The 72,089-nt window shown below is 44.9% G+C and overlaps 2 protein-coding genes across 2 annotated transcripts in view; both read right to left on the bottom strand.

The window, feature by feature from the left end:
• The window catches only part of MYO5B (myosin VB), a 436,041-nt gene extending 431,052 nt beyond the window's left edge, over positions 1–4,989 (bottom strand). Inside the window, exon 1 of the mRNA XM_082255167.1 lies at positions 4,868–4,989. Coding sequence (XP_082111293.1) covers positions 4,868–4,894 — 27 coding nt within the window. The 5' untranslated portion in view covers positions 4,895–4,989. The remainder of the gene's footprint in view (positions 1–4,867) is intronic.
• Positions 4,990–20,628: 15,639 nt separating this feature from the next.
• CFAP53 (cilia and flagella associated protein 53) lies at positions 20,629–47,872 on the bottom strand. Its single transcript, XM_082243564.1, has 8 exons — positions 47,774–47,872; positions 44,533–44,762; positions 35,647–35,820; positions 33,897–34,200; positions 26,058–26,276; positions 25,629–25,845; positions 22,302–22,404; positions 20,629–21,116 (listed from the first exon to the last, which is right to left on the bottom strand). Exons 1-8 carry the CDS (start codon positions 47,849–47,851, stop codon positions 20,876–20,878), a joined length of 1,566 nt encoding a protein of 521 aa, XP_082099690.1. The 5' UTR covers positions 47,852–47,872; the 3' UTR covers positions 20,629–20,875.
• Positions 47,873–72,089: the final 24,217 nt, after the last annotated feature.

Genomic DNA, 72,089 nt, shown 5'->3' with positions numbered 1-72,089 from the left:
GGGAAGGGATCATGCTCTGTTTCAGTATATCACAGTACATGTTGGCATTCATGGTTCCCTCAATGAACTGTAGCTCCCCAGTGCCGGCAGCACTCATGCAGCCCCAGACCATGACACTCCCACCACCATGCTTGACTGTAGGCAAGACACACTTGTCTTTGTACTCCTCACCTGGTTGTCACCACACACGCTTGACACCATCTGAACCAAATAAGTTTATCTTGGTCTCATCAGACCACAGCACATGGTTCCAGTAATCCATGTCCTTAGTCTGCTTGTCTTCAGCAACTGATTGCGGGCTTTCTTGCGCATCATCTTTAGAAGAGGCTTCCTTCTGGGATGACAGCCATGCAGACCAATTTGATGCAGTGTGCAGTGTATGGTCTGAGCACTGACAGGCTGACCCCCCTACCCCTTCAACCTCTGCAGCAATGCGGGCAGCACTCATACGTCTATTTCCCAAAGACAACCTCTGGATATGACGCTGAGCACGTGCACTGAACTACTTTGGTCAACCATGACGAGGCCTGTTCTGAGTGGAACCTGTCCTGTTAAACCGCTGTATGGTCTTGGCCACCATGCTGCAGCTCAGTTTCAGGGTCTTGGCAATCTTCTTATAGCCTAGGCCATCTTTATGTAGAGCTACAATTCTTTTTTCAGATCCTCAGAGAGTTCTTTGCGATGAGGTGCCATTTTGAACTTCCAGTGACCAGTATGAGAGAGTGAGAGCGATAACACCAAATTTAACACACCTGCTCCCCATTCACACCTGAGACCTTGTAACACTAACGAGTCACATGACACCGGGGAGGGAAAATGGCTAACTGGGCCCAATTTGGAGATTTCCACTTAGGGGTGTACTCACTTTTGTTGCCAATGCTTTAGACATTAATGGCTGTGTGTTGAGTTATTGTGAGGGGACAGCAAATTTATACAAGCTGTACACTCACTACTTTACATTGTAGCAAAGTGTAATTTCCTCAGTGTTGTCACATGAAAAGGTATAATAAAATATTTACAAAAATGTGAGGGGTGTACTCACTTTTGTGAGATACTGTATATTTTATTCTCCATGTCTTATTGTCCCTGTAATGCTGCTCGTTCATGTTGTCACAGGAACAGAGGTAAATCCACCCAATGGGGTCATGGACTGCAATAACGCTCTTTGGAGGGATTTCCTCTCACTTCCTGTTTAGGATATGTGACAGGAATTGAAAGGAAATTTCTCCACAGGGACACAGAGGGCAAAAATAAAACATCTGGCAGGGGTTATAACCCTCCCTAAGCCTATCCAAAATTTAGAAAAAAGGTCTCCTTTGGTTCCACTTTAAAGTACATCATTTGGCAAACCCTTTTTGCTAGTTATGGTTGGCATGGGGAAAGGTTAGACCCTCGGTCAGGTTTTTCTTCCTGTGTCCCCATTGGAGAGATTCAGTTTTTCTGGTTGGCCATGATCACCAAACATGGAAAGTGAGAAGTGAAGGGAAATTCACACTTTCAGGGTTCTCAGCAGAAAAAAAGGTAATGGGGATACCTGTTCCAGAGGCAGCTGTCTAAGAGGGGACCCCTCCTCACTTTGGGAAATTTCTTTGAACTTCCTGTTGTGTCTCTGGGACAGGAAGTGAAGAGAAATTTCCCCAATAGTACACAGAAAGCATTTTACAAACTTAACCCTTCCCTGCGCTATCTAAAACTAAAAAATGAAGTTATGGCAATGTATACAATTTAACCTAATTGGCTGCGGCCATAAGAATATGTATCTTTGACGCATTTTGCCCAGTGCAGGCGCCATGCGTTCCATGGAGCGTAATATTACCAGCAGTCTAAAGTCCTGATGATTCTACTATGACAGGCAATAAAGAGGAGATTACACATTACATGCAGAGTGACGAGTCCACCCTCATTCCATTCTACACATATTGTTCTGTGTCCCATAAACACACCAATAAAGGAGATCATATAATACAGAGCCGGGACACCTATAAACGCTGGAAATAGAAATCTTCCATAATGAAGCCGACAATCACACAACTCTCAGACCGGGGTACAAGAACAGACATGACCCATCTGTAACAATCCAATCAGTGATAAAGCAGTCCGGAGCTGGCAGCCGGCCGGTGACAAGGGACATATTCAAATCATGGCAAGCTACTTCCTTAATGTTATTACCCATGACACCGGTGTCACCAGAACAACCAAATATACTGGGAGGAGGAGGAGGGGCCACCGGGGGTGACAACATAATCATAGATCAGGAATCTAACCACTGCACTATTCTGTCACACCCTGTACAGTATGGAGACCAGCAATGTCCAGTGTCCCCAGCAAGACCAGTATAGACATTAGTCCTGTCCAGTGTCCCCAGTACTGACCAGTATAGATATCAGTCCTGTCCAATGTCCTCAGTACTGACCAGTATACACATCAATCCTGTCCAGTGTCCCTAGTACTGACCAGTATAGATATCAGTCCTGTCCAGTGTGCCCAGTACTGACCAATATAGATATCAGTCCTGTCCAGTGTGCCCAGTACTGACCAGTATAGACATCAGTCCTGTCCAGTGTCCCCAGTACTGACCAGTATAGACATCGGTCCTGCCCAGTGTCCTCAGTACTGACCAGTATCGATATCAGTCCTGTCCGATGTCCTCAGTACTGACCAGTATAGATATCAGTCCTGTCCAGTGTCGTCAGTAATGACCAGTATAGACATCAGTGCTGTCCAGTGTGCCCAGTACTGACCAGTATAGATATCAGTCCTGTCCAGTGTCCTCAGTACTGACCAGTATAGATATCAGTCCTGTCCAATGTCCTCAGTACTGACCAGTATAGATATCAGTCCTGTCCAATGTCCTCAGTACTGACCAGTATAGACATCAGTGCTGTCCAGTGTGCCCAGTACTGACCAGTATAGATATCAGTCCTGTCCAATGTCCTCAGTACTGACCAGTATAGATATCAGTCCTGTCCATTGTCCTCAGTACTGACCAGTATAGACATCAGTCCTGTCCAGTGTCCTCAGTACTGACCAGTATAGATATCAGTCCTGTCCAGTGTCCTCAGTACTGACCAGTATCGATATCAGTCCTGTCCAGTGTCCCCAGTACTGGCCAGTATAGACATTGGTCCTGTCCAGTGTCCCCAGTACTGACCAGTATAGACATCGGTCCTGTTCAGTGTCCTCAGTACTGACCAGTATAGACATTGGTCCTGTCCAGTGTCGTCAGTATAGATATCAGTCCTGTCCAGTGTCCTCAATACTGACCAGTATAGACATCAGTCCTGTCCAGTGTCCCCAGTACTGACCAGTATAGATATCAGTCCTGTCCAGTGTCCTCAATACTGACCAGTATAGACATCAGTCCTGCCCAGTGTCCTCAGTACTGACCAGTATAGACATCAGTCCTGTCCAGTGTCCCCAGTACTGACCAGTATAGATATCAGTCCTGTCCAGTGTCCTCAGTACTGACCAGTATAGATATCAGTCCTGTCCACTGTCCTCAGTACTGACCAGGAGAGACATTGGTCCTGTCCAGTGTCCTCAGTACTGACCAGTATAGACATCAGTCCTGTCCAGTGTCCTCAGTACTGACCAGTATAGATATAAGTCCTGTCCAGTGTGCCCAGTACTGACCAGTATAGATATCAGTCCTGTCCAGTGTCCTCAGTAATGACCAGTATAGACATCAGTGCTGTCCATTGTCCTCAGTACTGACCAGTATAGACATTGGTCCTGTCCAGTGTCCTCAGTACTGACCAGTATAGACATTGGTCCTGTCCAGTGTCCTCAGTACTGACCAGTATAGACATTGGTCCTGTTCAATGTGCCCAATCCTGTCCAGAGTGTCCCTAGTGTGAAAAGTGTAGCCATCAGTCCTGTCCAGTGTTCCCAGTGCTAGACCAGTATAGAGATCAGTCTTGTCCAATGTCCCCAGCAAGACCAGTATAGACATCAGTCCTGTCCAGTGTTCCCAGTAGGACCAGTATAGACATTAGTCCTATCCAGTGTCCCCAGCAAGACCAATATAGACATTAGTCCTGTCCAGTGTCTCCAGCAAGACCAGTATAGACATCACCCTTGTCCAGTGTCCCCAGCAAGGACCAGTATGAAAATCTGTCTTGTCCAGTGTCCCTAGCAGTAACTAGTACAGCTCTCGTTGTCCCCAGTAGTCACCAGTGTCCCCAGTATAGCTCCTAGTGTACCCAGTAAAGCCCTCAGTGCCCCCACTAGTCACCAGTATAACCCCCAGTGCCCCTACTAGTCACCAGTATAACCCCCAGTGTCCCCAGGAGTCACCAGTATAACCCCCAGTGTCCCCAGGAGTCACCAGTGTCCCCAGTATAACCCCTAGTGTCCCCAGTAGTCACTAGTATAGCCCCAGTGTAACCAGTATAGCCCCAGTGTGCCCAGTAGTCACTAATATAGCTCCAGTGTCACCAGTATAGCCCCCAATAGTTCCTAGTAGTCACTAATCTTGTTTCCAGTGTTTCCAGTCATCACCAGTATAGCCCCAGAGTCCCCCGTCTAGCTCCCAGTGTTTCCAGTATAGCTCCCAGTGTTTCCAGTCATCACCAGTATAGCCCCAGAGTCCCCCGTCTAGCTCCCAGTGTTTCCAGTCTAGCTCCCAGTGTTCCCAGTCATCACCAGTATAGCTCTCAGTGTTCCCAGTCATCACCAGTATAGCTCTCAGTGTCCCCAGTAGTCACCAGTCTAGCTCCCAGTGTCCCCAGTAGTCACCAGTCTAGCTCCCAGTGTCCCCAGTACAGAGTCCAGGCGGGCCCGCAGTGTGTCCGGCACGGAGCGGGCTGTCATACAATCCCAGTAAGAAAAGTTGTTCCCGGCGGTGAGAGAAGCACAGGACACTCACCCGGGAGTAGAGCTCATACACCGACATGGTCCCGATCCCCCGATCTCCCCATACAGCCCGCAGATCACCGCCAGTACCGCCCGGAATCCCGGGAACACGCTCCGCCCACAGCACAGGTACAGGGGGCGGGACGCGGGCGGGGCGACACCCACTGACTGATACACTCCGTGCTGTACCATGAGATCTGGGGGCGGAGTCAGGTCCACACCTCTGACAGTGTAAAGCGGACCGGTCACTGCTGTCACTCTGACCTATCACAATCCTCTCTAATAGAACTGAGGCGGACATTGTTCGATACACTTCATCATAGATCTACTCTATACTGGAGATCAGCCAATCAGCAAAAGTTCCGAGATTTCTTTTACATTGTGGAAAAATGCATTAAAGGTGATGAGATGGTTTTTGGTGATTTTTAAGGTGTAACTAAAGGCAAAAGTTTTTTTTTTCCATTTCGGATGGAGTAAAGGAGGTCATAATACCCCTGTAATGTTTTTATGTTCTTCCCTCATCTGTGTCCCATTGGGGAGATTTCCCTTCATTTCCTGTCCTATAACCATAACAGGAAGTGAGAGGAAATCCCTGCAAAGTGAGGGATGATCAGAACTAGTGTCCCCATCGGAAGATTTCCCCTCTATCTGTTCTGGGGACAGAAATCCATGTTAGTGTGGGGGTTGGTGTGGCTTGTGTGCCAATGGTGGAGGGGGGGGGGGGGGGGTAGGTTTAAGCTTGCAGATTTTATATTTCTGTTTACCTTTTTTACTTTACAAAGTGACATTTCATTTATTTCTATATTTCTATACATCATAGCTGAGCTGCGAAGCGAAGACGGGTGGAAGATTCAAGCGAGCTCCGGCGCGGTGCAAATAAAATGCAGCTTTGCTTCACTTTCCAGCACCTCTCCCCTCCATTCACCGAAAGGAAAAAATCCTCCAAAGGTTCGGACACCAAGCAAAATGATCAACAATTATATAAAATAAATATATATATTTTTTAACCACTTCTGGACTTTGCCCCCTTAATGACCAGGCCATTTTTTGTGATTCGGCACTGCGTTATTTTAACGGACAATTGCGCGGTCATGCGACGCTGTACCCAAATAAAATTGACCTCCTTTTTTCCCCAAAAACAGAGCTTTCTTTTGGTATTTGATCACCTCTGCGATTTTTATTTTTTGCGCTATAAACAAAAAAAGAGCGAAAATTCTGAAAAAAAATTTTTTTGTTTCACATTCTGCTATATAACATCCCCCCCCCCCAAAAAAAATGTAAAAATCTAAATTCTTTAACATTTTAGGCCAATTTGTATTCTGCTACATATTTTTGGTAAAAATAAATCGCAGTAAGCGTATTTTGATTGGTTTGCGCAAAAGTTATCGTGTCTACTAACTACGGGAAAGATTTATGTAATTTTTTTTTTACTAGTAATGGCGGCGATCTGTGATTTTTTGCGGGACTGCGACATTACGGCGGACAGATCGGACCCCTAACTGACATTTTTGACACTTTTGGGGGGACCAGTGACATTACTACAGTAATCAGTGCTAAAAAATATGCACTGTTACTGTAAAAATGACACTGGCAGGGAAGGGGTTAACACAGTGGGTGATCAAGGGGTTAAATGGGCATCTAGGGGTGCGTTTCTAACTGTATGGGGGCGTAGCTTGTGAAATGACCATAGAGACCTGTGATCCTATATAGAAGGATCACAGGCGCTCTGTGATCATTCCAGGGAGAAGAACGGTCAGCTGTGTTTACAACAGCCGACCGTTCTTCTCTCTCAGTGGGGAGCGATTGCAGGTGTCAGGTGGCAATCAGAGCTGCCTGACCCGTGCATCGGAGTCCCCGCTGACGAGCGGGGGCGGGAGCGTGACACCGGTGGCGCATGCTCGCCCCCTAGCTGCAGGCGCGCGACTGACAATATTCCTACGTCGGTTCGCGCAGGAGGGCGGTTAACCGGAAGCGGTTAAATAAGTTGTGGGTATTTTTTATATTGTTATTTTCAATAAATATTTTTTTTTTTACATATAATTTTGCTTGGTGTCCTATTATGCCTACAAATAGTCCCAACCTTTGGAGGGTTTTTTTCCTTTTGGCCCATGATTGGGATGACGGCATTCTTGCAGCCCCCTCCCCACTTCCTCTTTTTCTCCCCTCCATTGAAGAGCTGCGTTGACCAGGTGCAGGGAATGCAGTTTCCCCCACATGGTCTGAACAACCCCTACAGATGATTACAGGCTGAATATAATGCTTCTCAATATACATTTTAATAAATACATTTTTAATTATAATATTTTATGCCTTTGGACCATCTATTAATTGCAGCACTGCTCTGATCATCGGAGACACTTGCAATCTGCTAGGTAAAGTGGTTGTTGTAACCCTCACATACACCCAGTGCAGTGACTGGCCTCAGATGATGAACAGAGATTAAACAAATCCTCCTAAGTTGTATCTGCTTATCTGCAGCCCTCTCTCCTCTACAGTTATTCAGAGTCCAGAGTTTATACAGCTTGTACGAGCTTTCAGAAATGAAGGGGTGGAGAGATATAGTTACACTCTGCAGAGCTCAGTGAGAGCTGATTTGAAGGAAGGGACAACCCCCACCCCCCTTCACACCGCACACAGGAACAGGACTGAGGCTTTTAATCACAGGCTGTGTGCTGGAGGTCCCTCCCCTGTCACCTTTTTTCTCTTGGTGTCAGGAAAACTTGTCAGAAATGGCTCATGCTCAGGGGAGGACTGGGCCAGGGGGCAGGGGGGCAATCGCCCCCCCCCCCCGGGCCGCTCTGATGCCCCGTAAAAAGGCTGCACCGCTTCTGCCACGGACATGCCTAAAGTTTTCTGGCGAAGAGAAGTAAAAAATCCTTGCCGCTGACCTACTGAGTGCGGGTTGAAGACAAGGAGAGAGCGCAGGCCTCCCCCCACAGCATGGATGGTTCCATGCCCCACTGGGGACTTTCCTCCAGCCCTAAGCTGTCCCAGCTCCTCCCAACAGCCCCCTGCTGGCCAGGTTGGGAAACTGGACTCAGCCGGTGAGTAGAGAGCACCTGGAGCGGAGCTTCAGCCTGGAATGGGGGCCAGGAGGAGGCCGGGAAGAGGGGGAGTGGGAGGGGGGCCAAGTCGCTGCACCATGGGCCTCTGGTTTGTTCTTGCTCCCTGGGCCAAAAGTTGCCAATCAGCCCTTGCTCATGCTGATAACAGAGGAATGAAGCAGCAGACAGAAATGACACTTAGTGCTCTGGAAAGAGATAAGCACACAGACAGAGGGATATGCTTTGTTCGTATTTCATGTCTGAGGTTTACAAGCACTTTAAGGCTCAGTTCACACTGCCACGACCTGAAAGTCGCAAGACTTGCGGTGGGACTTTTCCAGGCGACTTCCTTGCGACTTGATTATTACTTTGATAAAAGTATAGAATAGAAGTTGGATAGAAGTCGCCTTGATGTAGTACAGGAACCATTTCTAATGTCGGAGCAACATCAGTAGTGATAATTAAAACAGAGCTCCTCCCAAAGAGGGGGAAGATCCACTTATTTCCCTCCCACCCTCCGCTGCCACATTTGGCACCTTTCAGGGGGGAGCGGATACCTGGTTTTAACAGGTACCCGCTCCCACTTCCATGTGACTTCACCGCGGCAAAGTTCGGTCCTCGTCCTCCTTCCCCCGCCACCGGGCCATTCACAAAGCGCAGCGAGTAAGGAACCTGCGGTGAAGCCACAAGACATCACTGGCGGTTTCCCTTAATGGCGATGGCACCCAAGAGCCGACTGAAGAATCAGCTGGTGTGAAGACACCGCTGGATGCTTGGACGGGTAAGTGTCCAAATATTAAAAGACAGCAGCTGACTTTTAATTTTTTCGGAAGGAGCCTGAAGCTCCACTTTAAGACAGTTCTCATTGACTAACATTGAATTTGACATGTCATGCGACTTGGGGTCTCACAAGTTGGATCCCAAGTCGTGGTGTTCTATCAGAATAGCGCTACCTATCAGATTCTGCAACCGGAAGTGACGTTCGGACGAGAACAACTTAGTTCGCATGCGCCATGCGTTCCAATAGGTTTCCTAATGTGACAGAACACGAAGCAGCGGCGGACATCTTCTTATACCCAGGTAAGTCTTGAATTTTACATTTATTTTAGCAGTAAACTCACCTTATAGACTGAATACCAGTATTATATTTCTATTATTATTGTATTCCAGTAAATATAGTGAGAAACCTGTGGCCAGAAGGTGACGACGGCCATCTTGGTACACCCCGCACTGCTCACCAACAAACTTATTATATAGTGAAATAGACTATAACTCGGTCGCGGTGCAATAGTCTATTGCAGTATATAAGGTGAGTTTACTGCTAAAAAAAATGTAAAATTCAAGATTTGCATGGGTGTAAGAAGATGTCCGCCGCTGCTTCGTGTTCTGTCACATTAGGAAACCTATTGGAACGCACAGCGGCCATGTTGGAACGCATTGCGCATGCGCAGTAAGTTGTTTCGTTCCGGACGTCACTTCCGGTTGCAGAATCTGATAGGTAGCGCTATTCTGAAAGAACACCGGCAGTGAGAACCGAGCCTGAGAAACAAATTACATCCAAAGCATTGCTCAGAATCAGTTTATTTGGCCGTTTGCAGTTATAAATTAGAAATGTATTTTATCCATGGGTACCTGTAGAGAGAAATATCTTTTATGGCTAGGTACCTGTGTAGAGAAATTTATTTTTTGTTTGAGTGCCACTATAGGGAAATTTATAGACACCTTTGGCAGTTTTTGCAGCTTGTAGCGCCATCTAGTGTTCTATTAAGGTCATTCATCATCCAAGTAACACCTGTCAGCTCTGTAACTCCAGTGTTGTTGGGAATACTGCAATCCTTTCTAGGTGAACTATATATGCATTGCGAAGATTAAAAAAAATATATCTTTTAATTGCAGATTTGTATGTTTTTCTGTTCTAAAGAAATTGCTGTTCGTGTTTCCCTGTCGTTGCTCCTCACATCGCTCTATTTTTATAACACTATTCACAATAAAATGTGTAATTTCTTTTATGCAACAGTATACTCACTACTTCTTGTACTCCCTATATTATATGTATATGCCTCGCACAAACCCCATAGGGATCATTGTATTTTTGTTCTGAACATTTTTCTGGGGGGATGGCATAACACATATTTAGCCCACACTGTCATCTATATACAGTGCCTTGCGAAAGTATTCGGCCCCCTTGAACTTTTCGACCTTTTGCCACATTTCAGGCTTCAAACATAAAGATATAAAACTGTAATTTTTTGTGAAGAATCAACAACAAGTGGGACACAATCATGAAGTGGAATGAAATTTATTGGATATTTCAAACTTTGTTAACAAATAAAAAACTGAAAAACTGGGCGTGCAAAATTATTCAGCCCCTTTACTTTCAGTGCAGCAAACTCTCTCCAGAAGTTCAGTGAGGATCTCTGAATGATCCAATGTTGACCTAAATGACTAATGATGATAAATAAAATCCACCTGTGTGTAATCAAGTCTCTGTATAAATGCACCTGCACTGTGATAGTCTCAGAGGTCCGTTTAAAGCGCAGAGAGCATCATGAAGAACAAGGAACACACCAGGCAGGTCCAAGATACTGTTGTGGAGAAGTTTAAAGCCGGATTTGGATACAAAAAGATTTCCCAAGCTTTAAACATCCCAAGGAGCACTGTGCAAGCGATAATATTGAAATGGAAGGAGTATCAGACCACTGCAAATCTACGAAGACCTGGCCGTCCCTCTAAACTTTCAGCTCATACAAGGTGAAGACTGATCAGAGATGCAGCCAAGAGGCCCATGATCACTCTGGATGAACTGCAGAGATCTACAGCTGAGGTGGGAGATTCTGTCTATAGGACAACAATCAGTCGTATACTGCTCAAATCTGGCCTTTATGGAAGAGTGGCAAGAAGAAAGCCATTTCTTAAAGATATCCATAAAAAGTGTTGTTTAAAGTTTGCCACAAGCCACCTGGGAGACACACCAAACATGTGGAAGAAGGTGCTCTGGTCAGATGAAACCAAAATCAAACTTTTTGGCAACAATGCAAAACGTTATGTTTGGCGTAAAAGCAACACAGCTCATCACCCTGAACACACCATCCCCACTGTCAAACATGGTGGTGGCAGCATCATGGTTTGGGCCTGCTTTTCTTCAGCAGGGACAGGGAAGATGGTTAAAATTGATGGGAAGATGGATGGAGCCAAATACAGGACCATTCTGGAAGAAAACCTGATGGAGTCTGCAAAAGACCTGAGACTGGGATGGAGATTTGTCTTCCAACAAGACAATGATCCAAAACATAAAGCAAAATCTACAATGGAATGGTTCACAAATAAACATATCCAGGTGTTAGAATGGCCAAGTCAAATTCCAGACCTGAATCCAATCGAGAATCTGTGGAAAGAACTGAAAACTGCTGTTCACAAACGCTCTCCATCCAACCTCACTGAGCTTGAACTGTTTTGCAAGGAGGAATGGGCAAAAATTTCAGTCTCTCGATGTGCAAAACTGATAGAGACATACCCCAAGCCACTTACAGCTGTAATCGCAGCAAAAGGTGGCGCTACAAAGTATTACCTTAAGGGGGCTGAATAATTTTGCACGCCCAATTTTTCAGTTTTTTATTTGTTAACAAAGTTTGAAATATCCAATAAATTTCGTTCCGCTTCATGATTGTGTCCCACTTGTTGTTGATTCTTCACAAAAAATTACAGTTTTATATCTTTATGTTTGAAGCCTGAAATGTGGCAAAAGGTCGCAAAGTTCAAGGGGGCCGAATACTTTTGCAAGGCACTGTATATCCTTCTTCTTTATACACATCGATAGGAGGGTCTGCTTTCTGTTTCAATAAGTTTAATTGAAAAGACTTCCAAAATGAATACATGTAAACACAAATGAGGGGCTAAGTATTAAATAATGAAGATGACTGTCAAAGAGTCAACCGAACCACACACTAGGAAATATTTAAATTGGAATGGTACACAATGATAGGATTTTTAAGGTGCCAAAGAAAGAAAACAGTACATTTTTATATGTAAAAATGTTTCGTTTTATTGATACAAGATATTAAAAACCATAAATAAAGAAAATGTGTAAAATAATGCGAGCTTTGTTCGTTCATCTTGTAAGTACAATACAAAGAACGTATTACACTATTGGCCCCTTCTCTTTTCTTCCATCTGGGAACAACGGAGACCTTTTGGAGCAATCCTAAATAAGGCATTCCTTTTTTCCCTGGGACTATCCATATTGAAGCCTGGCCACCTGAGCCATATATGATCCTATCAAGCGTGTCTGATACATACCTGTGGTGAGTAGGGGACCTGGAGGGACGGGCCACTCACTTGAGCACTGCTTGATCGGACGGTTTCTGCACCTGAGCACCTTATTTTTATTACACCAAGATTTAAGGACTTTTTTGGGAATATTTATTGTGATCTATGGTCATTCATTACTGGTCCATATTTATATATATTTATTGTGATTTATTGCTGGTTCACATATATTTATATTTTTATATATTATTTATATTGATCACCTTGCACTTTCAGAACCTTATTACATTCACCAGTCACTTTTTCATGTGATGCTAGCGCTGTTTTAGCTATATAAATCCTGTATAATAATAATAATCTCTATAAGCTATGATGCTCATATTAGTAGGTCCGCAGTCAAGGTAAGCAATCTTGCTTTATCAGTGAAGGATGACTCAAAAAATAGTGTGAATATAAGACTAAAGTGGAAACACTCAGGTCTGGTTATAGAGGTTCTTATGGGCAGATACCAGTGTACCACAAGGGACAATAAAGCTCAGAAATTCAAAGAACCTGTAGGAGGACATGAAAAGGTCTTGAAAAAATTCTAATGTTATGTTGTAAGAACTAGTCACAACTAAATGCCTTTACAAGGAGCAAATATAGAGATAGATAACAATTTAGGAATTGACCTAGGGTCACCTATAAACCATGAAGTCTTCAGGCTGCACAAGGTGATTTGATCATAGAAAGATGATATAATAGACATATAATTTTCCTTGGATGATAAAGTGCCCCTAAGGCACATGTGTCAAACACAAGGCCCACGGGCAAAATCCAGCCCGCCAGGCTATTTCATGTGGCCCTCACACCCAGGGCTTTTCTTCAGCTGGAATATGGCGGAACCCCTAATCTCTGCACATAGCACACCCCTGAACTCTGCATTCTGTACATTCTCTGAACCCTGCACTCGGTAAGTAGCACATCCCTGAACTCTGCACTATGTATGTAGCACATCCCTGAACTCTGCATTCTGTACATTCTCTGAACCCTGCACTTGGTAAGTAGCACATCCCTGAACTCTGCACTATGTATGTAGCACACCCCTGAACTCTGCATTCTGTACATTCTCTGAACCCTGCACTCGGTAGGTAGCACATCCCTGAACTCTGCTGCACTGTGTATGTAGCACACTCCTGAACTCTGCATTCTGTACATACTCTGAACTCTGCACTCGGTAAGAAGCACATCCCTGAACTCTGCTGCACTGTGTATGTAGCATACCCCTGAACTCTGCATTCTGTACATACTCTGAACTCTGCACTCGGTAAGAAGCACATCCCTGAACTCTGCTGCACTATGTATGTAGCACATCCCTGAGCTCTGCATTCTGTACATACTCTGAACCAAGCACTCGGTAAGAAGCACATCCCTGAACTCTGCACTATGTATGTAGCACATCCCTGAACTCTGCATTCTGTACATTCTCTGAACCCTGCACTCGGTAAGAAGCACATCCCTGAACTCTGCTGCACTATGTATGTAGCACACCCCTGAACTCTGCATTCTGTACATTCTCTTAGCCCTGCACTCAGTAGGTAGCACATCCCTGAACCCTGCACTATGTATGTAGCACACCCCTAAACTCTGGGGTGGGGCGTGTTTGAGTTCCTACACGTATTCTCTAAAAAATAGCCCAGGATAAACTTATATAGTCTTACAGATACAACCGGCTCTTTGAGGACAACTATAATGCTGATGCGACCCGCAATGAAATTAGGTTTGACCCCTCTGCCCTAAGGCCTCGACCACCCCTAGAGAATCCAAAAAAGGGGAGAAAAAGGATGAACTCCATAGATGAGGGAAAACATGTATCAGGTGCATACGCCACACAGTTAAGCAAGGTCATTTGGGTCCATAAAAAGTCTTATGTAGAAAAGGAGAGTCCAACAAATAGGGTAGCCATCTAGAAACCAATGAGCCAGGGTGTAAGATTCTGGTACCTTCGGTACCCTTCCAGCCCATTTCTTCCGCATATAGCTACCTGTCCCTTTAATTCTCATGACGTCATCACTAGGTGCCGCTCTGAGCGGCTATTTCAAGGTGTTCGTGCAAACCGCTTGTTATACAGCCTTGTCTGACGCTGCCGAAGCCTCCAGCTATTTCCCCAGTATCTGGATAGACCGGAGTCTCGCTACTTGATCCTGTATCTCGCTACTGATCCTGTATCTCGCTACCTGATCCTTATCTCATTACCGGACCCCTCATCTCTCTAAACCAACTAGTGATAAGTACCCCACAGGGGATTCCTTCCTATCAACTTACACTATCTACTCTTGCATACTAAAGACTGTTGCTATCTATGCATTACTATTTCTATCATCTGCACTGTTACATAGATTGCTAGCTCTTGAGTCTACTACCATCTATATCCTTGCACTGAGTTAGCAATTCCTGTACACTTCATCTGCTGTCCCCTACCACCTGTTATTTGTACATGATTGCTAACCTATCTGCATACTATCTATCACCATCTGCTAACACTCCTGAACATTACTCTTGAGTGCCTATCATTGCTATCACTACTCACGCCTGTCCTTTCAGCACATCACCTCTATACTATCGTATACAACCTATCACTCCAGGAACATCTTATCTGAGTGCCTGTATATTTGCATGCTGAGGCAGGCTGGGCCACAATGATGAGTCTGGAGAGTTGGATATGGTGATTCAACACATCTCTACACGACTACTGAGTGGAAATTCTGCAGCTGCAAATCCAGTTCACTAAACAAACGCCGGAGCGTTACACAGGGGTTCCAACAAGCTAGAGAAGAAGAGAGAAAGAGGTGCCCGTGGGATGGAAGCACGGATCGGATGACATTTCTCCTTACCTCCCTATCTTGGATTCTCCAGGAGGGTGTCTACTATGAATCTGCCACCTTACTGATGTGAGTGTACATTCTACGTAATAAATGTGCTTTTAAAGTCTACACTTAGAGGCGCCTGTTTCTCTCTTCATCCACCGATGAGGGGCTGCTTTCATTATAACCACCTGAGCAACCTCAGTGTTGTAAAGAGAAACACTGCTGTCCCAGCATCTGAGCAGTACGGAAAAGTTTACCAAAATGCAGGGGATGTCTGAGCCTGGGCTCACACTGGGGCGGTTTCAAAGTCGTCCGACTCTGAAGCCGCCCAGTGCAGCGCGACTTCAGCGGGGCTTGCATACGACTTCTCTAATAGAAGTCAATGCAAGCTGCCCCCAAAGTAGTGCAGGAACCTTTCTCTAAGTCGGAGCAACTTGAGTTGCTCCAATTAGAACGGTTCCATTGCAATGAATGGAGCGCGACTTGTCAGGTGGCTAAGTCACCTGACAAGTTGCCCCAGTGTGAATCGGGGCTTAAACTTGACTTTTAGCTCAGTGCCGGATTTTGAGAAAAAACTGCATGTCAGTGATACAAGCAGGAAATTAGATTTTTGGTGTCATTCACCAGCGGTCTATGAAATGCCACCAGTTTGTCATATTGCAAGATGAAGGCAAGACTTCAATACTGTCTGAGCTAATGATTGTGAACAAGTATAGAGACGAGGAAGTCTGACTCTTTCATGACTTTCATTTACTGCATGCTTGTTACGGGGCTTTGACTTGAAAAGCACTGAAGTCTCAATTTAACTTTTAATTTAAACCAACTAAATGCTTTCTGATTGCATTGAAACAAAAGATGTGCAAATTGTTACTGTTGGTTTTCTTTAGGAAGCAGCCACAGCATGAGTAGAAAAGCCTTCCAACAACAAGAGAAGGGCGCACCAACTTTGTGCATTACCGCTAAAACAGTTTATTAAAATCTTAAAAAGGTAGCATACATTTTACTCACAAACGCATGATAATTGCACGCATGTAAGCAAATTGGAACCAATCGCCTCCAGGATGATAGTAGTTCTTTTGGCTATGAAGAAGAGGGTTCTCCCTTGAAACGCGTCAGCAGGTATATGCAGATACCATCACGTCATCCAGCACCATAGGAGAATCCTGGTAGTCCTGGGTGCGATTGGGTCCAATTTCCTTACATGTGTGCAATTATCATGCCTTTGTGAGTACAATGTATGCTGCTTTTTTGAATTTTAATAAACTGTTTTAGTGGTAATGCACGAGGTCGGTGCGCCCTTCTCTTGTTGTTTTTCAGTGTATTTGGATGTCCTTGGCCCTGAAGGGGCAGAAAGACCTTAGGCGCTGTGTACAAAGACCACACAAGACCACTTACTTTCTCGCATACCACTTGAGCGCAGTAGAGACACTGCTTTAGAAATGCCTTCCCCTGACCGCATGCTGTAGAGAGGGACCCTTGCTCTCTGTGTGGAAGTAGTCCCCTCTCTGCAGAGGTTCAACTTGTCAACTATAATGTGAGAGAGTGTCAGACCTCTGAAAAATTAGCATTTTTTATTTTTAATTACATCATTTTTTTTTATTCAAAACTGCTTAACCACCTCCCACCTGCTATATAGTAAAATGACAGTGGGTGGGATCACCTCTCGTTCTGGGACGACGTCATATGACATTGCCCCAGTCACACCGCTCTCGCACGTCCGTGAGGGTGCGCAGCGTAGTGATCACAAGTGCACTGTGTCCCGTGGACACAGCGTGACACCGATCTCGATAAAAAGCAGATGCTGTGGCTTTTTACCCATGTGATCAGCTGTGTCCAATCACAGCTGACCACATGTAAACACGGAAGTGCCAGTAATCGGCTCTTCTTGCCTCACACTGACAGAATGTAAGATGAGGAGAGCCAATCAGCGGCATCTCCTCGCAGAGGAGACCTGTACAGGTAATCAGGGCACTGATCATCAGTGCAGCCCCAACAGTGCCCAGCAGTGATGCCAATTTGTGCCCAGCAGTGATGCCAGTCAGTGCTGCTTTCAGTGCATGCTCATCAGTGCCACCTATCAGTGCCCATTAGTGCTGCCTATCAGTACCTATCAGTATCAGTGCTCATCAATGCCGCATATCAGTGTCACTCATCATGGAGCCATCACTGGCTGCAGAGGATTTTAAGAAGCTTCTTCAAATTGCAGTTGTGGACCTCATTGCTTTAACAGAAAGACAGCCCTGGATGGTAGGTAGGTAGGTTTAGCACACTGCTGTGATAAACATTTGGGACAGCATAGTGTGCTTTTTTGCAAAGCTGAACCTACACTTAAAGAAAATGTAGCACTGCCCCACATTGACTCTGTAGGCTCCACTGGTTACCATCACACAGTTATAAGTAAATACAGTTCCTACATTCCTCTTGGCTCTTCACTCCAATAAACAGTTCAGGGGTATTGGGTTTTTTGTTGTTTATTTTATAATGGGGATAGGAGAAGGGAATAGTGGGATACTCCAGTTAAACTATTCACAATATCTGAGGGCTTCTATCTTCACAACTCCACTTGTAGATATAGAACAGCCAGGCTGTTAATTCATCCTGCCACTTTAGATGAATGGGGTTAAGTCTCTTGCTTTCTTTATCCTCTCTCACAAGACGACTAAATGAACAATATCTTATTTTCAGAATACCCTCCCTAGCATCCTCTTTCTGATGACACTATCCTATGAGCAGGGGTGGCCCCCCTCAGGTCAGGCCCCTTGGCACGAGTTCCTGTACTCCCGATACTGCAGCCACAGGATCGTCAGTGTCTCCCCTCTCAGTCAGCTTCCCTGGACCTCTGGGTTCATCTCCTGTTGACCACTCCTCCGGTCCTCAGAACGACCTCCTGAGACCGCATTGCACCTCTACAGAGGAGGAGTAAGCCGCCCCCTCCCTCCGCTCTCCAGCGAAAGACCCCGAGCACATGTGCGCCTGGCTTTTATACAGTATCCCACCATGCACCGAGGTGACTTGCCCTCTGCCAATCATCAGGACTTTATCAAAAAAGCCTATGCACCCATTTGTCAGGTTTCCTCCCACTGTCCAACATGCTTCCCTATTGGACCAGCGTGAAACACTCTCTAGACTGAATGAATCGCATACTGAGCACACTGAGCAGACCTCACTAACAGATCCTGCTCTCTGATAGGCAGAGAGCAATATAGATTTACCTGCAGCCCCTCTGGTAAGCAGACAGAGCTCAAAACTATACTTTCTCACTAGCTCCTACCTAGGAGGGTGCTACACAAAGATAAAAGAAAGCTTAGTTCTTGTTTTTCTCCCCTGTACTGGAGGAAGGTAGATACATTCCATGTAGTTACTGGCGTGCTGGTGATCTGATAGGATTGCCCAGGGGTCTGAGCAGGGCCGCTGATAAGGCAGTACAACCAGTCCTGTTGTACTGGGCCCAGGCCCAATCAGCTAATCAGGGGGCCCAGGGCAGCTTTATTGTTCACTTCTGCCTAAATTAATAAATTAATTTTACTAGTCCACACCCTCACTCCTACTTGCTTATCAGGGCCTAAATTACATTTCCCTGGGCCCCATCAGGTTAACAGAAGGGCCCAGGAGGTGGGATAGATGTGGGACATTTTTTTTCCATTTTTGAGGTATGGGCAAATAAAGTCAGTGCTGCATTTCCACTGCACCCTGGGGGGGGGGGGGGGGGGGGTTGGGGGCCCCATCAGGAGGGCTGTATCATATTTTTGTAAATATTTTATTATATATTTTCATGTGACAACTTTTAGGGGTGTACTTACTTTTGTTGGATACTGTAGATATTTTCTAAAATTGATTGTAAGCACCATATATATAGTGGCCATAATGCAGTATTTCTATTTAAATACCTTCAGGGTGGGTTCACATATGTGCGGCTGCGGTTCCCAGCATGGGGTCCGGTGCATTCCTGTTCAATCAGGTGTGAATCGGGTCTGAATTGGTTGCCAGTGTCCATTCACCTGAAGGTGGCCTATAACCCATATGTAAGAAAAATAGCTCTGTGTCCTGTGATGTACGATAAAGAAATATCCTGAAATGTTTGGTGATATAAAAAAAAAAAAAAATGTGATTCAACTTTTTATTTATGGCTTGTGGTCCCAGGCACACAATACTATCCACAATGGTGTATGTGTTCCTTACTTTTAAAGGAGATCTCCTTTCACTTACAAGGCATAGCAGTGACACCACTGAAAACCTCGCATTGCCATTTATTTTCCTAATGCTTTTACACTGGAGCAATCAGAATCTGGTGCAGCTGGACACGGTAGCCAATCAGCTTCTAACTTGAGCTTGTTCAAATAAAGTGTTACTAAACCCACAACAGTAAAATCAGTCTGTATATGCAGTAAAGTATGCTTGTTATACTCACTGTGGAACCTAAGGGGTTAATCCTCTGCATTGTGTATAAAGGCTGTTTGATCATGTCTCTCTGATCCTCCTTTTCTTTCACTGTCTCCAAAAAATAACCTGATATTTACAGAGCCAGGAGACGGGCTGCACATGCTCAGTTTGGTGTCTATTGCTAGAGTGCATGTGATCAGCACAGGGCCAATCAGCACTGTCCAGACGTGTCCCGACAGAGGATCAGGGGAGAATTAAAACTCCTCCTACAAGCTTTACTAGGAACTGATACAAATCACAAGGCTGTGATATACTGCTGATGAGAAAAGGTATTTTTCAGTTTAAGTTTACTAAAATAATTGCATTTCCATGTTCTGTAACACTTTAGGCTTTGACGATAAAACCTGGAAGCTGATTAGTTTCTATGTACAGCTGCAGCAGATTCTGCACGCTCCCCCACTGTGTCAATTCACTCAAAGCTCAACTTCATTTAAAACTTTATTTTTAGTATTGAACAGAGTTCTGCTTTAGCACTTTGCTAGTTACCAAAGACACAGACGCAGCCTTATCCGCAGTTCTTCTGTGACATCACAAGGACAGATATTTGGATTGTGCAGGCATGGAGATCGGTAGTAAATACAAATCTGATATCACTGCCCTGCCTTACAATGTTTAAATTGTCTGAAAAGTAGATGGTGACTTTTAAGTATAACTCGAGCCAAAACCTTTTGTTTTTCTTCTGGATAGAATGGGAGCGGTTACAACCTCTGTCAGCTTTTATTTCTTTCTGTGTTGGGGAGATTTCTTCTCCCTTAATGTTGTCATTAGGACAGCTTTTTATTAAAGCGGAACTAAACCCTCTTATCATTTTCAGCCAAGGAAGCTGCCATGTTGGCCTCTGTTTGATCTTCAACTGCCATGATGCTGCACATGTGATCAGTTATGACACCAGCCATTTGATGGTTTGACAGTTTGGTTGAGGCTGGGTTCACATATATGCAAATTGGATGCATTTTAAACCGCATTCAATTTGCATGACATGTGAACCGGCAGCCTTCTCTATGGTGCCGGTTTACATATCTGTGGGCCAGTCGTGGTGCATTTTTAAAAAGAGTCCTGTGCGTTTTTCACTCTGGCTCAGGAGCGATTTTAAGTGAAAACTCGCACCAGAACTGATGAAGAAAACCGCACCTGACACTTTTTAAAAATCGCGCTGAAACCACGACTAGATATGTAAACCGAGCCAGAGAACACAATTAATGTGACAGTTACATTCCTGGCATGTGGTTTAGATCTGCTGTAATGTATCTGCCCTCTTGGGATATTAAATATCGCTACTTGTCCTGGTAACAATAGACACCAATACAATTCTGACAGAGGTTCTAACTGAGAGGGAGGTTCTCTGTTTTCCCTACTCTATCCAAAAGGTAAAAAAAGGTGTGGGTGGAGTTGCACTTTAAATTCAATTTGATAGGATGGGCAGGATTACTGGGGCAGCCAGTCTTTAGGGCTGGAGATGCGTGTCCTTCTCAAGGGGTGGATGTGCTCCTGGTGGACGTACGGTCTTGACAGGATGTCTTGCAACTTCTGCTGGTAGGATTTTTCCACCTGTAATCCAGATTCAAACTCTCGGCGCTCCTCCTCTTTCTCTGCCTCCCGCAACTGTTGCTGGTACGCCACCTGAGAGAGAAGCTGCTGCTGGTACTGTTGGGCCGTCTTCACCTTCCTGTGGGTACAGTCATCAAAACAACATTACTATATAACAAGCTATATTAAATTCCTGCTGCCAAAGCCGACATGAAAAACTGATACAAATACAGGTTTTATACTTCTCTCATGGAGTTTGTAGATTTTCACTTGTTTTTGAGGAAACGCTCCTCAAAGAGTTCAGAGAAGGGCAATTTTTTTACTAAATGGTATGGAGGACCTCAGCTATGAGGAATGGTTTCATTTATTTATTACAGGTTCTTATATAGCACAGTGAATTTACGCAGTGCTTTACATATAAATATATTGTACATTCACGTAAGTCCCTGTCCTCAAGGAGCTTATAGTCTAAGGTCCCTAACTAAACAGATGCCTATATTAGAGCAAGGAGAAAACAATTTCTCCTTGCTCTAATATACTCCCCCACAGGCACAGACTTAATAGTGTGCATTGGATGACAGGTGGTAGCCAAAAGCAAAGAATTCCCAGCACATTCCTTACGGAAGGTGCGGGAATGGTCCCTAACTCACATTCATTAATACACATACTAGGGCCAATTAACTTACCAGCATGTCTTTGGAGTGTCGGAGGAAACCCAAGTACCTAGAGGAATTCCAAACAGGCATGTGGAGAACATGAAACTCCAGGCAAGTAGTGCCGTGGTTGGGATTTGAATTGACAACTGTAGTGCTGCTAGGTGGAAGTGCTCACCACTGAGCCACTGTGCTGCCCTCATTCTTCAAAAAGGCTATGATCAGTGCCCGTACAAGGTCTTATTTTGCATTGTGTTTCTTTGGACAAAAAGGGGTTGAATTACTAAAACTGGAGAGTGGAAAATCTGGTGCAGCTCTGTAAAGAAACCAATCAGCTTCCAGGTTTTTTTTTTTGTCAAAGCTTAATTGAACAAGTTGAAGTTAGAAGCTTATTGGCTACCATGCAAGCTGCAGCAGATTCTGTGCACGCCAGTTTTTATAAATCAACCTCAACATGTCCTACTAATGTGTCTTTAAACTGCGCCAAAGTAGGACAAATATGGCCTTTACTGCCCTTTGAATGCATACGTTTGAATGAAAAATGCTGCATTAGACTAGAATGTCTGTCGACATGACCCTTTAGCTGGCAAGAAATAAATATAAAAAAATACATCTACACATGCATACAATAGATCAAATGCTCGAATTTAAGTTTTGTTTGATAGCTCTACCTGGTATTCCTCTCCATCTCAAGCTGTTTGTGTTCTGCCACGGCTTTTTCCAAAAGTTCCTTATCCCGGGCCAGTTCTTCCTGTTCTCTGGCATTTCTATTCACTAGAAAAACAAAAAGAGGAGAAGTGTTCAGTAACCGGTGAGGAGTTTCAAGAGCAGAACAAAAGCTGGACTGTCATTAGGAACACAATCAGCCAGTGAACTATCCAACGATTACTGTAATTGAGGAAGGACTGCTTCCCAGATGAACAGGCACTTCTGTCGCCTAAGGGCTCAGCTGTCACCGCTCTTCATCTCAATATATATATATATATATATATATATATATATATATATATATATATATATAATCTTCCGCTTTCTGTTCTGACACCCTTAAAGTGGTTCTAAAGTCAAAATGTTTTTTACCTTAATGCATTCCGTGCATTAAAGTAAAAAAATGTTCCAGTAGTTGTATCGCACCTGCCCCACCAATCCAAACACTTACCTGAGTCCTCTCTCGATCCAGCGCTGTCCCATCTGCTGTCTCTCTTCCTTTTATCACATGACACAGAGGCAGCAGCAGGAGCCATTGGCCTCTGCTGCTGTCAATCAAATCCTTTGAGGAGGGAGCAGGAGGTGTCTATGAAAGCACACAGCCCCACTTGGTAACATGCCCGCATGAGTGCCCCCTCAGCATAGGGCTTGCTGAGGGGGCACTCAGGGAAGAGGAGGAGTGGGGAGCATTAGTGGGGAAGCCCAGTACAGGAGCTAAGCGGCTCTGTGCAAGTATAACATGTTTATTATTTTAGGAAAAAAAATTAAACAAACTATCTTAAGGCTACATTCACACCTGAGCGTAGCGTTTTCGGGCGTTTTTTACCGCGATTTTACCGCGATTTTTACAGCGATTTACAGGCGTTTTTTGTGCAGGCGTCTTTAGATTGAATAGAAACCAATGGAAAACGCCTGTAATCTGCCCAAAAAGAAGCTCAAGTACTTTATTGAGCGTTGGGCGTTTTGCTCACAGCGTCAAAACGCTCAGATGTGAACAGGGGCCATTGAAATGAATAGGATTTGTCTTGTTGGGCGTTTTGAGAGCTGATCCTAGAGCAGAAAAACTCCCCAAAAACGCCCCAAAACGCCTACATGTGAATGGAGCCTTATTCAAAAAAATAACAATAGAAATTGTTTTATATGTCTAGTCAATAGGGATGTGGCTACTATATGTGAGTACAATGAGCCAACAATTTTCTACTTTTTAAAAAAATAACAATAGAAATTGGGTATGACTTGGGAAAATGTGTGCCTAAAGGCTACCATACATGGCTCAATTTTCTGTCGTTCATCCCACAGACTAAAGAAGGAAAAAATGTATGAATTTCTCCATTCAGTGTGAATGGAGGAATCTGCACTGCCAGTTATTGTTTTTAGGCAGCTGCAACATCCATGGCTGCATAAAATACAATGGCGTTGTCAAGACGTGACTGCATCTGATAGGATGCAGTTACTGTTCAGCCAATAATTTTCCACCTGGCTCAGTTGAATTTTAAAGTGGCTCTAACTGTTCCCGGGTGGATGGCGAACCTGATGGGGGGGGGGGGTAGTTCACGTGGGTTTTTACCCACTGTTGTTTTGTATTGTTGTTGTTTTGCAACTCGCCCTACGCTGCAAAATGTTTTTCTTTTTTCTTGTTAAAAGCAATAAATAAAAACAGAGGGTAAAGATCAATGTGTGTGTGCTGGAGGAAAGACAGAGGGTAAAGATCAATGTGTGTGTGCTGGAGGAAGGATGGAGGGTAAAGACCAATGTGTGTGTTCTGGAGGAGGGATATGGGTGATGACCAATGTGTGTGTGCTGGAGAAAGGACAGAGGGTAAAGACCAATGTGTGTGTGCTGGAGAAAGGACAGAGGGTAAAGACCAATGTATGTGTGCTGGAGAAAGGACAGAGGGTAAAGACCAATGTGTGTGTGCTGGAGAAAGGACAGAGGGTAAAGACCAATGTATGTGTGCTGGAGAAAGGACAGAGGGTAAAGACCAATGTGTGTGTTCTGGGGGAGGGATATTAGTGATGACCAATGTGTGTGTGCTGGAGGAGGGATACTATTAAAGACCGGCATTTGCATTGGGCTGAAATTGGTATTTCACTGGTGAAATACCAATGTGTGTGTGCTGGAGGAGGGATATGGGTAAAGACCATTACGTTGTGATGGAAGCAGGATTTCACTGCGAAAGCACCAATGTGTGTGTGCTGGAGGAAGAATAAAGTGTAAATACCTATTTGTGTGTGCTGGAGAAGGGATATGGGTAAATACAATTGTGTTGTGCTGAAAGTGGGATTTCACTGGGGAAATACCAATGTGTGTGTGCTGGAGGAAGGATAGAGGATTAAGACCAATGTGTATGTGCTGGAGGAGGGATATGAGTAAAGACCACTGTGTGTGTGCTGGAGGAGGGATATGAGTAAAGACCACTGTGTGTGTGCTGGAAAAGGAATACAGGGTAAAGACCATTGTGTTGTGCTGGAAGCAGGATTTCACTGGGAAAACACCAATGTGTGTGTGCTGGAGGGGGGGGGGGGGGTTAGAGGGTAATGACCAACGTGTGTGTGCTGGAGAAGGGATATGGGTAGATACCATTGTGTTTTGCGGAAAGTGGGATTTTACTGGGGAAATACCAATGTGCATGTGCTGGAGGAAGGATGGAGGGTAAAGACCAATGTGTGTGTGCTGGAGGAGGGATATGGGTAAAGACCACTGTGTGTGTGCTGGAGGAGGGATATGGGTAAAGACCACTGTGTGTGTGCTGGAGGAGGGATATGGGTAAAGACCAATGTGTGTGTGCTGGAGGAGGGATATGGGTAAAGACCACTGTGTGTGTGTGCTGGAGGAGGGATACATGGTAAAGACCATTATGTTGTGATGGATTTGGTATTTCACTGGGGAAATACCAATGTCTTTGTGCTGGAGGAAGAATTTGGGTAAAGACCAATGTGTGTGTGCTGGAGGAGGGATACAAGATAAAGACCATTGTGTTGTGCTGAAATTGGTATTTGACTGGGAAAACAGCAATGTGTGTGTGTTGGAGGAGGGATAGAATAAATAATCTATGTGCTGGAGATGTCATGTCACTGGGGAAGGACCAGGAAGGGGCAGAACTTAGAAATTATATAGTACAGGATATATAAATTAGTCGTTAAGTTATGGTCATGTAAACCAATGCATACTGACGCTGCTACATTTGGCCTGGGCAACTTGGCTTTAATGACATAATGACATCTGGTCATAAAAAGGTTAAAAACAGGCAAACACATATAAAGAAGACTCTAGTCAATGTATTTCCTTACACTTCTCTTGGATCTGGAGTCTTCGGGTGTCCATGACATCCTTCATGAGCCGATTCCTGGCCTCTTTCTCCAGCCGCAGCTGTTCTGCCCTCTTGGCCCATGATTTCTCCAGCTCAGTCTCGATCAGCTTGTCCATCTCCCTCTCCTGTCTCTTCTCCTCCTCCAGCTGTTGGGCCAGATACTGACGGTAGATCTGCTGTTCTTTCTGCAGCTCCATCTAAACATACAAACAAAAGTCACTTATTACAGCACCCTGGCAGACAGTGAGTGGGCAAAAAAAATTGGAAAATGTAAGCAAAAAGAAATGTAGACAAGGCCTGACTTTCCTCTCTGAGTTATGTAAATAACAAGACTGGCTAAACAGAACAAATATTCAGATGAAATTTCAGGTTTGGCCATCGCTCTTGCTCAGTTTAATATAATCTTCACCTTCCTCTGGCGCTTCTCCTCTGTATCATCATGAGAGTCTTGCATGATCTGCTCCATGATCTTCATGTCAAGTGCTAGTTCCTCCTGCTGGTCTCGGGCCAATCGCTTCATCTTCAGGCGGATGGAATGGTCCAGCATGTTCCTGACCTGAGACTGTTTCTGCTGCTTTTCCCGCAAAGCGCGTTCATCCTCCATCTTCATGAGCTTCCGCTGCTCGGCCTGTCACAGGGACATTAATATCGTTGTTATATGAGGAAGAACTCCACATAACACTGTTAGGATAATTCAGAGACAGTTCACCCAATTAGAAAAAATGCTCCAATCCCCTAAAACAATATTAGCTTTGTCTGGTGGTGGGCAGCAAGATTCTTGCATATTAACTACTCTCCAGACTTGTATAAAGTACTCGAAATTTCTACTTGAGTAAAAGTACAAGTGCTCGATCAAAAAGTGACTTGAGTAGAAGTGGAAGTGCTCGCAGAAAAAGTTACTTAAGTAGAAGTACTAAAGTATTCAACATTTTTTTTACTTAAGTATTGCAAGTAGTTTTTTCAAAAAATTTGCTACTTAAGTACTAAAAGTAAAAAGTACCAGTAGTTTTGAAAAAAAATTTCTACTCAAGTACTGAAAGTAGAAGTACAAGTACTGTGTTATGTAGTTATTAAAGAAAGAAGTCAAAAGTTTGAACATCATATCGTTTTTTATTATTTCAAATGATTTATTCAAATGATTAACCTGTGTTTGTTAGTAGTTTCTTGATGCACTTTAAGCACTGTAGCACCATTTATTTGTTTGTTTCATATTTTCTTTTTATTGGAAAGATTTGGTATAGCAGCTTTTATTATACACAGCCTTTATTTTCGTATGCGCTGATTTACAAATGACATTATACACATTTTTTTGAGCTTTATGCAACCTGCCATCTACTGTTCTGGCAGTGGTAATTTTTTTAAAAGTAACGAGTAACTATGCAGCACAAAAAAAAAATACTTGAGTAGAAGTATCGAAATCATCGAAAAAATGTAGTGAAGTAAAAGTAGAAGTAAGAGAAAAAAATTCTACTCTAGGAAAGTACAGATACCGCATTTCGGTACTTAAGTACAGTACTTAAGTAGTTCTACTTCGTTACTATACATCTCTGCTACTCTCCCACTGCAAGAAAAGAAGGTAAAAGTCTGCAAAGGCTACAATTAAAGTAGAGTTCTAGGCTAAACCTAAAACCTAATTAGTCTTAAAAACATCCCCTCCCCCTACTAACACCTATGCTGACTAACCTGTCTAATAAAGATGTACATACTTACCTATTTTCTGCCCGCTCTGGTCACATGACCCCCTATGTCAGCCAGTGGTGGCTACAGGGAAGAGGAGAGAGCACTCAACAATGGCTGGAATTCCTTGAAGCGGTGACATCACCCATAGGGCTCATAGGCCCATCCAATGTTGGCCCTCCCTCCTCTCCCCTGCAGCCGCCACTGTCTGACACAGGGGAGCCACATCATGCATTGGACCGGAGCAGCCTGAAAATTGGCAAGTATATACATCTCTCTTGTATAGGTTAGCAAGCATGATGTTAGGATGGGGGGAAGGAGTATTTTTAAGACTGGTTAGGTTTCGCTGGAAGTCTACTTAAGGCCCCTTTCACACTTTGTGCGACTTGTCCTGTGACTTGGGACTGCAAAGTCGCATGACAAGTCATACTCCATGATTTCCAATGAGTACCGTTCATATCTGTGCAACTTCAAGTTACAACGACTCCAAAGTAGTCCCTGCACTTCTTTGGTCTGACTTTGTTGCGTTTTGAGGTCTATAGACCTCAACATCAAACAGGCGTTGCTTTAAGTCCAGTCACAATTGCAGCAAAATCACACGACTTTTAGCTCTCACGAGTGTGAAAGGGGCCTTAAAGATGTTACCTCTTTGTTTTAAAATCTATTAACTTTTTTTTTTTAACCACTTCAGCCCTCGCACCTGTACACCCCTTATGGATGTGAACAATTTTTACATTTCCACTACAGACCAGCAATAGCTTTGTCATAATATATATATAATATTGGCAATCCTGACTTGTAAAAAATGCATTTTGTTTTTTTATTTTGACCTGTGTTAGTTATTTATTTACTTATTTTTTTTTTTTAGAAAGGAGTAGCTTTACTTCAATAAAAAGTATACATTTTATACTATACCTATAATAAATAAATAAAAAAATCTGTCCTGTTTAATATGACACCAAAACAATGTTTCTGGTATACATCATGGCAACAGTATTTGCAAATGAAAAACTGAATTTTTGTTTTTTTAATTTATCATTTGTTTTAACCACTTCCCGACCGCCCTATAGGCAAATGAAGGTGGGAATGTGGTTGTATTATCCCGACCGGACGTCATATGACGGCGGCAGGATAATACAGCTCTGCACGCCCCCCGGGGGCGCGCAGAGCGGCGATCGGTGATGCGAGGTGTCAGTCTGACTCCCTGCACCTCCGATCTCGGTAAAGAGCCTACTGACGTAGGCTCTTTACCATGTGACCAGCCGTGTCCAATCACGCTGGTCACATAGTAAACAGGAAGAGCCATTGATCGGCTTTCCTTAGTTCGTGCCTGACAGGCACGAGTAAAGGAGCGCCGATCGGCAGGTCCCCTGACAGGGGGGGGGGGGGTTGGCACTGGTAATCAGATCATTGATTACCAGTGCAGACCCTCGGGGGGGGGGGGTGCCACTAGAACCACCAGGGATGCCCACCCATGACCCCAGGGATGCCCACCTATGACCCCAGGGATGCCCACTATGGCCACCAGGGATAGCAATCAGGGCTCAGGGAGCCCCCCATTGCCCTCCCCATCAGTGCTACCCACCAGTGCCCTCCCTATCAGTGCTGCCCACCAGTGCCCATCATTGCCATCTATCAGTGTCGCCCACCAGTGCCCATTATTGCCCACCAGTGCCGCCTATCAGTGCCCATTAGCGCCCATCAGTGCCGCCCGTCAGTGCCGATCAGTGACGCCTATCAGTGCCCATCAGTGCCCACCAGTGCCGCCTAGTGCCCATCAGTGCCACCTATCAATGCCCATCAGTGCCACCTATCAGTGCCCATCAATGCCGCCTATCAGTGCCCAGCAGTGCCGCCTATCAGTGCCCACCAATGCTGCATATCAGTGCTACTTATCAGTGCCACATATCAGTGCCTATCAGTGCCGCCTATCAGAGCCGCCTATCAGTGCCACCCCATCAGAGCCACCCCATCAGTGCCTGTCAGTGCAGTCTCATCAGTGCAGGAAAAAACTTATTTATTTACAAAATTGTATAACATAAACAAAAAAACTTTTTTTTTTTTCAAACTTCTCGGTCTATTTTTATTTGTTTAGCAAAAAGGAAAAAACCCAGAGGTGATCAAATACCACCAAAAGAAAGCTCTATTTGTGGGGGGGAAATGACATAAATTTGGTGTAGGTACAGTGTTGCATGACCACGCAATTATCATTCAAAATGCAACAGCGCTAAAAGGGGAAAATTGGCCTGGGCAGGAAGGGGGTGAAAGTGCCCTGTATTGAAGTGGTTAGTGCAACAAATCGAAACAAAAATAATACACAAAATAATGAAATCGAAAAAATAAAAAAGGTAAATAATAGTAAAAGAAATTATCAGCTAAAAAAATAATAGCGCTAAGAGAAAGGAAGGAAAGGGTTAATCAAAATTGATTGCTGTTAACAAGAGGTTAAATCAGAATTCATTAAACATTTTTCATGTAAGGTTTCTTAAACTGATGTAATATGCAGATCAAAGGGCACACTTTTCATCTACTGTATGTAAATGAAATAGCAAATACAATGAAACAATACATTGATTGTATTTACTAAAAGACACTTGCAGACTATCTGCAGGTGTAATTTTACACAGGAGTGGCTACATTGTGACAACCGCTTCTGCTATGCTATGTAGCAATTCCTGGCTTTCGTTTTGCCAACCAGTAATTTTTGATAATAGTGGCGGGGGAAATGCAGCTGGGGAAGAGGAGATATGCCATAGAAACTCCATGTCATAGACTTTAGCCTCCTTCGCCTAAAATACAACTAAGGCTGGGTTCACACATACTGTATGCAATGCGGGAACCAGCGCGATTCTTGTGCGGGTTCCCACTTCCCATCTAACTCGCAGGCAGTTCACGCTGCACTCTACGAACCGCAGAAAGTTAATGACACCTCCACATTGGTTCGCAAATCGCAGTGGGAACTGTGAAATGCTACAGGAATCGGATCGCATGGGTGTGAACATGTATGCGATCCGATTCCAGTGTGAACCATAAAAAGGGTCCTGTACCATTTTGGTCGGAATGCAATGCAAACTGTATGGCTGAATTTGCATCGCACATATATCGCATGTGATCTGCACAGCAATGCGGTGGGAACCCAGCCTAAAGGCAAAACTTTTTTTCGTGTAGTTTTGGATGGAGTGGAGAGGGATTAGAACACCTGTCAGTTTTTATTGCTGTCTGTGTCCCCATTAGGGAGATTCCCAGTGGCGGCTGGTGCTCAAAATTTTTGGGGGGGCGCAAACAGAAAAATTTAATAGGCATTGCTTTGCGGCAAAAAACGCTGTAAAAAATTTTGTGACTTTGAGGTCACAAAAGTGTGAAAGGGGCCTTCAGTAATTAAAGTATAGCGTGCCCCATTTCAATGCAGAGAGACCAGCATGCCCCCTTTTCAATGCACAGAGACCAGCGTGCCCCCTTTCAATGCACAGAGACCAGCGTGCCCCCTTTCAATGCACAGAGACCAGCGTGCCCCCTTTCAATGCACAGAGATCAGCGTGCCCCCTTTCAATGCACAGAGATCAGCGTGCCCCCTTTCAATGCAGAGACCAGCGTGCCCCCTTCAATGCAGAGATGCCAGCGTGCCCCCTTTAATGCAGAGATACCAGTGTGCCCCCTTTCAATGCAGAGATACCAGCTTCCTGATTGGCCGGGAGGAGGATCCGTGTGACAATAGCGAATTTTCATTCACTATTGTCACACAATGGGTGGGCTCGGGGCGCACTGCTCTGCGCCCCGGGTCCACCCTTTGCTGAAGCCTATTAGAGCGTCTGGCTCTAATCAGGTGATTCAAAAAGAAAAAAAAAACCCATTGAACTCCATGCGTCCGGCGCCCCGCATGTAGATTAGGGGGCCGGACGCATGGATAGGGGGGGCGGCGCCCCTGCGCCCCCATCGCACCGGCCGCCACTGGAGATTCCCCCTCTCTAATTGTCCTGTTTACCATTTATTATTGAAAGTGAAAAAAATCCCAAATTATGGGTTGTCCTTAGAAAAGTAATAGAGGGGAAATCCTTCAAAGGGAACACTAGTTCTGGTGACCAGGGGGTCCCCAAGGGATTCTCTCAATTTGCAGGGATTTACTTTCACTTCAGCAGTTAGTGACAAATAAATTCCTAAACAATTCCTGACAAGCTGGAATTATCATAAAGTGTATCTAGTATTGATGGTTGGTGAATGTGCATTCTTAATACGCTGTTTGTGGTGGAGCAAGTTTTAAAGAAAATTAATTAATGATTTCATAAGCACAGTGATTGGATTGTTCTGTGAAGACTCTGACACTTCTTTATGGAACTTTTACTTTGGGCTGTTTGATTTATGTTGAATATCACATTAGATGACACTATATATGTATATATTTTTTTTTTTTTTTTGAGTTAGCGCCACACCTTTAATTTTTTTTTTGTTACAATTTACTTTCGCTTCCTGTTTGGCTATGGGGCAGGAAGTCAAGGTAAATCTCCCCAATGGGACACAGATGGCACAAAATAAACTGACAGGGGTTATGACAATCCCTTACTCTATCCAAAAAGAGAAAAAAAAAAAAAATGTTGGCCTGTAGTTCTACTTTAACCACATTAAGACCGCCCACCGCAGATTTACTCGCTCATCCATGTCTTTATGGACCTTGCTTTGTGCACTGAGGCGCAGTGATGTTAAAACAGGAAGGGGTCATCTCCAAACTGTTCCCACAAAGTTGGGAGCATGAAATTGTCCAAAATGTCTTGGTATGCTGACACCTTAACCACATTAAGATTGCCCGCCGCAGATTTCCTGCGGCAGGCAGCCTCTTCTGAGCGAACCGACGTAGCCCTATGTCAGTCACGCAAGTGGTTCTGGGGGGCGAGCATGCGCCGACACGCTCCTGCCCCCACTAGGCAGCGGGGATGCCAATGCACGGGACCAGCGGCACCAATTGCCACCAGCCATCCACTATCGCTTTCCGCTGAGAGAGAAGTACAGTCAGCTGTTGTAAACACAGCTGACCGTTCTCTCTGAAATGATCACAGAGCGCCTGTGATCCTGCTATATAGGAACACAGGTCTCTATGATCATTTCACAAGCCCAACCGACATACAGTTAATAAACACTCTCCTAGGCTCACACTTAACCCTTTGATCACCCCTAGGTTAACCCCTTCCCTGCCAGTGTCAATATTACAGTAACAGAACATATTTTTAGCACAGATTACTGTAGTAATGTCACTGGTCCCCCCAAAAGTGCCAAAAATGTCAGTTAGAGGTCCGATCTGTCAGTCGAAATCTCTCTAAAAATCGCAAATCGCCACCATTACTAGTAAAAATAAATAAAAATGACAAATCTTTCCCCTAGTTAGTAGACGTGATAACTTTTGCACAAACCAATCAATATACGCTTATTGTGATTTTTTTTTACCAAAAATATGTAGCAGAATACAAATTGGCCTAAAAGGGTGAACAATTTTGATTTTTAATTTTTTGGGGAATGTTATATAGCAGAATGTGAAAAATATTATTTTTTTTCATAAATGTTGCTCTTTTTTGTTTATAGCGCAAAAAAAAAAAAAATTGCAGAGGTGATCAAATGCCACTAAAAGAAAGCTCTATTTGTGGGGAAAAAAGGACTTCAATCTTATTTGAGTACAGCGTCGCACGACCATGCAATTTTCCGTTAAAGTAACGCAGTGCCGAATCGCAAAAAATGGGCTGGTCATTAAGGGGGCAAATCCTTCTGGTCAAGAAGTGATTAAGGTCCTTAAAGCCCCGTACACACGAACCGATCGTCGGCCGAACGATCGGCCGTCTTTTGTCCAGGGCTGTCATGTCTGTTGAAAAGTGCAAAAGACTGCACACGAATTTTGTCGGCCAACAACAGCCGACTGCAGAAGTGATGTCATGTGATGGTTAACTTTCCTGGTCTTTTTTCTTTTCTGAGCATGCCCAGTCTTGCTAATCGGCTGTCTGTCGGCCGAAATCTGTACTGACTGGCGAACAATCGGCCGTTCTGGTGTTGGCCAACAAAAATTTTAATGCCTGCACGACAGATTCTGTTCAGCCAAAAATGCGCTGTTGGCTGTCGGAAGCATCATACTAACAAGCCTACTATCGGCCGATCGGTCGTCGGCCGAATATTTACGGCCGACAATCGGTACGTGTGCACGGGGCTTAAGTGGTTAAAAAGTGATCGTGCCTAAAGCACAGGTGTAGTACTACCAACAATTGCATACCCTGCTTTGCAGCTAATATGCAGCAAAAAATAAAGAAATAAAAAGATCCAACACACCACCCTTCTTAGTGTGCGCCGCATTTGTACTGGCACTCCAAAGCACTTACTGAACACATCTCCTTTGCAGTGTTCCCAAAAATGTTGTAGGCCCTATTTTTTTCCATTGTGATGTGACAACCTGGCAGGGTGTGAATGAGCCCTTATGTTTCCGAAAATGTTTCTCTAACCGCCCAGCCTACATTTGAAAATTTAGCACAGTCTCCCTTTAAAACAAAACTCCCCTTTTAGATACAACTGCCGTCCCCTGTAAGAATCTCTGGATCATTACCAGTAAGTGGGCCTCCTCCTCCTTGAGCCTTTTCTCCTCCATTCTCTGAGCCTCCACGGCTGCTCTCTGGGCTTGGAGGACATCCAGCATTTCCCGGTTCAGCTCTATGTGTCTTTGGGTTTTCCTCTCCTCATTCTCCACTTTGGCCAATCGGTCTTTCTCCCAGAGCTCAGCAAACAGGTTCTCTTCCTCCTTCCTCTGCTTCTCCAACTCCTCTTTCAGTGCCAGCTGTGCCATCCTCTCTGTACACACCTCGTTCTGGTGCATCCGTGACCTCAGAGCCCGCAGCTCCTCACACTGCTCCCTGAAACAACATCCTGGGGTCACCAATTTGGCAGGGGATGCGGTGTATTACTCATTATTGTCTGGTACATTTCTTATCCCTATTCTCTTCATAAAGCATACCCCCAGCTTGGTGTCCCTGTCTCCACTGACACCAGTGATCTTCCCTCACTTCCTGTCTCAGAGACACAACAGGAAATGAATGGAAATCTCCCCAAAGTCAGATGACCTGAACCCTACCCCTGAAGAAGTGGCCACCCACCATGCTACAGGTCAGGGCTTCTAAGCACCACAGCACCCCGCACCTTGTAGTTTATTAACTCATTCCTTAGCCCAAATCGTTCTTCCCTCCTTTTTAGTGGCCCACTAGGTTATTTCCAATTAACCCTTTCCATTTCCTCATTACTTTCTTTTTTGTCCTAAAGTTGCTACATACCTTTTAACACCAAGTACATTACTATGGGAGGGGGGTTCTTTACCAAAACTGGAGAGTGCAAAATCTGGTGCAGCTCGGCATAGAAACCAATCAGCTTCCAGGTTTTTTGGTCAAAGCCTAATTGAACAAGCAGAAGCTAGAAGCCGATTGTCTACCATGCACAGCTGCACCAGATTCTGAGTGCCCTGGTTTTAGTAAGTCAACCCCAGTAGCACGGGGTTGCGCAGCATGGGGGGGGGGGGGGTTCTTTAACAAAACTAGAGAGTGAAAAATCTGGTGCGGCTCTGCATAGAAACCAATCAGCTTCCAGGTTTTTTAGTCAAGGGGGGGTGGGGGGGGGTTCTTTACCAAAACTTGAGAGTGAAAAATCTGGTGCGGCTCTGCATAGAAACCAATCAGCTTCCAGGTTTTTAGTCAGGGGGGGGGGGGGTTCTTTACCAAAACTAGAGAGTGAAAAATCTGGTGCAGCTCTGCATAGAAACCAATCAGCTTCCAGGTTTTTTTAGTCAAAGCTTAATTGAACAAGCAGAAGCTAGAAGCTGATTGGCTACCATGCACAGCTGCACCAGATTTTGAGTGCTCAAGTTTTAGTAAGTCAACCCCAGTAGCACGGACTCAGGGTGGAATTTACTGAAAGTGGAGCACTCAGAATCTGGTGAAGCCGTGCTTGGCAGCCAATCAGCTTCTAGCTTCAGTTTGTTTAAATTAAACTTTGACCATAAAACCTGGAAGCCGATTGGTTTCTTTGCAGAGCTTCACCAGACTTTGAACTCCCCAGTTTTAGTAAATCAACATTGAAGTATCCAAAATGCCCCAAGCCACGAATGTGTGGGTCATAAGAGCTTGCACTCTATAAATGAATGTCACTGCAAGAAGTGGGCACACTACTAAACACATTCTTATCACCTTCTATTTAGAATTTGCTCACCTACAGCCACTGTTCCCATTTTTTCCAAGCAACCCCCTGACCAAAGTATTTCTACAATTTAATGACTCATGCTGGGCTCCGATAGTGATGCGGTCATGTGTTACCTGAACTGCTGGTCCCGTTTTTCTGCCACCAGTGCCAGTCTTTCCTTCTCTCGTCTTTCTCGGAGGCTCCTGGCTCTCTCCCTCATCTTAGCCTGCCTCTCCAGGGTGGTCTCCTCCATGGACTCCATCTCTTGGATGTACTTCAGCTCCTCAGTTTCCAGCAAGGCCTTCAGTCTGCCTCATAAAACAATAGAATAAGTAAAGCCAGTGTGTGAACCCGAATTCCTTCCTGAACCTTGAGGACCCATTTTCATTGAACGGCTGCAGTAACACGCATTATGTACTGCATTACCTGTGCTGAGTTAGGGCAGCTGATTAAAAATAATAGGTTGCTATCCTGGAAAATCATAGCGGGGCAAAGAAGAGGCTTTTCTGATTAATACTGGTAACAGCTGGTACCTTGCGCTGTCTGCCAGGAGTTTTAGTTTTACCATTTAAAAACGAAGAACAGGTTCACTTTAAGAAACCAATACACCCAAATATTGTGGGCAATTTATTACCTTTAGAGTGTCTGTTATCAATAAAGCTGTATTAAACCCAAATGCAAACATCCATTATATTGCAGCTTATTAGTGCTTAGATGTGACGGCTGCATTTGTTTTCTTTTTTAGGCCTTCTTTCCTTTATTTTGATCTGGTGATCCGGTCAGTAAGTCTGTTGTTTTTCAACAGATCAAGCCGTCCTGCAGTTGTAACAGTTAGAGCGTTGAAACAACCTATTTAACTATGACAGGGGTGCTTACAATGGTCAGCTTTTACTTATTTATTTAAAACCTTTATTCCAGGAGGATTAAAAAAAAAAAAAGGTTTTAACTGCTTAAAAATGTTAGCTGGAGTTTGGCTTTAGATTTAGTGTATCTAAATCTGCCAGTACATCCAACACTTCCCTCCCGCCAGAGTAACAATGCTGCTGTCCAATGGTGTTGCTCCTTCATTCAGAAAGGAATTGGTGTAGGAAGGAGGGGTTTGGGTTCCTGGAGAACTGGGCTGACTTCTCAGTCGGCTACCGGCTCTTTAGTAAGGATGGGCTGCACCTTAATGGGGACGGTACAGCTCTTTTGGGGAGAAAGATGGCCACCAAGTTGGAGGGGCTTTTAAACTAGGAGACGGGGGGGAGGGCTCAGAAGTAGAGTCAGTCAGGAGGAAGCAGAGGACTGAAGGCAGCTGTAGTGTCAGCAGCGACAGTAGGTCCACAAGGTCAATTGGCAGGTCTGTGCGGGAGAACCTCAGACCAAACAGGAATAAACATAACCGCCAATTGCGCTTAACTTCCTTAAAACTAAGAGGGGTATATGCTAATGCCAGGAGCCTAGCTAATAAAATGGATGAGTTGGAAATGTTAGTACATGAGGAGGACATAGACCTTGTGGGAATAACAGAGACTTGGTTCGACCCCTCACATGACTGGCTGGCCAATATCCAAGGGTATTCGGTGTACCGGAAGGACAGGGTAGGAAAAAGAGGGGGAGGGGTATGTCTCTATGTCAAGAACAATATAAAGGTGACAGAAAGGAGTGACATTACGGATGGGATGAGCATGGATTTAGAATCTGTGTGGGTTGAACTCCATAGGGAAGGAGAAAAGGGGAAAGTAATTGTGGGGGTTTGCTATAGGCCACCTAACCAAGGGGAGGAGGTAGAGCTGGAATTTTTAGCACTAATGGGTAAAGTGGCAAAATTGGGATCAGTCATCGTATTGGGGGACTTCAATTACCCCGACATTGACTGGGAAGAGGGGACTGCACACTCACAGAAGGCCCGCCTATTCACGGAAACCTTACTGGATAATTACATGTCACAGTTGGTGGATTCCCCCACCAGAGAAAACGCAGTCCTGGATCTATTGCTCACTAATGACCCAGACATAATCTCGGAGGTAGGAGTCCAGGACAACCTGGGCTCTAGCGATCACAGGATGATCACATTTAGTGTAAATAACAACATAACAAGACAAGTGGGGAACATAAGAACCCTAAACTTCAGAAGGGCAAACTTTCCAAAATTGTACTCATTGATGGAAAAGGTAAACTGGGACCAAACCCTGGGATCCCTGACCACAGAGGAAAAATGGGAATGCTTTAGGAACATATTAGGCAAAGGCATCTTGCAGTGCATTCCTATGGGAAATAAATTTAGAAGAGACAAAGCCAAACCTGGCTGGCTAAACCGTAGCGTTAAAAAACTTATTAGGGGGAAAAAATTGGCCTTCAAGAAGTATAAATCAGAGGGCACAGTATCGGCTTTCGAGCAATACAAGGAGGCAAATAAGAAAAGTAAACAAGAAATCAAGATGGCTAAAATCAACTTTGAGAGACAAATAGCGGAGGATAGTAAAAAAAACCCAAAGAAATTCTTTAAATATATCAACAGCAAAAAAACTAAGGCAGAGCATATTGCACACATAATTAACAATGATGGGAGGATGGTTACAGAGGACACTGAAAAAGCAACCGTGCTAAATGCTTTTTTCTCGTCAGTCTTTACACAGGAAAAGGAGGGGTACACTGACCATGACTGTATGGTTAGTAGTAATAAACAGGACTTGCCACCATGGCTAACAGAGGGGGAAATCAGGGAAAGGCTGGATAAACTTAACACAAACAAATCACCAGGACCGGATGGCATACATCCGGGAGTACTCAAGGAACTCAGTAAAGTTATATCGAGACCACTGTTCCTGATCTTTGCTGACAGTATTAGGACAGGAGATGTACCAGGGGATTGGAAGAAAGCTAACGTGATTCCGATATTCAAAAAGGGCCAGAGGCATATCCCGGGAAATTATAGGCCTGTCAGTTTGACATCAGTAGTATGTAAACTTCTGGAGGGGATGATAAGGGACTATATTGTAGAGTTTGCTAAGGACAACAACATCATCAGCAGTAATCAGCACGGGTTTACAAATGGGCGTTCTTGTCAAACCAATCTCCTTACATTCTACGAGGAGGTGAGCTGTGAGCTAGATAGGGGGAGACCAGTGGATGTGGTGTACTTGGATTTCGCTAAGGCGTTTGATACAGTTCCCCACAAGCGCTTAATTTATAAAATAAGGTCTGCAGGTATCGATAGCAGGGTTTGCTCTTGGATACGGAACTGGCTAAAAAGGCGGGTCCAAAGGGTAGTAATAAACAGCGCATACTCAGACTGGTCTGAGGTGGTAAGCGGGGTCCCCCAAGGCTCAGTCCTGGGACCAACCTTGTTCAATTTATTCATAAACAACATTGAGGTCGGGATCAGTAGTTCGATATCAGTTTTTGCAGATGACACAAAATTGGGCAGGGCAATAACAGCACAGCATGAAGCAGATATCCTACAGAATGACCTGGACAAAATAACAGAGTGGGCAACGACATGGCAAATGAGGTTTAACGTGGAGAAGTGTAAGGTTTTGCACTTGGGGACTAAAAACATAAAATCACAATACACGTTAGGAGGGGAGCCCTTGGGGGAATCAAAAATGGAGAAGGATCTGGGAGTATTGGTTGATGATAGATTAGGAAACAGCATGCAATGTCAAGCGGCAGCTTCCAAAGCCAACAGAATATTAGCATGCATAAAGAAAGGGATGCATTCCAGAGATAAGACTATAATCCTTCCACTTTATAAAACTCTGGTCCGACCGCATCTGGAGTATTCCGTCCAGTTCTGGTCGCCAGTCCTCAGGAGGGATGTGTTGGAGCTGGAGAGAGTCCAGAGAAGGGCAACTAAACTAATTAGGGGATTGGAGGACCTTGACTATGAAGAGCGTCTACAATCACTCGATTTATTCTCCCTGGAGAAGAGACGTCTGAGGGGGGACATGATAGCAATTTATAAATATCTTAATGGGGATCCCAGCTTAGAAAAAAAGCTGTTCATTCGAAGGGATTGCATGAGGACTCGAGGGCATACAATGCGATTAGAGGAGAAGCGTTTTAACCTCAGGCAACGCGGGGGGTTCTTTACTGTTAGGGCAACAAGATTGTGGAATTCTCTACCACAAGAGGTGGTTTCTGCGGGTAATATGGTGGCTTTCAAAAGACTCTTAGACTTACATCTCAAGGATCAGAACATTCAGGGGTATGGGAGATGATTACAGCCACACATGCCTACACAGGTTGAACTGGATGGACTATTGTCTTTATTCAACCTCACCTACTATGTAACTATGTAACTATGTAACTATGTAAAGTAGACCACGGGTGTCGAACCTTTTGACTTTCCTGGGCCACATTAGTAGAAGAGGAATCTTCTTACACTAACAATACAACAATGATTTGAATATCGGCTGGTTCAGCAGGTATAAGCCAACATTCGTGTGTACAGCAGCCAGTCTCACAACCAGCTTCCGTCGAACGGGCATGCTAGAAAACCAGCATCTGACCTGCAGCCAATCAACATTGGTAGCCAATGGCTGTGAACGCTGATCAGTGTGTTCTGGTGGGGAGGGAAGTCCATCGAGGCCTTTTGCAATATCACTTATGAAGAAGTCCCCCTGTCTGAACACAATAGCACAGTGGGGGAGATCGCTGGAATAACATTGCATGTTAGTACGGCGATCTGTTAGGTTTTTTGGGAGTGTGTGTGCCAGGCTTACAGATACCTGATGAGCAGAAAAAGAAAGGATCTGATTTCAACAATATGCTGTGTGGGGAGGTAGAGGGGGGTTGTGAGTGTGCAATTGAAATCTGGGGGGGGGGGAACCCCTCTAGATCCAGTCATGTGGCACTGATGTCATAGGGATTTGGGAGGGGGTTAGCAAGGGTAGACAACTTGACAAATTCGTCTTTTTATGGTGATGGATGTCAGTTTTGTTTACATTAAATTGTGTGATTTTGATACACTGTGATTTAACTTTTTCAATAAACTTGTAAAAACTTTTTTCCTTATTAACCCCATCCATGCCACTTACTCTCAGTAGGTAGCCACTACACTGTTGAGAGAACACTACGTCCTCTCACCAAACATATTTTTTTGGCAAGTGGCACTTACTTGCCTGGGGTGTCCCTGCATTTGCTGCTGCCGATGCTATGCCAAACAAGGCATTCCCGGCATCCCTACAGTCATGCCTGTGTTAGGCTTGTCAATGCCAGCCACTGCCACGGCTGCTATGTCATGCAAGGCACCCCCAGCATCCCTCCAGACATGCCCGGGCCATATGCCTAACTCTCTTGGGCCACATGGGGCCTGCAAGGCATCCCCAGCAACACTCCAGACATGCCCGGGCCGCATGCCTAACTCTCTTGTGCCACATGTGGCCTGCAAGGCATCCCCAGCATCCCTCCAGATGTGCCCTGGCCGCGTGCCTAAAGCCCCGTACACACGCGTCGAAAATTGGCAGGGAATTTTCGTCCGACGACCAAACTGCCGATTTTCGGCTTGTTAGTATGATGCTTCCGACAACCGACTCCGACTTTTCGGCCAAAAAAATTCTGGTGTGCAGGCTATAAAATTTTTGTTGGCCGTCAACATAACGGGCCGATTTTCGTGCAGTCAGTACAGATTTCGACAGGGAAAAATCTGATGAGCAAGACTGGGCATGCTCAGTGAAGAAAGAACACAAAGAAAGCAAACCAACACATGACATTACTTCTGAAGTAGAATTTTGTTGGGCGAGAAAATTCATGTGCAGTCTAGGCACATTCCAACCAACAAAACACCACTCTGGACAAAAGACGGACGATTGGTCGGCCGATAATCGTTGCGTGTGTACGGGGCTTTATTCTCCTGGGTCACATGGGGCCCGCAGGCCACAGGTTGGACTCCCCTTATTGTAGGCACTCTGATACAAGAGGTGTATTACTGGCCAGATCACTAGGTGAAAACAGAGGTGAAAATGCATAAAAAAGAAAACAAATGCAGCCACCACATCTAATGATTGATAAGTAGCAATATTTTCCATTTTTGGTTTTGGGTTTAGACACTGCTTTAACAATGAAATATACTGCATGCATTTACTGGCCAATAGTAACTCTTGAATATGTATCTTAATTCAGTTTAAAGGGTCATTTGCACTTGCGGTTAGGGGGCAGTAAAACCCTGGGGGTTTAAGCGTTCAGCCGACACTACCACCTTCAAGCGAATGGGACTTCTTTATAATGGTTTCACATTCACGCATAATGCATGTTGTGGTGGCACAGTTGTCACGCATTTAGGGAGTTAAAACAGGCAGCGAGGAGACAATACAATGTCTCCTTACTGTCTGTCAAATGCTCTATGAAGAGCGATCCGCATTTGAATCGCTCTTCAGACACCGCCGTAAGTTTAAACAAGCCCTAAATCTGGTCGTAATGCCAGTCCCTTTGTGTTCCTCCAGCATTCTGACCATGCCAGGCACAGAAGCAGATCTGTGATGGGATGGTCAGTTTACATGCAAACACATGCCGTGACTTTAGCTTTGTGGTCAGCCTGGCTAGCACACCCCCCTGCCTAGTCCTCCGTATACCACACAAACTAACTCCATGATAACTTTTTTAAATCATGTGAAATTTGTGAAATATTTCCAATGTCAAAGAATGCAACTAGAGGAAGAAAAATGCTGACTATGACCCTAAGAACACCATCCCTACAGTCAAGCGCAGAGGTGGAAACATTATGCTCTGGGGCTGCTTCTCTGCTAAAGGTAAAGGCTGACTGTACCCCATTGAGGGGCCATGATTGTAAAATCTTGGGTGACAACCTTCTCCCCTCAGCCAGAACACTAAAGATGGGTCATGAATGGGTCTTCCAGCATGACAATGACCCAAACATACCGCCAAGGCAACAAAGGAGTGGCTCAAGAAGAAGCACATTACAGTCATGGAGTGGCCTAGTCAGTCTCCAGACCTTAATCCTATAGAAAATTTATGCAAGCGACAGCCAAGGAACCTTAAGGATTTAGAGAAGATCTGTAAAGAAGAATGGACCAAAATCCCTCCTGAGATGTGTGCAAACCTGGTAACCAACTGCATAAAACGTCTTACCTCTGTGCTTGCCAACAAGGGTTTCTCCACCAAGTACTAAGTCATGTTTTGCTTGAGGATCAAATACTTCTTTTACTCACTGAACTGCAACTCAATTTATAACATTGGTATTGTGTGTTTTTCTGGATTTTTGGTTGATATTCTGTCTCTATCATTTAATATACAGTGGGTACAGGAAGTATTCAGACCCCCTTAAATTTTTCACTCTTTGTTATATTGCAGCCATTTGCTAAAATCATTTAAGTTCATTCTTCTTCCTGAATGTACACATAGCACCCCATACTGACAGAAAAACACAGAATTGTTGACATTGTTGCAGATTTATTAAAAAAGAAAAACTGAAATATCACATGGTCCTAAGTATTCAGACCCTTTGCTCAGTATTTAGTAGAAGCCCCCTTTTGATCTAATACAGCCAGGAGTCTTTTTGGGAAAGATGCAACAAGTCTTTCACACCTGGATTTGGGGATCCTCTGCCATTCCTCCTTGCAGATCCTCTCCAGTTCTGTCAGGTTGGATGGTAAACGTTGGTGGACAGCCATTTTTAGATCTCTCCAGAGATGCTCAATTGGGTTTAAGTCAGGGCTCTGGCTGGGCCATTCAAGAACAGTCACGGAGTTGTTGTGAAGCCACTCCTTCGTTATTTTAGCTGTGTGCTTAGGGTCATTGTCTTGTTGGAAGGTAAACCTTCGGCCCAGTCTGAGGTCCAGAGCACTCTGGAGAAGGTTTTTGTCCAGGATATCCCTGTACTTGGCCGCATTCATCTTTCCCTCGATTGCAACCGGTCGTCCTGTCCCTGCAGCTGAAAAACACCCCCACAGCATGATGCTGCCACCACCATGCTTCACTGTTGGGACTGTATTGGACAGGTGATGAGCAGTGCCTGGTTTTCTCCACACATACCGCTTAGAATTAAGGCCAAAAAGTTCTATTTTGGTCTCATCAGACCAGAGAATCTTATTTCTCACCATCTTGGAGTCCTTCAGGTGTTTTTTAGCGAACTCCATGCGGGCTTTCATGTGTCTTACACTGAGGAGAGGCTTCCGTCGGGCCACTCTGCCATAAAGCCCCGACTGGTGGAGGGCTGCAGTGATGGTTGACTTTCTACAACTTTCTCCCATCTCCTGACTGCATCTCTGGAGCTCAGCCACAGTGATCTTTGGGTTCTTCTTTACCTCTCTCACCAAGGCTCTTCTCCACCGATAGCTCAGTTTGGCCGGACGGCCAGCTCTAGGAAGGGTTCTGGTCGTCCCAAACGTCTTCCATTTGAGGATTATGGAGGCCACTGTGCTCTTAGGAACCTTAAGTGCATCAGAAATCTTTTTGTAACCTTGGCCAGATCTGTGCCTTGCCACAATTCTGTCTCTGAGCTCTTCAGGCAGTTCATTTGACCTCATGATTCTCATTTGCTCTGACATGCATTGTGATCTGGAAGGTCTTATATAGACAGGTGTGTGGCTTTCCTAATCAAGTCCAATCAGTATAATCAAACACAGCTGGACTCAAATGAAGGTGTAGAACCATCTCAAGGATGATCAGAAGAAATGGAAAGCACCTGAGTTAAATATATGAGTGTCACAGCAAAGGGTCTGAATACTTAGGACCATGTGATATTTCAGTTTTTCTTTTTTAATAAATCTGCAACAATGTCAACAATTCTGTGTTTTTCTGTCAGTATGGGGTGCTATGTGTACATTCATGAGGAAGAAGAATGAACCTAAATGATTTTAGCAAATGGCTGCAATATAACAAAGAGTGAAAAATTTAAGGGGGTCTGAATACTTTCCGTACCCACTGTACACCTATAATAAAAATTATAGACCCTTCATTTCCTTGTAAGTGGACAAACTCACAAAATGTGCAGGGGATCAAATAATTATTTCCCCCACTGTATTACATTTTTTGATCTTGGGTGTAGAGACACTTTAATGAGTAGTAATAATGACCTGTCTCTGCGTTCCTCAATCTCCCTCTGGTAATCCTCCATTGTCTCATTCACCTTCCTCTGGACCGTGTTGTGCAGAATCTTGTGATCAGTGAGCAGCTCCCATTTGCTCTTTAAACCTTTATAGTCGTTCTCCTTGGTGAAGGCCAACATCTGCTCACGCAGGTCATCGCGTTTCCTGCGCTCTAATGTGATGTAGTCATGTGGCCTGCTGGTGGGGAATTTGGCTTTCTGCATGGACAGGGAGAATAGAATCACTGATTAATTCATATCCAGCTTCACATTTTACAGAGAAATGTTGCCAAAAAAAGAAGAAAGTAGGCTTAGGCTAGCTGTAAAATCTTTTCTTTTTCTTAGTACACATTAAAAAGCTCCATTAGTTTTCCCCACATTTGTAAAGTAAAGTGGCTTTAGTGCTGATTCACACTGATGCGGTGCGGGAAACCGTATGTGATTCAGACAAGAAACTGCATCAGTGTGAACCGAGATACAAAGATGAAATATAATATGCTTATGTTATTAAAACTTTTATGGAAAAAAAAAAATAATAATATACCTATATTTGGTCTTCACAAATGCCTCCCCCCCACCCCTTCCCCATCAACAAGCTAAATGTTTGAGTGTCGGTTCACACTGATGTGGTACGGGATTTGCAGCGATTTCTGTGCGTTTCCCGCACCGCATCACAATTGCACTCCGTTCATGCAAACTGCTGCGGGTGTCAATGGTAAAGGATAACTAAAGGCAAAACCTTTTTTTTTTTAGTTTTGGATAGATTGAAGATGGATTAGAACACATGTCAGCCTGCATCCCCTTCACAGCCCAGGGCTCCAGTGAGTGACCCCTTTACATTACCCCTTTAGCCCCATGGACCCCTTTACATTACACAGCCCCCCCATGGACCATTTTACATTACACAGCCCCCCCATGGACCCCTATACATTACACAGCCCCCCCCCATGGACCCCTTTACATTACACAGCCCCCCCATGGACCCCTTTACATTACACAGCCCCCCCATGGACAACTTTACATTACACAGCCCCCCATGGACCCCTAACATTACACAGCCCCCCATGGACCCCTTACATTACATAGCCCCCCATGGACCTCTTTACATTACACAGCCCCCACATGGACCCCTTTACATTACACAGCCCCCCATGGACCCCTATACATTACACAGCCCCCCATGGACAACTTTACATTACACAGCCCCCCATGGACCCCTCACATTACACAGCCCCCCCATGGACCCCTTTACATTACACAGCCCCCCAATGAACCCTTTTACATTACACAGCCCCCCCATGGGCCCCTTTACAATAGACAGCACCCTATGGAACCCTTTACAATACACAGCCCCCCCATGGACCACTTTACATTACACAGCCCCCCATGGACCCCTTTACATTACAAATCCCCCCCATGGACCCCTTTACGTTACACAGTCCCCGATGGACACCTTTACACAGCACCCCCCCCCCCCCACCTACCTATGGACCCCTTCACATTATACAGCTCCTCCCAGCTCTCCCCCTCCCTACTTTATTCGGGAATGCTGCATGCAGAGCAGGAGACACATAAGGGAGCGGAGCAGAGAGCAGGAGCCACTATGGCAGAACGAAACCACAGCCCTAAATAGACAGCGCAAGCTGCTGGAGTTAACTTTCCAAGGTAACAGCAGGTGATTGGTTGCTAGGGGGTCCTAGCAACCAATCACCTGCTTGTTAACTTAGAAAATTAACTCTGGCAGTTCCCGCTGTCTATTCAGTGCTGCTGTTTCCCTCTCTCCCGTTCTGCCTCAGTGCCTCCTGGTCCGTTCACCTGTGTTAGTGAGCGGCAGAGGCAGTCCGGCAGCCGGCCCTGGGTGTCACCCCTCAGACGGGACACGGCCATCGGGAGTCTCGGGACTAATTCTTGGCTGGGGCTAGGTCGCTTGGCAGGTGGGGCCCCCCGGGCATGCCCAATGCGGTAAGATGGCCCTGTGTAAACATCTTTCCATGATGCAGAGGGCAGCACTGACAAGATAACCTCACCATTGCTCTCTGTATCAATACATTATGAATGAAAGGCATCATGATTGCGCCAGTCTACTGTCCTCCAAATTTTAGGGGGGCTGGACTATGGCCAGTGTGAGTAGAAAATGCCCTGGCATCTGTGGGAGTAAACAATGTCATAGGCCTGGTGGTCAGTGGGAGAACAAAAATATACATCATTGGTGTCAGTGGGAGGAATAGTGCCCCATCATTGGTGTCAGTGGAAGGAATAGTGTCCCATCATTGGTATTAGTGGAAGGAATAGTGTCCCATCATTGGTATTAGTGGAAGGAATAGTGCCCCATCATTGGTGTCAGTGGAAGGAATAGTGTCCCATCATTGGTGTCAGTGGAAGGAATAGTGCCCCATCATTGATATTAGTGGGAGGAATAGTGCCCCATCATTGGTGTCGATGGGGGAAATAGTGCCCCATCATTGTTGTCAGTGGGAGGAATAGTGCCCCATCATTGGTGTCAGTGGGAGGAATTGTGCCCCATCATTGATGTCAGTGGGAGGAATAGTGCCCCATCATTGGTGTCAGTGGGAGGAATAGTGCCCCATCATTGGTGTCAGTGGAAGGAATAGTGCCCCATCATTGGTGTCAGTGGGAGGAATAGTGCCCCATCATTGGTGTCAGTGGAAGGAATAGTGTCCCATCATTGGTGTCAGTGGAAGGAATAGTGTCCCATCATTGGTGTCAGTGGAAGGAATAGTGCCCCATCAATGGTATCAGTGGGAGGAATAGTGCCCCTTCAATGGTATCAGTGGGAGAAACAGTGCCCCATCGATGTTATCAGTGGGGGGGGGGGGACGGTACCCCATCTTTGGTGCCAGTGGAAGGAATAGCATCCCAAGGTCTGGATAAAGGCAAGCAAAGGGGCCGCAGTTTAGAGATCCCTGCCACATTGCATTGGTAAAATGCCTTCTGCCTTCTAAGCTGAGTGATATCAGGGAGTCATTCAACCCGAAAAAACCGAAGACATCTTGTAATGAAAACAAAAACACTGTGGCAGACAGCTTTGAACTTAGGGTAACTATTGCAGCATGAGCAGCTTATCTATTTTAATCACTGCAAAGGGGCCCTTTTAATTAAAACATAATTTTCCTGGAGCTGGGCTTTCTAGTTGCAATGATGAATATATGGTTTGTGTTAGCGGAATCTAACCTTGTCATCTCTTAAGCCTTAGAAAATGTAGGACTTACCACGGCCACTGAATGAGGGGTCGGCCCGGTCACCTCCCTGCAGCGCAGTGGTCTGCTCCTTTGGCTTAGCATCATCATGGCTCCCTCTAATCAGATGTCTATAGGAACAACAGAATTTTTCAAATATGGTGACTGGTTATAAATAGATAGTTACATAGTTAGTCAGGTTAAAAGAAGACACAAGTCCCTCTAGATCAAACAATAAAAAAAATAAAAAAATCATAAATCATACAATCCCATATACACAATCATAGAATAGATATAGACCCACAGTTGATCCAGAGGAAGGCGAAAAACCCCAGCAAAGCATGATCCAGTTTGCTCCAGCTGGGGAAAAAATTCCTTCCTGGTCCCCCGAGAGGTAATCGGATATTTCCTGGATCAACTTTACCTATAAATATTAGTACCCATTTATATTATGTACATTTAGGAAATAATTCAGGCCTTCTTAAAGCTAACTACTAAGCTGGCCAGAACCACTTCTGGAGGGAGTCTATTCCACATTTTCTCAGCTCTTACTGTGAAGAAACCTTTCTTTATTTGGAGACGAAACCTGTTTTCCTCTAGATGTAAAGAGTGCCCCCTTGTCCTCTGTGATGACCTTAAAGCGGAATTCCGGCCTATTTTGCAACTTTAGTGATTCCTGGAGTGCTCGCTATGCTGATCAACAATTGTGCATTTTCTATTTTTTTCGGGGGTCCCTTATCTTTTTTTCAGGGCATTTTTGATTGTACTTCCTCCTTCTCCCCCCTCTGTGGCCGCGGCCACTGACATCACTTCCGCCTTTGCATTGCATCCTGGGAGCTGTTTGTCATCACTCCCAGGAGGCTGGAATCAGGAAGAACTCCCAGAACACTCCCTGGAATCAGGAAGAAGGACACAGCAGATTACACTGCGGCTTCAGATGCCCACATCCAAGATGGCCGCACCCAGACAGAGTTTTTAAAAGTAAGATTTTGACTAAAATCCAATACTGTACACCTTGTAAGTATGAGAATAGCGGTTCTGTAAAGGGATGTATGGATTAGTATTATAGGGGTATTTTTAGTTAAAAAAAGGTATTTGCGACCGGATCTCCGCTTTAAAGTGAATAACTCAACACCAAGTTCACTATATGGACCCCTTATGTATTTATACATGGTGATCATATCCCCCTTAATCTCCTCTTCTCAAGAGAGAATAAATTCAATCTTTCCTCATAGCTGAGCTCCTCCATGCCTCTTATCAGTTTGGTTGCCCTTCTCTGCACTTTCTCCAGTTCCCCGATATCCTTTTTGAGAACTGGTGCCCAAAACTGAACTGCATATTCCAGATGAGGTCTTACTAATGATCTGTACAGGGGCAAAATTATCTCTCTCTCTCTCTCTGGAGTCCATGCCTCTGTTAATAGAAGAAAGAATTTTGCTCACTTTGGAACCTGCAACTTGGCATTGTGTGTTCATAATAAGCTTATGATATACCAGAACACCCAGATCCTTCTCTGCTATGGATTCCCCCAGTTCTACTCCACCTAGTATGTATGGTGCATGCATATTCTTAGCCCTCAAGTGCATAACTTCACATTTATCAACATTAAACCTCATTTGCCACATAGTTGCCCAATGAAACAGTGCATTGAGGTCAGCTTGTAAATTGGAGAGATTCTGTAAGGAAGTTATTCCACTGCAAAGCTTGGAGTCATCTGCAAAGACTGAAATGGTACTTTTATTCCCAAAAGCAGTCAAACTGTTAGATGCTGATCAGGAATACAAACAGCCATAACTTAAAACCTCATCCTTGATCTGGGAGGTGCCATACTTAAAGGATTAAACTCTGGGGACATCATCATTCTCAATTGCTTCACTACCTATTGAGTCAGTGATGTCTGGAGCTCAGCACTGCCTCTCCCATTCGCCAGATGTGTAATTCCAACAATTTGCATGTAAATTTGCATGTGTTTTCCCTTTAAGTGTCATCCCAGTACAGGCAGCACACTTCATCTTCTTATATTAATTTCTTATTCTTACTTCCCTTGGGAGATAGCAGCTACGGGGCTTTTTTTTTTCCACTGCAGAATGGTGATATTGCATTGCAGGACTGCGTTGCAACTGAAAGCCAGGGGTTTGGCAGCGGCTGAATCGCAGTCCAATTCACTTACATGGGAGAGTCTGACAGGCATTGTCAAACTCAGAATGTCATGTTGAAATTGCAACTTTGCAATGCAAAGCATCACAGCCGCAGCAATGCATAATCACACACTTGTAGGTAGGTGGTCAGGGAACGATAAAACCACTGCAAGGAACCTTAACCACTTACCCACCAGGCCTATTTTTGACACTTGGTGTTTACAAGCTAAAACTATTTTTTGTTTTTGCTAGAAAAATACTTAGAACCCCAAAACATTATATTTTTTTTTTCAGAGACCCTATAGAATAAAATGGAGATTGTTGCAATATTTTTTATCACACCGTATTTGCGCAGCGGTCTTCCAAACACAATTTTTTGGGGAAAAAAAAAATCACTTTTTTGAATTAAAAAAAAAGGAAAACAGTAGATGAAAGATTGTATTAACATGCCTTATTATATTTCATATATATTTCAGCTTATGCCCATTCTATGATGGAATGTGGGCCCTTGCATTTACATAGTAACGAGCCAGGCTAGCACTAATTCATACAACCCTGGACATCAGACAGCTGTATTTTGCATTTAGACGACATGTTAAACACCTTTCCATTCATTTGGACACTTGACAAAGTTAAGTCTGCGCATAGAGATTACTGACACCACCTAAACACATTTGACAATTGCTTACATTAACACATGACAGCTGAATACAGACAGAGCGACTCGTCCCACAAAACACAGATTCAGATACAAGAACACCTCATATTGACACAGATGCATAGCGAAAACAAAAGCCCTTTCATGTACTGTTCTGTGAGATATGTGCTATTGTTAATTTGACTGATGAATTGTAACCAGTTTGGAGCAGTCTTTCCCGCTCAAAACGTGCCTTAAATATAAAACTTGCAATAAAATCAGTTGTGTCTGAGCTAAGTTTGAGTGCTATGTGTCGTCACAATTCCTGGCCGGATGAGGGAAAATTCACTATCTATGGGGGGTTAGCAACTGAAGGGCCGTATATCATCGTGAAATTGCCTCCTGACGTGATTTGAGCTAACAGTAGAGTTAGCCCAATTTTTTCCATATTGTGAAAGATAATGTTACGCCGAGTAAATAGATACCCAACATGTCATGCTTCAAAATTGCGCACGCTCGCGGAATGGCAACAAATTTTGGTACTTAAAAATCCCCATAGGCGACATTTTAAAAATTTCTATAGGTTACCAGCTTAGAGTTACAGAGGAGGTCTAGGGCTCAAATTATTGCTTTTGCGCTACCGATCGCGGCAATAGCTCACATGTGTGGTTTGAACACCGTGTACATATGTGGGCGGGACTTGCGTATGTGTCGCTTCTGCGTGCGAGCTAACGGGGACAGGGCGCCTTAATTTTTTTTTTTCCCCTATTTATTTTATTTATTATTTTTGATTTTTACAGTTTAAAAAAAAAAAAAATGTCATCATTTTTATTCCTATTACAAGGAATGTAAACAAACTTGTAATAGAAATAGCCATGACAGGACTTCTTTAGTGTGAGATCTGGGGTAAAAAAAGTCCTCACAAGGACACTTAAAAAAAAAAAAAAAAAAGGTATTTAAAAAACCGGCTCTTTAACCACTTTACCACCGGAGGATTTTGCTGTCTTACGTCCAGGCCACTTTTTGCGATTCGCCACTGTGCGAATTTAACTGACAATTGCGTGGTCGTGCGACACCGTACCCAAACTAAATTTACGTCCTTTTTTCCCCACAAACAGAGATTTCTTTTGGTGGTATTTGATCACCTGTGCGATTTTTACTTTTTGCGCTATAAACAAAAAAAGAGCGTAAATTTTGAAAAAATAACAATATTTTTCAAATTTTTTTTATATGAAATTCCCCCCCCAAAAAAATGTAAAAATCAAAATTTTTTAAAATTTTTGGCCAATTTGTTTTCTGCTACCTATGTTTGGTAAAAAAAAAAATCGCAATAAGCGTATTTTGATTGGTTTGCGCAAAAGTTATTGCGTTTACTAACTAAGGGTGTTTTTTTTTTTAACGAGTAATGGTGGCGAGCTGCGATTTTTTTTGCGGGACTGCGACATTGCAGCGGACAGATCGGACCCTTGACTGACATTTTTGACACTTTTGGGGGTACCAGTGACATTAATACAGTAATCAGTGCTATAAATATGCACTGTTACTGTAAAAATTACACTGGCAGGGAAGGAGTTTAATTTTATTGGAGAGGGAGGGGTTAATGTATGTCTGGTGCTTACTAACGTGTGTGGGGGGGAGGTGACTGAGTGACACAGGGACAGATCGCATGTTCAGCTATGCTGAACCCTGCAATCTGTCACTGTCTGTCACAAAAAAAATCGCGGGACGCATTACGCCCAAAAAAGTACAAGAGCTTCTTTGGAGCGTATTGCGTCCCGCGATTTTTTTTGCGAGATGTTACCGCGATTTGGCAGGCGGAAATCGCGGCAACATCGCTCAGCGTTTGTGGGGCTATTGCAAATCAACGGGCAACGCACAGGCGCCCCGCGATTTGCAATAATCTCCGGATCTCGGGCGGAACCGCGGCGGTTCTGCCCGCGATCCATACGCTGACATGTGAACAGAGCCTTAGGAGATCCGCCTGCTGTGTTTACACAAGCGGGCGGATCTCCAAACTCGATTCCCCGACCCCTGGCCCGACTCCCGCTGTGACTGAATACAGTGGGAGCGAGCCTCCGGCGGCGCGCGTGCGCTGCCCACAAGGGGAGGAGTCCAGCGACGTAGGTCTACATCGCTGGACGGGAACTAACCACTTTGCCGCAGTAGAGTTCGAGTGAGCAGTCAGCAAGTGGTTAAGCTGGTTGCTAGGCAACAACATTTGACGTCGCTCCAGTCCTCCAAGACCAAAGACTTCTTGTCTGTGTGGAGAGAGGACCGGATCGTTTTCCCTGCTGCCGGTGGGTCCGGTAAGCAGGGAAAACGTCCGGGGCGCGGTGGGAGGGGCACCTTTTCCGCCGCACCGTAAGGGTGATCGGCCACTGGGACCACCCTTACCTGAAAGCCCATAGCCCGCCGTTTTCAAAAATACCGGGGTTATGGCAGCTATCTGCTGCCATAACCCTGGTATTTAGCGTCAAAGTACTGACGTACAACTGCGGCGGGTGGTCGGTAAGCAGTTAAAGTGTTAGTCCACTTTTACAGAAAAAATTAATATTTATACCCTCCTCCATGTCCCCGCTCAGCATTCCTGAAGCATTACAGAGCTGTCAGTGCCCACGTAGCCGGTCCTGCAAATCTGAAATTTTAAATTCTCGCTATTCTCCTTCTTCCGATTCTGACTGGTCTGAATTGCACAGTGAACTGATCTGATCCATTCCAGAAGCGCTGCACAGAGAAGAGGGAGATGAGCGGGGATTTTAAATTCCCAGAGTGCTACAACGGCTGCGTGGGCACTGATAGCTCAACAACCACAGAAGTTGGGACTGTGGGGGGGGGGGGGGGGTAGGGAGGGTGCATAGTGTTAGTTCACCTTTTCATTTTTTCTGTACAGGTGAACTAACACTATAAGCTGCAAAGACAGCTGGACAGGGTTGTATTCATGCAACAGCAAAATTAAACCGCTTGTAGTGTTCTAATAGAGAATATGTTACCCCAACAATACATATTCCTGATATGTGCCGGCTGTACCATATACTTGTATGAAAAATATCCTGTTCTCTTTGTATTGCTTCCTTTGCGTGAAATCCCTGGTGATCCTGCCAGTCCCTCTGCTTTCCTGATACAAAATGACCACACTAGGTATGAGAGCTCATCCATCTCAGCATGGTCAGCTTTCTAGCTGTGCTGGGAGCACAGACTGTCTGTCCTCCAATGATCAGACTTCGTGACACGCCCCCTGCACAGCCATTCACTGGAAATCTCAGTGTACTGCAAAACCCCCGATGCAGCTAAAAGCAGAGATGTGATAACCTATAAAAAAGGCATTTATAATGTTTTCTCTAACTCCCTCATCACCTCCTCCCATGCATCAGGACTTCTCCAGAACCTCTCCCATTTCTCTGGAGCTCCCTGCCTCATATGTATGGCTAGCTCAAACCCTGTCAGCCTTTAGGTGATCCTTAAGAACTCATTTATTCAGGGAAGCAAACCCAACCCCTGTTAGCATTTGATGGTTTGTCTCATCCCTGTAACTTCAAGAGAGCTTGTTCTGTTGAAAAACAACAGACTTACTTGTCTGAATCATCAGATAAAAACGAAGAAGAAAAGAAGGAAAGGAAGGAAGAAGGAAAAGAAAGAAGGAAGGAAGAAGGAAAAGAAGGAAGATAGGAAGTAGTGATCGACCGATATCGGTTCTTCGTTGCCGATACCGATATTTTGGTAATTGCATATCAGTATCGGCCGATATTTTCGTACATTTAATTTTTTTTTTTTTTTATCACTTGATACTTTTGTGGAGGGATCTGGGGTTCTAAAAGACCCCAAACCCCTCCTCTGCACTTAAAAGCATTCAAAACGCCAAGTTTGGCTGTTTTGAAGGCTGTAATTTTTTTTAAATTGGTGCAGAGTACCCGGAAGTGATGGCATGACATCACTTCTGGGATTTTGCATGGAGACCCGATCAGACCCGAATGCGGCTTTGATCGGGTCTGGGTCTCCTGGTGGGGGGGGGGACTGGGAGCCGGGGAAGGCGGCGGGAAGGGGGGGGGGCGTCCCCTCCCGCACCTTGTAATGACAGCCGAGCGGCTTCTCAGCCGCATCGGTTGTCATTACAAGACAGCCGACCGTCAGCTATGGATGATGGTACCGGGGTGATGCCTCTAGCTGCAGGCATCACTCCGGTACAGCACTTTCCGAAATCGCAATCGCAACCTCCGGGGCCGATTCCGATATATCGGGAAAAGTGCATATCGGCCCCCTGATATATCGGCTTTGCCGATAATCGGTAAATCACTAATAGGAAGTAAGAAGGGAAGGAAGGAAGAAAGGAAGGAAGACAAATAAAGGAAACTAGTGCAGCCATCACATCTAAGAATTGGTAAGGAAGGAAGGAAGGTGGTAAGGAAGAAGGGAAGGAAGGAATGAAGGAAGGAAGGAAGGAAAACTAATGCAGCCATCACATCTAAGATTTGGTAAGAAAAAAAAAAAAAAGAGAACGAAAGAAAGAATGAAAGAGACAAATAAAGGAAACGAATGCAGCCATCACATCAAAGAATTCATAAGAAAGAAAGAAAGGAAGGAAGGAAGGAAGGAAGGAAGGAAGGAAGGAAGGAAGGAAGGAAGGAAGGAAGGAAGGAAGGAAGGAAGGAAGGAAGGAAGAAAAAAGAAGGGAAGGAAGGAAAACTAATGCAGCCATCACATCTAATATTTGGTAAGAAACAAAGAAAAGAAAGAGAATGAAAGAAAGAACGAAAAAAAGAATGAAAGAGACAAATAAGGAAAGGAAACAAATGCAGCCATCACATCTAAGAATTTATAAGAGAGAGAGAGAAAAAGAAAGAAAGAAAGAAAGAAAGAAAGAAAGAAAGAAAGAAAGAAAGAAAGAAAGAAAGAAAGAAAGAAAGAAAGAAAGAAAGAAAGAAAGAAAGAAAAAGATGAAAAGAAAGAATAAGATGAAAAGAAAGAATGGAAAAAGAAAAGAAAGAGACAAATAAAGGAAACGAATGCAGCCATCACATCTAATATTTGGTAAGAAAGAGAGGAAAAAAGAACAAAAGAAAGAAAGAATGAAAAAATAAAAGAAAGAAAGACAAATATAGGAAAGTAATGCAGCCATCACATCTAAGGATTGGTAGGGGCAGTATGATGAATATTTGGGTACACTTTGCGGTGTGTGTCAGGTGACAATCCATTCACCATAGCAGAAAGCTTCTCCCCTCCTCCATCTGGATGATATAAAAGAAAACAAAGACAGGGAGCAGGCGGTAGACATGAGCGCCCCCCTCTGACCACACACAGGAGGGCACGGGGTCTCCATTATTTCTATCACCCTCCTATTTATTTCTCAGGAACCATGCAGTGCTCTGCTTGTCTATGACAGGTGCTCTTTAAAATGACCCAGCATGCAGTAAAAGCCATTGTTATTGTTATTAATGACTGGGGAACCATAATACGGTGAGCCCAGGTCCAGCTGAGCTACAAATCCCAGGTAGGCCATGCTGGCACTTGTAGTCCACCACTTAAATGTGGTCATGACCCCTATACAGAGGAGGGGGGTGTACACAGCCCCCCATGGAGGTCTATAATACACACACAGCTCACATAAAGGCACACATTACCGGAGGGGAGAGCGATCCTGAGAGTGACCCCCGTCCTGTTCCTAGGAGCAGCTCGCCTTCAGCATCCCGTCTCCCCGGCAACCGCCGACTCCGGAAGTGACCTCACCCGCCTCCTAGTTACAGGATGTAAACAGAACTAGAACACCGAATGGGGCGTGTCGTTCTGCAAAGAGGTCAGCAGAGGGCGCCAGAGCGTTGATTCTAAATTGCTCACCTGTCCGAGCTAGTGACCGAGAAGATACAGAGAGAATGCGCAGTAAACAATTACGTTCGCAACGTCACTTCCGTTTCATTTTGCGATGGGTAGCAGTATTCTGATAGAACACCGGTTTGATCACAGCCTGGCTGCTCTGCAGCTTCATGGCTCTCCTAATAAAGTGTATTCCCTTTAAGTATATAGTATATTTATTATTAACTCATCCCATGAGCAAAATGGCCCTCCAGCTCTTCAGGGACTACAATTCCCATCATGCCTAGTTATGTCTGTGAATGTCAGAGATTTACAATGCCTCATGGGAATTGTAGTTCCTGAACAGCTGGAGGGCCAAAGTTTGGACACCCCTGCGTGGCTTTGAAGTAATGGCTGCATTCATTTCCTTTTTATCAGACTTAAAGTGACAGTAAGCTCTGGTTAAAAAAAAAAAAATTCAAGCAATGATTAATCAGTCAGAAATGTCCCTTCTATTGCCATCAGCCTCCTCCAAATCTCCAAATTCCTTTTTTTTTTATTTTATGTGACTTCCTGTTGGGAGTGGCTACGTTTGTTCTCCATGGTCCTGCTGTACGTGGCAAAGGTAGTCACCCTCTCTTGCTCGTTCCCGAGATGTACTATGTAGTGCGTATATGACCTTGTACATGACCAGCATAACCACTTGCCACCAAATCACGTACCTGGTACATCATTTGACTTCACGTGGTTGTACCAAGGTGATGGCTGGAGCCCAGAGCTCAGAGCTGCAGGCATCACCCCAGTACCGTTTTGTAAAAACTGACGGTCAGCTCTCTTGTATAAGCAACCAGAGCGGCTAACTAGCCACTAGATTGCTATTGCAAGCAGCGGGAAGGGACATCCCCCCTCCTACGGCCTTCTGCCGCTCTCTTATGGGTCATACACACTATAAGATTTTCTGAAGACTTTTTCCTTTAGACTTACCAAAACCATATAATATAAGGTCAAACCTAAACACTTTCAATTTGTATGCAATCAGGCAGGCCCTTGCACTACATAGAAAAGGTAAATCTGAAGGAAATCTAACCACAAAAGTTGGATAGTGTATATCCCGCTTTAGGCTTTCCCATCCCACCGGGAGACCCGAGCTACTAGCAGGCTCGTCTGCCGGCTGGCCAGAGACCCATAAAATTCCGGAATCGGCTTTGATCGGGTCTCCGCTATGGTAACCCGCAAGCGATGACATGACATCACTTCTGGTTTACCTGGCTTTCAACGGCGCCATTTTTTGAGAATCGAAAGTATTTAAAAAAACAGATCTTGGCGTTTCAAATTATTTCAAGTGCAAGGGAGGGGCTTTGGGGTCTTATTGACCCCAGATTCCTCCATAAAGAGTACCTGTCACACATGCCTATTGCTGTCACATGGATGTTTACATTCCTTGTGACAGCAATAAAAGTGATTAAAAAAATGTTTTAAAGTAACAGCTGAAAAAAAAAAAGTAGAATACATTAATAATTGAATTTTTTTTTTTTTAAAGTGCCCCTGTCCCCCGTACTAGCGAGAAAAGGCGCACATTGGTCCCTCACGCACACAAACAGCAATCGTCTCACACATGTGAGGTATCGCCGCAAACGTCAGATCATGGGCAGTAATTCTAGCACTAGACCTCCTCTATAGATGTACCTCTGACGTGGTAACCTGTAAAGGCTTTTAACCACTTACCGCATATCAACGTACCGATATGTCGGTACACTTTGCGGGTTTATACCGGGATGATGCCTCTAGTTAGAGACATCATCCCGGTACCGTGGTTTGAAGCCGACGGTCGGCTTTCCGTCGGTAACGACCGATGCGGCTCGGGAGCCGCTCGATCGTTACCCGGGGGGGGGGCGGGAGGGGACGTCCCCCCCTCCCGCCGCCTTCCGTGGCTTTTGCCCGTGGCTTTGACCGGGAGCCCCGAGCACCCAGCCGGCACGTCCCCCGGCTGGATGGAGTCCCGATGAATGCCGGAAACGGCATCGATCGGGGCTCCGATGACGTAACCCGGAGGCGGCGTCCATGACGTCATTTCCGGGTTACTGTGCTGCAAAAGGCGGCAAATTTAAAAAACGGCTGTATGCAAAAATGCAGTTTTCGGCGTTTTGCAAACAGGGAAGTGTAGTGGAGGGGTCTAGGGTCTTTTAGACCCTCGATCCCTCCATAAAGTGTACCTGTCACACATATTGGTGTCACAAGGGATGTTTACATTGCTTGTGACAGCAATAAAAGTGATCAGATTTTTTTTTTTTAAAAACCTGTAATAAAGTTTAAAAAAATAAATAAATAAATAGGAAAAAAAAAAAAAAAAATTTCGCCGCCCCCGTCACCGTTAGCTCGCGCACAAAAAAAAACGTATACTCAAGTCGAGCCGCGAATGAAATCGCTGTTCAAACCCCACATGTGAGGTATCCCCGCGATCGCCAGAGCGTGCGCAATAATTTAAAAAAAAGAGCTACACTCTACCTCTAAACTGGTAACCGTTAAATAAATTTAAAGCGTCGCAGATTGAGATCTCTATTGACCGTAGTTTGTCGCCATCCCACGGGGGGGCGCAATTTTAAACCGTAACATGTTGGGTATCTATTTACTCGGCGTGACATCATCTTTCACAATATACAAAAAAAATGGGCTAACTTTACTGTTTAGTATTTTTTAAATGCAGTGAAATGTGATTTTTAAATTTTTTTCCAAAAAAATGGCGTTTTAAAGACCGCTGCGCAAATACCGCTTGACAAAAAGTTTTGCAATGATGACATTTTATTCTCCAGAGTCTTTGCTAACAAAATATACATAATGTTTGGGGGTTCTAAGTAGTTTTCTAGGAAAAAATACTGCTTTTAACTTGTAAACAAAAAGTGTCCGAAATAGGGCTGGGGCTTAAGTGGTTAAAGCATTACCTATGGATTGTAAAATTTACTTTGTTTGTCGCCGCTATGCAGGCATGCACAATTTTAAAGTATAAAGTGTTTGGTATCTATCTCCTCACCGTGACATCATCTTTTATATTTTGCAAAAATGGGTTATGTATTGTGTTTTTTTGCAGTAACATTTAATAAAGTGTATTTTTCCCCAAAAATTGTGTTTAACCACTTTAAGACTGGAAGGATTTGCCCCCTTCCTGACCAGGCCCTATTTTGTGATTCAGCACTGCCTTATTTTAACTGACAATTGCGCAGCCGTGCAACGCTTTGCCCAAACGAAACTTATGTACTTTTATTTTCCCACTAATAGAGCTTTCTTTTGGTGGTATTTGATCACCTGTGCGATTTTTATTTTTTGCAATATAAACAGAAAAAGAGCAACAATTTTGAAAAAAAAACAATATTTTTCACTTTCTGCTACTGTAGATCTACGTTGTTTTGCCTGTAGGAGCCACCCTGCTGCAGTAAAAAGGTGGCGGTGGCCCGGGAACTGGTTAAAAAACTGCTGCGCCGAAAACGTGTGACAAAAAAAAAAAAAAAGCAAAACCCACCAATTTATTCTTTAGGGCCTCTGCTTTGACAAAAATATATAATGTTTAGGGGTTCTAAGTAATTTTTTAGCAAAAAAATCTGATTGTTACATGTGAACAAAAAGTGCCAGAAAAAGCCTTGTCTTCAAGTGGAGCAAAACCTAAGGGCTCGTTCACACACAAAGTTGGGGGGATAGTAAAACCATGTGGTTGAGTCTTTCTCTTGACAACCCCCTACCTCTTGAGGTGCAAATACTATTTACATACAGTATCTCACAGAAGTGAGTACACCCCTCACATTTTTGTAAATATTTTATATCTTTTCATGTGACAACACTGAAGAGATGACACTTTGCTACAATGTAAAGTAGTGAGTGTACAGCTTGTATAACAGTGTAAGTTTGCTGTCCCCTCAAAATAACTCAACACAGCCATTAATGTCTAAACCGCTGGCAACAAAAGCGAGTACACCCCTAAGTGAAAATGTCCAAATTGGGCCCAAAGTGTCAATATTTTGTGTGGCCACCATTATTTTCCAGCACTGCCTTAACCCTCTTGGGCATGGAGTTCACCAGAGCTTCACAGGTTACCACTGGAGTCCTCTTCCACTCCTCCATGACGACATCACGGAGCTGGTGGATGTTAGAAACCTTGCGCTCCTCCAGCTTCCATTTGAGGATGCCCCACAGATGCTCAATAGGGTTTAGGTCTGGAGACATGCTTGGCCAGTCCATCACCTTTACCCTCAGCTTCTTTAGCAAGACAGTGGTCATCTTGGAGGTGTGTTTGTGGTCGTTATCATGTTGGAATACTGCCCTGGGGCCCAGTCTCCGAAGAGAGGGGATCATGTTCTGCTTCAGTATGTCAAAGTACATGTTGGCATTCATGGTTCCCTCAATAAACTGCAGCTCCCCAGTGCCGGCAGCACTCATGCAGCCCCAGACCATGACACTCTCACCACCATGCTTGACTGTAGGCAAGACACACTTGTCTTTGTACTCCTCACCTGGTTGCCGGAGCACACAGGAGTCAGCGGCGGAGCCTTTCAGCACGTACATTGTACAGCAAGCCGTCAATCTGAAATAGGAAACGTAAAGGAAAGCGGCTTGTCTGTGTGTTGTAGTTCTCCTCTCTGCTCTCCGACCCTAGGTGAGGCACGAACATGATAATAGAGGACTTCGTGACGCTGAGGAACTGGCTCTCTAAGACCTTGGAACCCATGGGATACATGTAAAGGTCCGATTATCCAGTGTGGAGATTTGGCTATGCTGAATAGTGATTAAGGCTGCTTACTCTCAGCCTTCAGGTGAGAGGCTAGAATCACTGGTGGAGGATATTGGCACTGAGTGTGAGCACCTTGTATCTAGATATTGTCAAGCACAGTGCACTTTTTCCCTTGGACTTTCTTGGACTTTTTTAACCCCTCCCTCCCTTATTTTTAGGATGTTTTACAGCGATCTTTTATAAATATTTTATGAATGATTTTTAGATATTTATTGACCATTTGAGCGCTGCACTTTTTTACTTGTTGGACTTTTTGAGGTTTTTTGTATTTTTACCTTGGTGTCAGCTGCTTTGTAACATTTGCTCTCTGGCTTGCGCTGATATATTCTTTTGCTTTTGCCGCCACACACGCTTGACACCATCTGAACCAAATAAGTTTATCTTGGTCTCATCAGACCACAGGACATGGTTCCAGTAATCCATGTCCTTAGTCTGCTTGTCTTCAGCAAAATGTTTGTGGGCTTTCTTGTGCATCATCTTTAGAAGGGGCTTCCTTCTGGGATGACAGCCCTGCAGACTAATTTGATGCAGTGTGCGGCGTATGGTCTGAGCACTGACAGGCTGACCTCCCACCCCTTCAACCTCTGCATCAATGCTGGCAGCACTCATACATCTATTTCCCAAAGACAACCTCTGGATATGACACTGAGCATGTGCACTCAATCTCTTTGGTTGACCATAGCGAGGCCTGTTCTGAGTGGAACCTGTCCTGTTAAACCGCTGGTTAAACCACCTGGTCTTGGCCATAGTGCTGCAGCCCAATTTCAGAGTCTTGGTAATCTTCTTATAGCCTAGGCCATCTTTATGTAGAGCAACAATTCTTTTTTTCAGATCCTCAGAGAGTTCTTTGCCATGAGGTGCCATGTTGAGCTTCCAGTGACCAGTATGAGAGAGTGAGAGCGATAACACCAAATTTAGCTCCCCATTCACACCTGAGACATTGTAACACTAACGAGTCACATGACACCAGGGAGGGAAAATGACTGATTGGGCCCAATTTGGCCATTTTCACTTAGGGGTGTACTCACTTTTGTTGCCAGCGGTTTAGACATTAATGGCTGTGGTGTGTTGAGTTATTTTGAGGGGACAGCATATTTACACTGTTATACAAGCTGTACACTCACTACTTTACATTGTAGCAAAGTGTAATTTCTTCAGTGTTGTCACATGAAAAGATATAATAAAATATTTACAAAAATGTGAGGGGTGTACGCACTTTTGTGAGATACTGTATATGCCTAACTTACTGCAGTACTGACTTGTTAAACTAGTTTTTTAGAGAAAACAGAAAGGAATGTGATGACACATGGTAAGGTCTGAGGGTCAACAGCTAACAGAAACAGCCATGGATATATTATATATATATATACACATATATATATATATATATATATATATACTGTATGTATGTATGTATATATATATATATATATATATATATATATATATATATATATATACTGTGTGTATAGATAGATAGATAGATAGATAGATAGATAGATAGATAGATAGATAGATAGATAGATAGATAGATAGATAGATAGATAGATAGATAGATAGATAGATAGATAGATAGATAGATAGATAGATAGATAGATAGATACACAGTGTTTAAAGCGGAGTTCCGGGCACAAAAAAGATTTTTTTTTTTGTGACCCTCCGCTAGGTATGCCGCACCTGAAAAGGAATTGGATAGTTATTTTTTTTTTTTTTGTTTACTCACCTTTTTATTGACGATCGTAAATACTCACCTATGACAGCTTCCTCCTCCAGCGCCGAGGCTCACCCCGTCACTTCCTGCCTTGCGATGATTCCTGGGAGCTAAACGTCATAGCTCCCAGGAATCAATGCGCCGCACCGGCCCCACTCGTCATTTCCGGGCGACGCCGCATTCCCCTGCTAAACAGCTTCTGGGCATGCCCAGAAGCTGTTTAGGAATGCGGCGCCGCGCCGGAAGTGACGAGAGGGGCCAGTGCAGTGCATTCTGGGACACGAAGACGCGGAAGAAGACAGAGAAGAGGACCGCGCCGGCTTCAGCTGCCCACAACCGAGATGGAAACGCTGTGGAAGAAAATTTCTAAGTAAGTATTTCTTCTAAAAGGTAAGTGCGAACCGGGACAGATCAGAGGCTAGCCATTGTGGAATGTGCTAGCCCTGACTGTCCCGGGGGTATGTTCAACAAAAAAACGTTTCTCTGCCCGGAACTCCGCTTTAAACTATCATAATTAATAACATAAAAAACTATACATAACATAAAAAACTATGAATTACTAAGTTTCTTGTAAGTTAATAACTATTAAAAACCTATATTTCATTACATAAGTGCTTGCAGTAACTTTCACTCAACCAGGTGTGTCAGGGGGCTGGGGCTGTTCTTGAAGTCAAGGTGCAGAATGCAGAACCCAAATTTCCAGGCGACTCCTGTGGGGGTAATGCTACCTAATGTGATCTTATAATGTAAGGATCCCTCACCTGGACAAAGGATCTGTTTCAGGGCCAGATTAACGTAGGGGCTATTGGAGCTGCAGCTCCAGGCCCCTACCTTTATATAGGCCCCGGGTTGGCCCTATTCACTGTTACCGCTCTTCTGTCACTTGTAAACACAGAAGTCTGGCTTCTATGCTCGCTTCCCCAGGCAGCTCCCTCAGAACCTCCCCACACAGCACGAAGGCCGGACAAGGAGGGACAGTTGCCGATGCATGGATGTGTTTATGGGCTTCAGAGACAGCATCCCATGTTGAATTAGGCATGCATGGCTGCACACTTCCTCCTCTGGGTGCATGCCAAGGCACGGCCCTTAAGGCCCTTCAAAATCCTCAGCACCAAGCCCATGATGCTCTTAATCCGGCTCTGATCTGTTTCGACAGAGCAAAGATGGCGATGAAGGTTTCTGACCAGCAGCAGAATGGTGATGTCTCTTGATGATCTCTCGCCAAGCAGCAGCACCTTGCTTTCACCAGAGAAACTGACACTGTGGTTGGAAGGGACTCGGGTAGTGGGCACCCCCATAAGATGACTTTTATGATGGCCCTATTGGTGGCAATCGTAAGGTCAGACAGACCAGTAAGAAATGAAAGATGTTCGGCAACATAGAACACTGAAGTCAGGCCAAGGATCAGTAACCAGTAAATTCACTGGCATGAGGAACCACGTGATAGATAGTGCCAAGATAGAGCAAATCACAGGTCAGGGCAGGCAGGAAAAAGGTATGAGAGCAGAGCAACAAGGGTCAATGATAATCAAACAGAGTGCACCCATAGAGTAGAATAATCATAGCCCCCTAACTGTCCCTGATTTTGAGCTACTGTTCTGATTTGGAACAAAGTCCCCCTGTCCATCTTTCCTCCTTATTTGTCCTTTATTTTGGTGTAGCACCCTACATGATAGGTGCTAGGCAAAGTATAGTGGGTCTTAGCTGCCTAACAGCAGGGCCATGATTTTTAGCTGGGCTGTCATGTCTCCCAGGTGTGGTCATTGAGACTGGGGAGTCTCCCCACTGGCTCCAAGAGAGGGCTCTCATTGGGCAGTGGAGGAAACCCAATCGATTGCACATTCAGGCCTGTATCTACCCCAGAAAGGCAGATTCTGCCGCACAGGATTCTGGGAGTGGGTATAAGTTTGAGGGGAGCGCATGACGCAGCGTCTTTGGTGGGAAGCAGAGTCCCAGGAGGGAGAGTATGGCTGTCTCTCCTCCTGTCAGCGGGATCGGGTGTCCCGGGCGGCTTGCCTGAGGGGACGGAGTGAGCTGAGCTGCAGAGAGGATCCGGTGTGCTGAGGACTAGAGGAGCAGAGGGGGTCCAGTTTCAGGAAAGCATTCCCAGTTCGTGAGTACTGTAAACTGCTCCTGGGGGTCTGCCTTCGGTGAAGGTCCAAGGGATCTAGGAGCCAGCTAGTGGTAAAGGGGGTGCCAGTGTTGACCCTGAAGTGTAAAGGGGGTGCCTAGTGAGAGGACCCTGAAGTTCAGAGGGGGGGTGCCTTGTGAGAAGCCCCCTGAGTGTAGAGGGGGTGCCTAGTGAGAGGACCCTGAATTGTAAAGGGGGCGCCAGCGGTTGGGCCCTGAAGAGTTAAAGTGTACAGCGTGCAAAGTACAGAGTTGAGAGTTGCAGCAGCACTAGGAGCTACAAGGAGCTACCTCAGTCAGTGAAGGGCTGGAGGGAGCTGTTCACAGGACTTTTGAGCTAACCAGAGTGTCAAAGGTCAAGTTCAAGCACAAGTTCAGCAAGTCAGTATTTTTCAAGCGCCAGCAAGCGTTGGTCGGCATCCAGCCGGCGTCAAGACATCGCTAAAAGGCATTTTTCTGCAAAGTGTCCCAATTTGTACCTAGTTGAGCCAGAGGAGTATCCCACTCATTCCCTTCTCCCATCCCCATTATCAAATAAACAAAACAAGCCAAAGATACTGGAATATGGAGAAAATGGGGTTTTTATAACCCTACATTTTCTTTATGGGATGGGAGCAGGTTTTTTTTAACAAATTAAATGCTTAATATAAGTTAGGATAGGTTTCTTAGGCTTATTCACTTAGTGAGGAGAAGGTCAGGCTGAACTATTGACCTGGGCTACTTCAGATTCAAAGTTTCCCGCCCAGAGTAGCTAGGTCTCTGGGCAGATTTTTAAGTTTTTTCTAGTTTCCCGCTCCTGGAGCAGTATCTCCGGGCAGATTAGCGCGTGGAGCCCGGCTCCCGCCCGAATCTTCCCGCTCTTGGGGGCTAACCAGCCCCAGCCAGTCCCAAACTAGGGCTATTTAAGGGTGACTGCGGGGCTCCGAGTCACTTCATCACCTCAGGAGCTATCGGGACTATTCTCTCCTCAAGACCTTCTTCAACTATCCGGCTGTTTCAGGGTCATCTGACTACTCTCAGCTGTACCCCCGTCTACCATGAGCCTGCTCAGGAAGATTATCGAGCGTGCCGGCGAAGCCGGGGGCGATGCTTGGCTTCAACATTGTCTGGAATTACCTGCGCCGGCGGACTTGGCATCGGTGGAGGTCAGGTCCGAAGAACGGAGCGGGTAGAATACCTCGGCAGAACTGAGTAGACCTGCACTGGAGGAAGAGGGACGCCATGATGTCTCGTCACGTCCGGCGGAAATGGCGGAGGACGATGGAACTGCGTCGGACATGCGCAGTATCGGGGCTTCGTTGACGTCAGGTACGGAAGCCGGTCCGGCCAAACGAAGACGGACGCCCCGGAAGAGCTTTCCTTCACCCACGATCCATGGCAGTTCCGGTTCATCGCACCGCAGATCTTCTAGCAAGAGGCCGAGCGGAGGGACGGAAGCCAGCACGCCGAGAAACTCAGCGCGGAGACCGAGCGGAAGGTCGGAGACAGGCACGCCTAGAGGTACGTCGGGGATTCAGCTCTCCCCTGGGCACAGGGGTTTGAGGACGGATCCGGAGGCTGCTGTCCACTCAGAGGCCACTGCGACTGCCCACAGAGAAGTGCTATCGGAGGTCACCAACCGTCAGCCTGCATCTGCTTTGCCTGTATGGGGTGAGTCATCAACTCCAGCAATTTCAGGCATTTTAGCTGTTATGTCGAGAATGTGTGAGGAATTCAAATCAGTATCTGATCATTTGAAAAGTTTCACTGCTACTCCTACTGTCCTAATGTTTGGACAGCGCCATCTAGCGGCGTTTTACCAGATTGCCAGCCTGTAGAAAACAATGCTTTTTTGGTAGCGCAAACTCAAAACCTCCCAGAGACTAGTTTAAGGGAAGCTATAGTTTGCGAAATTTCACCCCTTGGATACCATTTATCTGAGGCAGTGAAAGAAAAAATTTGGTTGGGAGTTTATATAGACATGTTGTCTCTCTTACCCTCAGCAAGGGAATTTGTCTCCAAACCTGAGAAAAAGAATGATGAGGAAGAAAGGAGGCGTCCTATCACTAAGTCTTTCAATAATTGGCTTCAAGCCTTTTTAATATTTTCAAGTGTCATGTGTGAAAAATATCCAAACAAAAGCGTGGGGTTATTCCAACATATTGAGGTGATTTTGGAGGCTTATAAAAATTTCGGTGGGGTGGCATGGTTCAGACAAAAGCTGGCAGTACAGCCATCATTGAAATGGGGAGTGAAAAATGTGGGATTGTGGTTAGACTTATTTTTGCCTCAGCGGTCCTTTCCCCCCAAAGTCTATTAATACCCAGCAATCAGGCAATGGGCAGTCCTTTAGAAAAGGTTTATGCTTCAATTTTAACGAGTCTCAGTGCAAGATTTCCTGCTTTACACAGATGCAGCAGGTTCCAAAGGTTTTGCTGCAATTTGGTGGAAACACTGGTGCGCTTCCAGGTGGTGTGACAGATGGAAGGCCCTAGGTTTCACTCGCAACATCGTATTATTGGAATTGTTTCCCATAGTGGTGGCTCTGGAATTGTGGGGCCATCATTTTAGGAATAGGCGAATTATGGTGAGAACTGACAATAAGGGTGTGCTTTTCGCCATAAATTGTCTATCATCTAATGGCACTTTTCCACTGCAAGTACCGGCTAGTACCGGCTTGGCATGGTTCAGCTACGATGTTGCATTCAGACAAAAGCTGGCAGTGCAGCCATCATTGAAATGGGGAGTGAAAAATGTGGGATTGTGGTTAGACTTATGTTTGCCTCAGCGGTCCTTTCCCCTCAAACAGTCTATTAATACCCAGCAATCAGGCAATGGGCAGTCCTTTAGAAAAGGTTTATGCTTCAATTTTAACGAGTCTCAGTGCAAGTGGCCAGGCTCGTGTAAATTTAAGCATGAATGTGCATTCTGTTCAGGCACACACCCTGTGTTTAAGTGCTTCAAAAGGATGGGAAGCTCACAGCAGCCAGGGAGTTTTCAAAAAGGCCCTCACCCCAGTGAGGCTTCCAGAAATGCTCCCCTGGCTGCTCAGGTACCCAGACAGGGAGAGAGCACAAATATTAATTGAAGGTTTTCATTTTGGTTTCCTTTTGCCACCTTTTCAAGGGAATGGTTGTACAATACACAAGAATTTGAAGTCTGTTTTTGGTTTACAGGACATAGTAGCAGAAAAAATTGCTGGCGAATTAAAAGAAGGCAGGTTTGAAGGTCCATTTCTTGAACCATCTTTTCAAAACTTTAGGGTGTCTCCGTTGGGCATTGTCCAGAAAAAGGAGCCAAACACCTACAGGTTGATTCATCACCTGTCCTACCCAAAAGATGGCTCTCTCAATGATGACATAGATGAAAATCTAGCGTCTGTGCAATACGCTACCTTTGAGGACGCTTTAGAGAGACTTCGTTGAGCAGGTCAGGGGGCGCTGCTAGCAAAAGCAGACATAAAGTCTGCTTTCCGCCTTTTACCCATCCATCCTCGCTCCTTCAATTCATTGGGATTTTATTTTAGAGACCGTTTTTATTTTGACAAATGCCTCCCAATGGGCTGTTCTTTATCTTGTTTTTATTTTGAGACTTTTTCCACATTCTTGGAATGGGTGGTAACTCAGATCTCAGGTTCTCATCTTTTGGTACACTACCTAGATGACTTCCTTTTTATGGGTTCCGCTTCTTCCAACACATGCGCTTTGTTGTTGGATGTTTTTATGCAAATTTGTGATCATTTTGGGGTTCCCTTGGCCCGGGAAAAGACTGTTCTTCCCTCCAGTTGCATAGTTTTTCTAGGTATCATCATAGATACTGATCGGATGGAATTCCGTTTGCCTGAAGAAAAAATTTAAAAACTTCGCAGATCTTTGTTGTGGGTGATTCGGCGTAAGAAGGTTTGTTTAAAAGAATTACAATCGTTATTAGGTTTGTTGGCATTCGCCTCCAGAGTTATTCCTATGGGAAAAATCTTTTCTAGGCGAATCTATGCAGCAATTGCGGGGCTTAAATCCCCATCATCCCATGTTAAAATTTCTGAAGAGATGAAAGAGGATTTTTTAGTATGGCTGCAATTCCTTCTTCATTTTAATGGGTCATCGGTTTGGCAGGAACAGTTTATTTTAGATAAAGATTTCCTGCTTTACACAGATGCAGCAGGTTCCAAAGGTTTTGCTGCAATTTGACGGAAACACTGGTGCGCTTCCAGGTGGTGTGACAGATGGAAGGCCCTAGGTTTCACTCGCAACATCGTATTATTGGAATTGTTTCCCATAGTGGTGGCTCTGGAATTGTGGGGCCATCATTTTAGGAATAGGCGAATTATGGTGAGAACCAGTGGCGTAGCGTGGGGGGTGCAGGGGGGGCCAGCCGCACCGGGCGCAACATCTGGGGGGGCGCATCCGCAGTGTCACTCTGTCTGTCTGACTCTGACATACACAGTTCACACACTGTCTGCAGCTGCCTCCATCTTTAGGCTGGGAGATGTCCAGCGCGACCTCCCTATTGCTGAAAATGGCGGGTCGGGGCTGGACTGTGCCTCACCTGTCCATTAGTGTAGGGTGGGGTGGCGTTCCAAGCCAAGCCCCGCCTATGCCGCCTCTCCTCACTGCTCAGTCAGTTTAGCAGTGAGTAAGTCAGCAGCCTGGCGCTGTCACGGAGTGGGTTTTTTTTTTAATCACCTGATTAGAGCCAGAGGCTCTAATAGGCTTATAAAAAGGGTGGACCCGGGGCACAGAGCAGTGCGCCCCGAGCCCACCCATTGCGTGGCAATAGCGAATGAAAATTCACTATTGTCACACAGATCCTCCTCCTGGCCAATCAGGAAGAGGGTCCGAGACCCGCGTCCTGATTGGCCGAAAGGCGAACGCATGCCATTGGCCGAGAAGGAGGCGGGAGGACTTGAGGAGAAGCTGCCGCTGCAGGTAAGTCTCTCTGCATTGAAGGGGGCATGCTGGTCTGTCTGCATTGAAAGGGGGCATGCTGGTCTCTCTGCATTGAAGGGGGGCACGATGATTTCTCTGCATTGAAGGGGGGGTCACGCTGGTCATTCTGCATTGAAAGGGGGCACGCTGGTCATTCTGCATTGAAAGGGGGCACGCTGGTCATTCTGCATTGAAAAGGGGCACGCTGGTCTCTCTGCAATGAAAGGGGGCACGCTGGTCTCTCTGCAATGAAAGGGGGCAAGCTGGTCTCTCTGCATTGAAAGTGGGCACGCTGGTCTCTTAGCATTGAAGGGGGGCACGATGATCTCTCTGCATTGAAAGAGGGCACGCTGGTCATTCTGCATTGAAAGGGGGCACGCTGGTCATTCTGCATTGAAAGGGGACACGCTGGTCATTCTGGATTGAAAGGGGGCACGCTGGTCATTCTGGATTGAAAGGGGGCACGCTGGTCCCTGTGCATTGAAAGGGGGCACGCTGGTCATTCTCGCGGGTTAGGGGGCGCAAATTACTTGCCTTGCCCCGGGTGCTGACAACCCACGCTACGCCACTGGTGAGAACTGACAATAAGGGTGTGCTTTTCGCCATAAATTGTCTATCATCTAATGGCACTTTTCCACTGCAAGTACCGGCTAGTACCGGCTTGGCTCTACTCGGCCCTGCTTGGCCCGGTTTGCTTTTCCACTGCGGTACCGCATGGTATAGTGTCGGAACGGTTCGGTACGGTACGGTATAGGTTTGCTTTTCCACTAAAGTAGTACTAAAGTTAAGTGGGTGGGATAACAACGGGGTGGGTGTGATTCTCTGACCAATCAGTGGCTAGTAGTGACTGCATGCAAAGGATTGTGGGATATGGTACCAGTTTGGTACCTGTTGGAACCACAATCGAGTAGGTACTGTTTTTTCAGAGCCGTACCGTACCGTACCGTTCGGTTCCATGCAGTGGAAAAGCAAACCTATACCGTACCGTACCGAACCGTTCCGACCCTATACCATGCGGTACCGCAGTGGTAAAGCACAAAAGCGTGCCGAGCCGGTACGGTTCCATGCAGTGGAAAAGCGCCATAAGTCACCTCCGGTCACCATTATGCTCCGGTATCTGGTAGCGAAATGTTTCTTTTTTAACATTTGGCTGAAAGCTTCCTTTGTACCCGGAAAAGACAACACTTTAGCTGATTGTCTGTCTCGTTTCCAGATGGAACGTTTTTTTCATCTGTTACCGGAGGCAGACACTGGAATTTGATTTGACAGCTGTTTATGAAAACATTGGTCAATCTCTAGCTCCATCAACGTTGGCTGGATACCGATCGGCCTGGTTGCTGTGGCTACAGCATCTGAATTCTTTAGGTTTTCCTGAGGATTCCTTTTCGGAGATATTGGTGCTATCCTTTTTAAATTCTCTTTTTAAGCAACAATTTTCTTGGTCCCACATGAATAAGCTTCTGGCGGGAGTGTCTTTTTTCAGCAAAATGCAAAATCATCTGGGTTGTTTTTCTTTCTTTTCCGTGCATCAGGCCTTGAAAGGTTATAAAAAGAAACATTTCAGGTTTGATGATAGGAAACCCATTTCCTTGGAATTATTAGTCACTTTATGTTCAGCTCTAGACAGAGTGTGTTTTTCAAAATTCGAGGCCCATCTATTTAGAGCCGCTTTTTCGGTTATGTTTTTCGGTGCCCTCAGAATTTCTGAACTAATTACAGACAAACGGCTGGGGTTTCATGGGTTGAGGATTCAGGATGTAAAAATTTTTGCTTCTAGTGTCAATATTTTTCTAGCTCACTCCAAAACTGATCAATTGGGGGTTGGTTCACAGATAGTTTTACACGAATTCAGGAATGTTTCAGTCTGTCCAGTTTTGCTATTAAAAAATTTTGTTTCAGTAAGACCCGCCAAGAGCGAGGTTTTATTCATTCATGAGTCTGGTAAACCTCTCTCTCGGTATCAGTTTTCATGTGTTTTAAAAAAGTTTCTGAAGTCTCTCGGGTTAAGTGTTGACAAAGTATCTACTCACTCTTTCCGTATAGGGGCTGCCACAGAAGCAGCCAGACTAGGTTTAGGCGAGGACTCTGTTAAAAAGATTGGGAGATGGTCTTCGGATAGTTTTAAGTCATATATCCGCCTTAATACTTTCATTTAAATTCTAGGCAACAAGATCTCTGTATGGATCCTCGGACACTCTTATATTCATTGGGCTCATCATCGGGCAAAGAAGAGGGTCTACACGGAGAATCTAGGATTAGACAGGAACA

Source organism: Pelophylax lessonae (genome assembly GCF_965119305.1).
Source record: "Pelophylax lessonae genome assembly, chromosome: 1".
Classification (NCBI taxonomy): domain Eukaryota; kingdom Metazoa; phylum Chordata; class Amphibia; order Anura; family Ranidae; genus Pelophylax; species Pelophylax lessonae.
The sequence above is the reverse complement of the archived record's forward strand: the minus strand, read 5'-3'. Positions and strand labels throughout refer to the sequence as shown.

Coding starts and splice junctions, on each gene's coding strand:
- CFAP53 (XM_082243564.1), bottom strand. CDS start 47,851: ATGATGATGCTAAGCCAAAGGAGCAGACCACTGCGCTGCAGGGAGGTG. Junction 22,405..25,628: donor ACTCCAGATCCAAGAGAAGT/GTAAGGAAATAC, acceptor TTGTTTTTCTAG/TGAATAGAAATGCCAGAGAA. Junction 21,117..22,301: donor GAGATGGAGAGGAATACCAG/GTAGAGCTATCA, acceptor CTGTACCCACAG/GAAGGTGAAGACGGCCCAAC.